General features: G+C 33.8%; 12 protein-coding genes and 3 long non-coding RNA genes across 30 annotated transcripts; 7 read left to right on the forward strand and 8 right to left on the reverse strand.

Annotated features, from left to right (window-relative positions):
- Positions 1–5,219: 5,219 nt before the first annotated feature.
- LOC127068826 (uncharacterized) lies at positions 5,220–8,474 on the forward strand. Of its 2 annotated transcripts, XR_007783222.1 has the most exons (4): positions 5,220–5,258; positions 5,320–5,511; positions 5,599–5,840; positions 5,938–8,474. It is a non-coding gene; the product is annotated as an uncharacterized LOC127068826 (long non-coding RNA). The 2 variants fall into 2 exon arrangements; XR_007783221.1 differs by lacking the exon at positions 5,220–5,258 and having other exon boundaries at positions 5,274–5,511.
- Positions 8,475–14,930: 6,456 nt separating this feature from the next.
- Positions 14,931–17,691, reverse strand: LOC127068827 (uncharacterized). Its single transcript, XR_007783223.1, has 4 exons — positions 17,509–17,691; positions 17,200–17,355; positions 15,555–15,777; positions 14,931–15,044 (listed from the first exon to the last, which is right to left on the reverse strand). It is a non-coding gene; the product is annotated as an uncharacterized LOC127068827 (long non-coding RNA).
- Positions 17,692–17,816: 125 nt separating this feature from the next.
- On the forward strand, positions 17,817–19,309 carry LOC127068825 (uncharacterized). Its single transcript, XM_051005105.1, has 3 exons — positions 17,817–18,036; positions 18,116–18,250; positions 18,344–19,309. The coding sequence occupies exons 1-3, from the start codon at positions 17,964–17,966 to the stop codon at positions 18,622–18,624; spliced, it is 489 nt and encodes a 162-aa protein (XP_050861062.1). The 5' UTR covers positions 17,817–17,963; the 3' UTR covers positions 18,625–19,309.
- Positions 19,310–19,524: 215 nt separating this feature from the next.
- Positions 19,525–20,953, reverse strand: LOC127069175 (protein lethal(2)essential for life-like). Its single transcript, XM_051005943.1, has 2 exons — positions 19,995–20,953; positions 19,525–19,882 (listed from the first exon to the last, which is right to left on the reverse strand). The coding sequence occupies exons 1-2, from the start codon at positions 20,326–20,328 to the stop codon at positions 19,680–19,682; spliced, it is 537 nt and encodes a 178-aa protein (XP_050861900.1). The 5' UTR covers positions 20,329–20,953; the 3' UTR covers positions 19,525–19,679.
- A 545-nt stretch (positions 20,954–21,498) lies between these two features.
- On the forward strand, positions 21,499–23,184 carry LOC127069173 (protein lethal(2)essential for life-like). The gene has a single exon (XM_051005941.1). It carries the CDS (start codon positions 21,680–21,682, stop codon positions 22,268–22,270), a length of 591 nt encoding a protein of 196 aa, XP_050861898.1. The 5' UTR covers positions 21,499–21,679; the 3' UTR covers positions 22,271–23,184.
- A 483-nt stretch (positions 23,185–23,667) lies between these two features.
- LOC127069170 (DNA/RNA-binding protein KIN17) lies at positions 23,668–25,847 on the reverse strand. 2 transcript variants are annotated; one of them, XM_051005938.1, is made up of 2 exons: positions 25,063–25,847; positions 23,668–24,852 (listed from the first exon to the last, which is right to left on the reverse strand). In XM_051005938.1, exons 1-2 carry the CDS (start codon positions 25,466–25,468, stop codon positions 24,209–24,211), a joined length of 1,050 nt encoding a protein of 349 aa, XP_050861895.1. In that variant the 5' UTR covers positions 25,469–25,847; the 3' UTR covers positions 23,668–24,208. The 2 variants fall into 2 exon arrangements, with proteins under 2 accessions (XP_050861895.1, XP_050861893.1); XM_051005936.1 differs by having other exon boundaries at positions 23,670–24,966.
- A 126-nt stretch (positions 25,848–25,973) lies between these two features.
- Positions 25,974–27,077, reverse strand: LOC127069174 (uncharacterized). Its single transcript, XM_051005942.1, has 5 exons — positions 26,952–27,077; positions 26,573–26,676; positions 26,369–26,467; positions 26,184–26,303; positions 25,974–26,118 (listed from the first exon to the last, which is right to left on the reverse strand). Exons 1-5 carry the CDS (start codon positions 27,063–27,065, stop codon positions 26,004–26,006), a joined length of 552 nt encoding a protein of 183 aa, XP_050861899.1. The 5' UTR covers positions 27,066–27,077; the 3' UTR covers positions 25,974–26,003.
- A 254-nt stretch (positions 27,078–27,331) lies between these two features.
- Positions 27,332–28,743, reverse strand: LOC127069172 (uncharacterized). Of its 2 annotated transcripts, none has more exons than XR_007783376.1 (2): positions 28,012–28,743; positions 27,332–27,582 (listed from the first exon to the last, which is right to left on the reverse strand). XR_007783376.1 is itself a non-coding variant. In XM_051005940.1 (2 exons), the coding sequence occupies exons 1-2, from the start codon at positions 28,399–28,401 to the stop codon at positions 27,629–27,631; spliced, it is 672 nt and encodes a 223-aa protein (XP_050861897.1). In that variant the 5' UTR covers positions 28,402–28,741; the 3' UTR covers positions 27,332–27,628. The 2 variants fall into 2 exon arrangements, 1 of the variants encoding a protein (XP_050861897.1); XM_051005940.1 differs by having other exon boundaries at positions 27,332–27,910; positions 28,012–28,741.
- LOC127069176 (chromosome transmission fidelity protein 8 homolog) lies at positions 28,743–29,608 on the forward strand. The gene is made up of 2 exons (XM_051005944.1): positions 28,743–28,989; positions 29,079–29,608. Exons 1-2 carry the CDS (start codon positions 28,970–28,972, stop codon positions 29,404–29,406), a joined length of 348 nt encoding a protein of 115 aa, XP_050861901.1. The 5' UTR covers positions 28,743–28,969; the 3' UTR covers positions 29,407–29,608.
- LOC127069177 (small nuclear ribonucleoprotein F) lies at positions 29,443–30,209 on the reverse strand. Its single transcript, XM_051005945.1, has 2 exons — positions 30,085–30,209; positions 29,443–29,895 (listed from the first exon to the last, which is right to left on the reverse strand). The coding sequence occupies exon 2, from the start codon at positions 29,874–29,876 to the stop codon at positions 29,610–29,612; it is 267 nt and encodes an 88-aa protein (XP_050861902.1). The 5' UTR covers positions 29,877–29,895; positions 30,085–30,209; the 3' UTR covers positions 29,443–29,609.
- Positions 30,210–30,230: 21 nt separating this feature from the next.
- On the forward strand, positions 30,231–31,765 carry LOC127069171 (leukocyte receptor cluster member 1). The gene is made up of 3 exons (XM_051005939.1): positions 30,231–30,498; positions 30,594–30,693; positions 30,783–31,765. The coding sequence occupies exons 1-3, from the start codon at positions 30,476–30,478 to the stop codon at positions 31,581–31,583; spliced, it is 924 nt and encodes a 307-aa protein (XP_050861896.1). The 5' UTR covers positions 30,231–30,475; the 3' UTR covers positions 31,584–31,765.
- On the forward strand, positions 31,432–42,230 carry LOC127069168 (zinc finger protein 99-like). 8 transcript variants are annotated; one of them, XM_051005931.1, is made up of 11 exons: positions 31,908–32,047; positions 32,583–33,197; positions 33,291–33,398; positions 33,496–33,701; positions 33,812–33,987; positions 34,060–34,512; positions 34,594–34,800; positions 34,877–36,636; positions 36,734–36,787; positions 41,524–41,619; positions 41,861–42,230. In XM_051005931.1, the coding sequence occupies exons 2-8, from the start codon at positions 32,628–32,630 to the stop codon at positions 35,233–35,235; spliced, it is 2,079 nt and encodes a 692-aa protein (XP_050861888.1). In that variant the 5' UTR covers positions 31,908–32,047; positions 32,583–32,627; the 3' UTR covers positions 35,236–36,636; positions 36,734–36,787; positions 41,524–41,619; positions 41,861–42,230. The 8 variants fall into 8 exon arrangements, with proteins under 8 accessions (XP_050861890.1, XP_050861888.1, XP_050861886.1 ...); XM_051005929.1 differs by having other exon boundaries at positions 41,878–42,230; XM_051005932.1 differs by having other exon boundaries at positions 34,877–36,445; positions 36,525–36,636; positions 41,524–42,230.
- LOC127069167 (trimethylguanosine synthase) lies at positions 37,070–42,202 on the reverse strand. Its single transcript, XM_051005927.1, has 8 exons — positions 42,067–42,202; positions 41,478–41,613; positions 39,477–41,314; positions 39,161–39,407; positions 38,474–39,080; positions 38,218–38,349; positions 37,853–38,151; positions 37,070–37,775 (listed from the first exon to the last, which is right to left on the reverse strand). The coding sequence occupies exons 1-8, from the start codon at positions 42,174–42,176 to the stop codon at positions 37,665–37,667; spliced, it is 3,480 nt and encodes a 1,159-aa protein (XP_050861884.1). The 5' UTR covers positions 42,177–42,202; the 3' UTR covers positions 37,070–37,664.
- Positions 42,231–44,318: 2,088 nt separating the features above from the next.
- On the forward strand, positions 44,319–52,779 carry LOC127068816 (zygotic gap protein knirps-like). 6 transcript variants are annotated; one of them, XM_051005094.1, is made up of 4 exons: positions 44,320–44,583; positions 47,477–47,914; positions 50,357–50,434; positions 50,671–52,779. In XM_051005094.1, the coding sequence occupies exons 2-4, from the start codon at positions 47,750–47,752 to the stop codon at positions 51,925–51,927; spliced, it is 1,500 nt and encodes a 499-aa protein (XP_050861051.1). In that variant the 5' UTR covers positions 44,320–44,583; positions 47,477–47,749; the 3' UTR covers positions 51,928–52,779. The 6 variants fall into 6 exon arrangements, with proteins under 6 accessions (XP_050861053.1, XP_050861051.1, XP_050861052.1 ...); XM_051005091.1 differs by lacking the exon at positions 44,320–44,583 and adding an exon at positions 44,640–45,714; XM_051005093.1 differs by lacking the exon at positions 44,320–44,583 and adding an exon at positions 45,883–46,427.
- A 6,884-nt stretch (positions 52,780–59,663) lies between these two features.
- On the reverse strand, positions 59,664–60,217 carry LOC127068817 (uncharacterized). The gene is made up of 2 exons (XR_007783217.1): positions 60,083–60,217; positions 59,664–60,005 (listed from the first exon to the last, which is right to left on the reverse strand). It is a non-coding gene; the product is annotated as an uncharacterized LOC127068817 (long non-coding RNA).
- Between the last annotated feature and the right edge of the window lie 7,790 nt (positions 60,218–68,007).

The raw sequence follows: 68,007 nt of genomic DNA on the forward strand, positions 1-68,007 counted from the left end.
AATTTGTGAGTCTACTCGAAGTTGAGTGGAACCTCGAACTTTCGACGATGGGGCCTCTTCTTCGTTTCCAAGCGTGGTTCTAGTGGCTACACTTGCTTCGCCACCAAAATAACGAGAATGTCTCGTGCTTACGCGGCCCATAGGTGCAAACCCTCTCCTTTTCTAAACCCTTATTCTTTTGTTTTTTCTCTCTTGTTCATTCGAAGAAACGTCAAATGAAATTTTCAAACATATCTTTCGTAATAATTCAAATAGATCTCCTCTTTGATCTGTCCGATCAAATTAGATGATACGTAATGACGAGTAAAATAACAATTATTTTTACCATTAAAATTATCGTTCAAAATTATCAATTAGAGAATTCATAATTATAATTAATTACGAAAATGATTATATACGTTCTTATGTACATAATTATCATTCATTATCTAAATCAAGATGAATACTGTAACAATGATTTAAAGCTAGTAAAGTACTGAATAAACATTGGAAAAAGGCAAACGATTTTACGATTGAGCTCTTTAATCATGCATACATCTTTATTCATATTTGCACGTAGATACATACGTAGCTAGACGTTGGAATGAAAAAATAATGGAAATAACACGTCGAGTTTCATTGTCTTCTTCAACTCAACACTCTCTGCACGTAGCCATCGTAAACATATATATTTATATACATACATACATACATACATATATATATATATATAGATGAACATACCTATAGATGTGGATATATATATGTATATATACGCACATAAATTCCTTTCTGCGTGTACGCAAATATAGTAGCAACAAAAGAACATATCCATACACTAACTCGCACATTCCAGACGTTGACGTACGTACATGAGAATCGAAAATGGATTTTCGAAACGCAATTTCCCAGCGAGGAAATGAAGCGCATGCACGGCTCAGTGACCGGATCATACTTGTGTATTTATATATATATATATATATATATATATATATATATATATATATGCCTATCATATGTGGAATATTAACAAAAATAATCCAATTCATTGTCTTTCTTTTTCTTTATCTCTCTTTTCTCTCTCTCTTCTTTCTGTCACTAACATTTTCACGTATCTCTATTATCTGGTTAGAGCTTGATTTTCGTATAGTTTACGCTTGATACGTTTCGATATTCTCGCAAAAGAATCACGAAATATGAAAAGAATCTCTCTAATGATGATTTTGTTTCTTTCAAATTTTTATCAAATAGATATTAATAAAGTTGCTTTCTCTCTTTTTCTCTTTTCTCTCGAAGGAGAGTAGAGAGAAAAAAGAAGTGTTATTGTTATATACCGTCGTGTTATTTTAAAAATCTTTTTCATTCGACAACTCGAAAAAGTTGGTTTTAGTTTAAAATAAATGCGAGAATATACTTTCGAATATGCGAGAATATGTATAACTCGAATTAAAAATATATATATATATACACTAACATATGTATATATGATTAACGAAGCACACGGTATAGAGTATAATACTCAGAGATTACGTCTCGATTCACCAAGCGAGTATTACAAATTCAACGTTAAGTCCTTCTCGATAACGATACGTATCATTGTACGATGATAATATAAAGGGGATGTAGAATAATCTGCATTCAATAGTAGATTCGACGAGACTGAAACATCCTTTTGCAAGCAACCCAGACAGTCTAATGCAACGTTAATGGTCCATTGTTATGCTAAACAAACAAATACTCTGGAGCAAATTTAACTTGCAAAAAAGTGAATCCTCTTTAAAATACTTTATTTCGTTAAGGTAATCATATAAACTTTTTAAGTATCTTCGATATTTTCGATAGATTTCCAAGAATATTTCAAAAAATAAGTATCACGTGGAAAAATACGATTAATTAGTTCGACAATCAGTTATATCGTTTAAATGGGAAAAATATTTTATTATATATATCGAATAACATTATTAATAAAATGTTAATAATTTATTATCGCGAACAAAATCGCGATGTAAATCGATAGAATATCGCGAACAAAAATTGCTGCATTGAAGTAACATCGAAAATTGTACCGTAAATTGAATTTTACGAAATTCGATACTAATAAATATCAAACTTTTATATTCACGTTCGAAACTATTAAACAAGAAAAATAAATCTACCGTATCTTGTACATATATTTTTCGTATTAAACTGAAAATGCGCAAAAGCTCAAATAAAGCGAGCGTCAAAGTATATTATCGCACGTACCACAACGAGTATATTTGAAAAAAACGGTATGAAGTCTCTCAGTAATATTTTATTTGCAAGAGAAGCTCGGCCGTATTTATTATCCTACATTTGTATTGTATATTATTATACAAATACATGATTGTACAGCAGATCGTTTTCAGAAATGTTTCGAATCTGTGCAGATCGAACGATTAAACATTGAACGGTCGAATCCCACTCTAAAATTAATATCAGCAAATATACAAGAAGAATGTTAAGTTTTTCTGTTTCACTCACTCATTCTCTTTCTCTCTCTCTCTCTCTCTCTCTCTCTCTCTGTATCTCTCTCGCTCGTTTGCGAAGTGAATTATGAAAGCGCAATTTGCAGAACGTCATTTTTCTTACAGTACGATTAATTAATGGTAGTTAATTACGGCCGAAAACGTGTCTGCTTGTATGTGCGTCTATTTATATATATATATATATATATATATATATATATATATATATATATGCATGTATAAAAGTTTGCATATTGTCACCAGATTTTCAACAAAATCGAGACTAGACCATTAAGCGTGTAATCGCGTTCGATCTTTCGTTCGAATCGACGCGATTTAACCAGTAAACTCCGACCATATGGAGCGCATTACGAGTATCGCCATATCGTTTTTTTCGAAATATTTCTAAGAGATCGAGTTCGGTTCGAGCGTGAAAATAAATCGCTCGATATCAATTTTATTCGGCGAAAAATTGCTCGGATAATCCGTATTCCATTCTCTTCTCTCTCTCTCTCTCTCTCTCTCTCTCTCTCTCTCTCTCTCTCTCTCTCTCTCTCTCTCTCTCTCTCTCTCTCTCTCTCTCATTTTTTTTCCTTCCGTTTTCTCCAAAGACTAAGAATTCTTCCAAACAAAAAAAAAGAAAAAAGGAACGCACGATCCTTTTATCTAAAAGTTTATTTTCAGGGACAGTAAAGGGCTATAAAGCATTTGATCTCGCACACATCAGAAATGTTCCTACGATAGACGATCAATTTCACGTGTAATGACCCTGTAGAGATTTCTCGGTAATCGTAAAAAAGCAGCGTGGTAGTAAATAAAATGCTGGATACGTTTAAAATTCCCATTTAGAAGATCTACGTGTATATATATATATATATATATATATATATATATATATATATGTATGTATGTATGTATATGTATATGTATATATGTATATGTATGAGATATATGTAAAGAGAAAGAGAAAGAGAAAGAGAAAGAGAGAAAGAGAGAGAGAAAGTGAGAGAGTAGAGTAATGGTAAAAAAAAGAATAAGAGAGATAGATACTATATTTGACTGTGAGAGAAAAAGAATGAAAGAGAGAGAGAGAGAGAGAGACTGAAAAAGAAAGAGAGAAAGAGAAACGAAAGCATAGAGCAGATTTGAGCCCTCCGGGAGGTAACCTCGACTAGAGCCGATTAACGGAGGCAATTTATCAAAAAAATAAAAGCATGCTTTTAAGCTGATATTTCACGACACATGGTGCTGTGCTACCAAAGAATGTCTCGCGTGCCTTTCTTCTCTTTCTCTCTCTCTCTCTTTCTCTTTCTGTTAATTCTATTTTTTCTCCTTTTGATTCGCGTGACTATTATAACAGTTTTAAAAACTCATTAGTATGAGATAACGTAAACGTGAATATAAACGAGCATTATCGGGTAGGTAATTCGTTCTTCTCACTTATCAAATCGATTTCGGTCACATCGTTATTTTGTTTCGTTCTGTTTTGTCTTTTATTTATTAAAGAAAGAGACACCTTTTAATCGAAATTGTCGAGTACGAAAGTATATACAAACGTATGTATGTATCTAACGAGGATAGATCAAACGCCCACCAGACATCTTTTTTTTACGAACTCGAAAACCACTACGTGCATATGCATATGGACCGCAATGCAAAAGAGAAAGAGAGAAAGAGAGAGACAAACACATTACTTTCTACGAGCGTTTCGATAACGTCAAAATTAAGCGGAAACCACAAAATACCACGTCCCGTGCCTCGTCTCTCTTCGTATCAACGAGTTTTCAATTTATTTCGTGCTCCGAGCTGGATTCCGAAAAAAATAAAAAATAAAAAAAGAAGCAAAAACATAAAAAAAAAACGAAAAAAATGAAAAAGAAAAATCGAGAACGATCGGCGACTAAATGATAACGATACTCGCGACCGCATCGCGTTCGCACCGTAATTTGTTCAATCGGCGAATGGGCGCGTAAAAGGCCGAGTGAAAAGAATAATCGATGAAACGGGACAGGTCGACGTGCACAATCGTCGTACCTTTCAATTTCTCAGAACATAGGTGGTACAACGGTGTGTCAATCAATTTCTCCTTTTTTCTCAGCCTCTTTTTTCGAAATAATACGAAACATATTCGAAAAAATCTAAGATCAACAATCCATCGAAATTCTCTCCAGTGGAATCAGAACATAGTTATTCTAGAGAAGTATTTTTTGTTCTTAAATAAAACGTTACTAGCATTACATCGAAGTTTTTTTTATTCAAATAATCGTTAAAAGAGGAACAATATGGAATAACATTTATTCGAATAATATGGATACGTATCAATGAAGATAAATTATTAAACGCGACGATATAAAAGAGGAACGTCATCGTAGATTATCATGAGCGATTTGATCTCTCGATTCTTTAAATTTTATCAGGAGAAAGTATCGAACGACGGTGGTCACGTCGACAGCTATCGATAGATACGAAGCGAAACGCAAAAAGTTGGTATTCTCTAACGTAACGAGAAAAATCAAAGTTGAACTTTGGCAAAGAGTAAAGCTTTATGGAACGAGAATGAACGTTCCGGTTCATTTATCGATCCATCGAATATATCTATCTGTCGACTGATCGACCGTTCGATCGATCGATCGATCGATTTATCAATCTAATCATCGGTTCGATCTCGATCGGAGAGATCGCTAGTGGTCTTCGTACGATGAGTAAAATTCTGAGAAGCGAAGAGCGTCAGACAATATTTCGCTCGTTAAGGACCAACACGCGACGCCATTGGAGGGAGAAGAGATATTAAAAGTAAGGCACGATGGTCGAACTTATCTCATTAGAACAGCTTGTAAAGCCAATCTCCGTGCAGGTCTCGTCCCGACCTCGACGAGTTACACACAACTTTCGACGGCGATTGAGAGTTAGAGCCTTGTCCCTTGGTTAACCGAAATCGTTCGCGTTCTAACGGGAAATCGTGGTCTGAAAAAGGGGCTAGCTATTTGGAGAAAGAGAGAGAGAGTGAGAGGGGTCTAAGGAGGAGGAAAAAGAGGAGGATAGCAGGGTAATACGATGCAACATAATTTTTTTCGTCTTTCTTCCTACCAACTTGTTCTCAACGATGGTGTGAGTGTTCTTTTAATATTTTCAGTCAGGTCGAAGCAATTTGTGAAAAGAAAAGGTAATCATGGAAAAGAGAGAGAGAAGAGTGAGAGAAAGAGAGAGAGAGAGATGGTGAATGAAAATTGCCCTTTCGTTCTTATTCTTTCGTCCATTTTCTTCGTATTTCAACACAGTTCGAACGATCAAAATATGCCATTCAAAAGATGAAAAAGAAAAAGAGGTGGGGTTTTCACGATCAGCAAGTAAATCAAGCCACGCTCGAATATTAAGGTATGCTAAAAGAATCTATATCGGCACCTGTTCCCCTTAATGCACTCATATGTATGTGCGGAATATTCTAATATCATTTCTGATTCATAATGCATAGAGATTGTACGAGAAGGACGGTGAATACGGGCGTTAGCCGAGATAGAACTCGTCTTTCGGAATTTGTTTATCGATGTGTAGGTATATAAGAAAAGGAATACAATCGTATAACGTTATATTCAGCCAGATTTTTTTTTTTTCAAATCTAAACAATTAAGTATTATACGAGATCAAAAGCGAGATCTTCTTTAAATTAACGATGAATAGAAATTTTTATAGTAAGAAAATTCAATTAGGTTCTCATGTCTAAACAGAATGCGAACAAAGGGCGAATCGGTTTGTAAAAATAATGACGAAGATCGACGAGCAGAAGTTCGAAATTCTTCAAGACTTAAATAACGTTGCTTTTGAAAACATATTCAAGAAGGAAACGGATGTAAAAGCTAATGCAAATAGATAGCCCTGGTGAACAAGTGAATCTGTAGTTTAGACAAACGAAGAGATAGAGATAGAGAGTGTGAGAGAAAGAGAGAAAGAGAGAGAGAGAGAATAGCATTATGTTATAAATTAGCCATTGTTGCTGGCTCATATCCGGATGCGGCTAACTGACGAAGGATAATTTAGCTTGGCCGTTCAGCAGTATCCGCAAGAGTCGCCGCAACCGCGCCAGGTATGACGTTTCTAATTAGTAAGTCTGCTACGTGGAAATTACGTGCGATTTGTCGGCGATTTTGAAACAGCATTCGCGGAAATCCACCTTCCCTGTCGGCCGAGAATTCTCTTCCTTGAGTTAAACTTTGGCTCGATCAAGTCTTCCTGAGTTTAGAAGATGAATAGATCGACGTGATTAGACCACAAACGTGTTCACCGGACATGATATCAACGAACAAACTAATTCAAAGAATTGAATCATATATTATACTAAAAAGTAACCTGACATAAGTCTATCCAAAATCAAATTTATCTACATTCTGATGATTTGAAATCATTGTGTGACTTGTGTTAGGCTGATATCGTAATAATCTCATATATCTCTCTCTTTCTTAATTCATAAATCACAGACAATGAGTATCCGTCATAGATGAATTTTATCGAATCGTTCGTTATTAATAAAACAAAAAAAAAAGATAAATGACATTAAACTAACATAGAAACACGAGAATGTAGAGATATAGAACTAGAAAAGTATTAGATTATTCAAAGAAATCGGGACGAAAAGCGGCGAGCAGGCAAATTGGCGACCACGACTCTACCCACAGGCCATCGATTGTCGCGAATTGAAAAACAATTAGTGAATTGCGGTTTCGAACGGCATCGCCACCGCGCTACCTCCCCCCTCTCCCTCTTCGCTATCTCCTCATCCCTCTTTCCACGAGCAGCACCACCATCACCACCACCACCACCACCACCACCACCATCATCTCTGTACCATCCATTCGTCCTCCGATCTCGTGCTGAACATCACCGTATACATTCTCGCATTGGATATATCGCCATTAATTTGCATAGAGGTAAAGCCGAGCGCAAAAACCGGCCGAGCTTTACGTGCAAGTTTCCGTCGGGGAAATAATAAATTTATCACGCGGAAATTATCAGCCGGTAGAGAGGACGAAAGAGAGAGAAAGAGATATGAATATATTGAAGACAATTTTCACGCAAAAATGAACTTTTCTCAATGATCAAAACAATACGAATTTTCAGGTATTTTTCAACCAATTTTTTATCTCTCTCTCGCTCTCTCTTTCCCTCCCTCTTTATATATCTATCTATCTATCTTTCTATGATGCTTCTTCATCCCTTTCGATTTTTGTCTCCTCATTACGAATACCAAAAAGCATTTTCATCGTGAAAAGCTGTCATCGATGGCGGTCCATCCTCTTTGATTTTCCCTCTTCTATAGAAACAAATGGATCGAATGAATATACATATATTGCTATGTGTGGCCGAATTCAAAGATATTATAACAAACAAAAGCGTTTTAGGTAATACTGAGTCCATCGAACACGTTATATTTTCATCGAAACGAAACACATTTGACCAGTAGATACGTAACACGCCTCGTTTCATTAAAATTTTGTTTATTGATAAAAGCGAGACAATGTACGATGTGATATTGCTTAACGAAAAGGTATTGTCCGAGTGAGAAAATTGATTTATAATTTATATTGCTCTGCTATAATTATTATTTATAAAAATTCAAATACAATATAGTTATCATTTTTTGTATTTCTTTATTTGAATTTTAATTTGTTTTCTTTGGTCTCCATCTGATTTCATTTCTTCAAGAAGCTTCTTCCGCAATTAGTTTTTCGTTCCGTTCGTTTCTTAGCATCCCTTCGATTGATCTTATTCTACGGAATAAGTTGGAAAAATAATTCGATTAGTTTATCTCAATCATTTGCCGTTTGCGAGAATCGAACAACATTTTTTAAGATACACTTTGTGAACAAAGACTAACTTCAATAAATAAAAACAGAAACGATTAAAAACATTGCAATAAAATTGATATTGTTTAAATAAATAATCTTCTTACTAGAAAATTCTTCTCCCATTTAATAAACTTGCTTTCGCTATGTTGAGCGACATTTAATTATTATTTAAATATTATGTTAATTTTAACAACAGTATTGATTCGATAAAATTCTAATTAATTATTCGAAAATCTATAAAATCGGGTTAAACAAAATTTACTAAATATTAGTCTTAGGTTACTTTAATTTTAATAATACATTATATTATGTAGATATCAAATAATTAATACTAATAATGTGTGTAAATTGATTATGAATTAATTGATTTATAATATTACTAAACCTATATAGAATATTATGAAATAAGAAAATTATATACGTAATGATATTAACCAATTAATTCACGATCAATATCAATTAATTAATATACATACATACATATATATATATATATTAATTATTTTTTTCCATAATTATATATATATATATATATATATATATATATTTGTAACAATAAAAATAAAAAAAAGACTATGACTTTACTTAGTCCTATCTGAAGATATCCCTTAAAGGATGTTATTCGTGTAAAAGAAAATCATGACGTCAATCAAAATATATCTTTATAATCCTAATCTACGAAATGATATCTTTTTTCCCAACATTTTTAAGTGTTCTCCAAAAATATCGATATCGAGTCATACCAAAAAATATAATTTAATTGCACGATTCCACTTACCTAACCCTTACGAATAGAGAATCATCGAATTATATAAGAAAGCGAGAAAGATATCATGATATATATTAATTTATAAACTAATTATAATTTTTCGATAATCATAAGAGGAAAGAAAGAAGTCTGTAGAGGTTCACAAAAGCTTCGCTCGAAGTGTAACACGAGTGGGTAGGAAATTCAGTCGAGTACTTCGGTACATCGTTAGTCGGTGTAATTATCGTGTGGTCTTAAAAATTCGTGCATCCATAAATTAATGTAACATGACGAACTTTGACAAATTATGTCCATCACTCTTTTTCCTTCTTTCTTTTCTTTTTTTTTTACTTTTTTTTTTTCAAAAGAGAAAACTATACAGCCACGAGATCGTTCAATAATTACAAGAGTCTTCGACGTTTCTCTCTTTAATCTGGAACAACGTTTGTACTCAAATTTAATTTCGAGTATCTAAAAATCAATTAGAATTTCTAAACAATGCTTGACTCGACATTTGATCGATCAAATTCTCTAGAATGTAATTAAAATAATACGATAAAATAAAAATAAGAGAAAATCGAAAGAATCGATGCAAGCAAAGTTTCGAAACAAGTCAACATTAATTTCCAAACAAAATCCTTCTAACTTTTACCCCTAGCATTAGCTCGTTGAAAAACATGAGAAGGACTATCACTGTATAAAAAGACAAAATGGAAAACACGAATATGAAACAAAACATATACTCATATATACGCACATATCCACACACCTATATACACATACGCATAAACATCCACGTAGGTTCTCCTTGGTGGTTAGCAGGAACACCGCAACACAATGACGACGATTTAATTCTCCTACCTTCGAGACACTCCAAGCATTATCGTACACCGTCTCCGTGCAACTTCTATTCAGAAAACTGACAGTATAATTAGAGTAGCGCTCGTGGGGTAGAACTTTATCGCTCGCTACGAGAGAGTCCAACATTTTCATACTTTTGAGGACGCACAGAGTACTCACAGCGTACATAATGTAACGCATGAAACAACGTGAACCGTGTGTTTTATTACGGAGGTAACATCGACGTAGTCGAGAACCACGAGTTTCGTTATAATATTTTCCTCTCGATAAAAGCGAGAGAGAAAGACAGAGATAGATGAAAAGCGTGAGGAACACGATTACGCGGTTACATCGTATTTGAATTATAGCAATTAAATGTTAAAGCTTTATGTTTATAGCTATCTGCATATACATATTGGACGATATAAAGTATTACGAATCTATAATCATTGAAATTTCATGTTGATCTATATTAACTATTTCATATAATGAAAGTGAACTTCGATATAATAAAAATTTTAAAAGCAGGAAGATCTTCGTGGTTTTTGATATTTTTTCACCGACGAAAGTAGAAAATTCTGTAAATGTTTTATGAAGAATACATCACATCCTATATATATGTATATATATATATAAAATTTATATATATATATATGTGTGTATGATAGACTGAAAAAGAGTAAAGAGAAAGAGACGCACCAAACTCACTCTTCTCTCTTTCTCTTTCTCTTTCTCTCTTGCTCTCTGCTCTCTTTCCACTCTCCGCTCATTATCGACGAATTGCTAATTTACAATTTTCGATCGCACGTTCCGCGTACTTTATATTTCCCCGAAAAGGATTATGAATCCGACAGCGAATTCGAATTAATTAATCTGTTTAATGCGTAAAACGAGCGAATGTGGTACTTACTGAACCACATATACATACATACATACATACATATATATATACATACATACATATATATATATATATATATTTATTTATATATAGATGAAAGTATATACGAATATATGAAGAAATGAGGATATTTTTTCCATATTTACAAGCGTTGTTGACAAAATTAATTAACGATCGAACGTCGAAAAGTTTGGAACGAGTTGAAGTATAAACAAAATCGATTAACATGAACAAAAAGCATGTCGAACGAAAGCGAGAGAAGACTCTTCGTACTATAGCTAGGTGATGAGTTTAATAAATTAATAACGAAGATCGAAAATCGAAAAAGGGTCAGTGTAACTTGTGACAAAGTGCATTGGAACTATATCGAGATAGGAAAAAAAGGAGAAATGAAAAATAATAGAAAGAGAAAGAGAAAGAAAAAGAAAAAGAGAAAGAAAGAAAAGAAAAAGGAGAAACATCGGAAGTGTATTATTGGTCCAGTGGCCCAATTCTCACGCTCGTATATATATACAACCATATACATATATATACATATATGTAAGTGTATATGTGTGTGTATATGTGTATGTATATATATATATATATGTATATATATATATATATATATATATATATTATACACACACACACACACATACACGTATATACTCATGTACGATGTATATTGTGAACGAAGCAAAGCGAAATTCTATCTCTCAGTATAGCTGAAAGTGGATAGAAAAGAGAAACAGAGATAGAGATAGAGGAGTGGGGGTAGGAACATCGTATTCGATGGCGATATCGCATATATACGCATACACACACAGACAGAGTCCGAAACCAAATGCAACTGCAGAGAGGCTGAAGGGCTTTTTTTATACGTTGCAAACCAACCGTATGCAGGGTGAAATAAACGACAGAGCTGCATCTCCTATTTCCATCTCTCTCTCTCTCTCTCTCTCTCTCTCTCTCTCTCTCTCTCTCTCTCTCTCTCTCTCTCTCTCTCTCTCTCTCTCTCTCTCTCTGTTTCTCTTTCTCTCTCTCTTTCTCTCCTCATCCACGAGTGAGCACGCGCGCGTACGCAAGTAACCGAGTATGTGGACGAACCACTGGGCGTGAGCTCTAAGCGTTTTGCACACGCGGCGAGTGTGCACGTACCTGGCAATGGCGTAATTGCGAGTTCCAAAGATCGAGATTGAAAAAAATCACTGGACCTACCTATCCCTCTTTTTTCTTTTTTGTTTTCTTTTTCTTATTATTGTCAAATTCTTCAAGATTTTTCGTGATGGATATACGATTATATTAATTATCTTTGATCGGAGTTTTTAATTGTTATGATTATTGAAAATAATCTTGAGGAATTTGAGGGTTGAAAAATATTATAAGTTATTAAATATGGTATAAAATCCGATCGCTTATAAAAATTCGAATGCAATTGTAATATTGCAATAAAGTTTTTCTATAAAAGTTAAAACAATTTCGTTCGATCGAATCTATTACGCCAATGTTCTCGTACGTATGTACATACACATATACACACACACGTGCAAACATAAGGTTGCTGATGCACGAACGTGCACGGAGAATGCATAGGTGGCAACATGTTGGTGTAACAAACACATATATAAGCACACGCAAACTCTCAGGAGTTAACAACTCATTTTAATGGCGTTTACTAATTTGGATTTATTCTCCCGCACATCGGGAGGATCCGTGAACGTTTCGCGTTGGCTTCCGATCGCCAAAATAAGCGGACCTTCTGTTATTTTCCGTGCGAGAAAACGTACCGGAACGATATAGCCCTTGATCCTCTTATTCGTTTACTCGACTCAGCTTCCGGTATAGCCAGTAATTGAATCGACTAGTACCGAAATCGTGTTAGCCGAAAATTTCACGATTCTTGTCCATTATTCCAGTTGCTAATTATTCCCTCACTATGTTTCTCCATTCACGTTTATTTTGTTAACACGTTAACTGCCTAAATTATCTAGTATTAATCGATATATTCATCTCTAATACTTTTTAATAACTTCATTGTCACACTTTTTATAATTAAATTTTACAATCGTATTAAAAAATATACACTTTTTAATCTTTTGCATGGTTGAGAAAGAAAATAGAAAAGTATATTGAAAATAAAGTTTGTAAAATGGAGTGTCGGCTATTCGTTGACATCAATAGCATTCAATGTGTTAACAACAATCAATCGTAAATGCATGCAAGAGACACGTAAATCGGTCTTTCTCTGTTTCCCCCTCTCTCTCTCTCTCTCTCTCTCTCTCTCTTTCTTTCTCTCTTTTGATGAAAACGTTACATCGGTGAGTTAGCGAATCGTCTGGAAACAATTTCAGCCGTACGTAATACGAAAAGTGGTGACGAACGTACGACTCGATGGCTCTAAAACTGTCAAAGACAAGGATGACGTCGTGAACGTAGATAATTACCGGCGCAATTAACATCCAAAATGCTTGCTCGCTCGGATTGGCAAACTAAAAACCATAACGATTAGAGAGTTTCAAGGGAGACTCTATCTATCTCTCGCTTTCTCATCGTTTCCATTTCGAGTTAGATTCGCGATTGCTCGAATGCGTAATTAGATCATCTCTTTCACACATACACGCGATGATATACTCTTTTTTTTCAGCAAACGCGTTGATATCCAAAGGAAAAAGCAAAAAGTAAATCGAATTTACTTCGTAAGAAACTTCGTAGTGGGAAATCTTACACAAAAATTCTTACACGGTAATCGTTAGAATAATAATCATGCTCGAAATATTTTTAAATGATTAAAAAAACCTACAATGAATAACTCGAGCCACAAATATGTTTTACCACGATATTTAAGTATTCATGTTCGATTGAAAAAAAGAAAAGAAGGAAAATGAGCAAGAAAAAGTCTGATCGGCGAGCAAAAACAAATGGAAAATTTTTCGAGCTAACTAAAAAGTAGAGAAAGATCAGGATGTTAGGCAAAAAAAAAGGAAAAAAAAATATGTATTTACATTAATTACACTTGCGTGATCCATATTTTATCGCCCGGAGCAATCTCCAATTTGATTCACAACGATGATCACGAATAGTTTATGAGATCAGAAGCTTGTAACCCCTTTTCTAAGCTGAAAGAAACTACCCTTAATCGAGGATCTCTAAACGGGCTAAAACATATTACGTTTAAGTAGACGATATATACCAAACTTCTCTAACATATTTTAACGATCTTGACGAAGGCAAACTCATGTGGGAAGAAGAAAAAAAATAGATAAGATAGAGTATGTGTATCGGTGTATGTGCGTGTGTGTAGTGTGTATCGTTCGAAGTTTTCCGTCAAAATTTCAAGGTAGGATCACGTAAAGCACACAAAAGCCCCATAGAAATCTGGCATCAAGCGACGATTTCGAAGGCGATTACTTTGTAAAAAGAAGATGGTGTTAGTGATCGATCCTCTTCTATATTTTTTTTTCTTCCTCTCTTTCTCCCTACCTTCCTCCCTTTCTTTCTCTCTCTCTCTCTCTCTCTTTCCCCTTTTTCTCTCCCTCTCTTCTCTCGTTTTTTTTCTTTCGACGTTAGCAAATACGATTACCGAAGAAACGCGTCAACACGTTATAACCAGGTGACTCACTGTGTATATGTACGTATATATGTCTGCTGCATATATCTGTGAGAACACCAAAGAAATGGGAAGGGAGATGCTTTTTCCCGTATAAATTTCCAACGGAGAGACTCGTTCGTATTCGCATCGTAGCTTATCGCACGAAGAGGCGCCTGCCAACGAGCCGGTACACTGTACAACGAGAAAACGCGAGCCTTATCGCAAAATCACGAGATTCGAGTTTGGCTGTGTTCGTATATATATGTATGTATATAGAAACGTCGTGTATGTGTCGATACGTGTATGTATGTGCTTGTATGTGGGTATGTTCGTGTATATATATGTATATATATAAGCACGTAAAACAGAATATGTAATATACATATACATACTCATACACTTATACGTTTATGTTTCTTGTATACGTATATATATATATACAAATTAGTTAATTTTAATGAAAAATAATTTTTTAAAAAGTTTACGAAACGCATTTTCATTGTTACAATTAAACAAGAAAAATATTTTTTTCTAATTGATCATTCGTTTATTATTAATTATGAGATAAAAAAATTTTTCGTTGGTCGCAATCATCTTTATTTTTCGTTTCCATATTGAAACCCTTAACTGTCCACTGTGATAATCTTAATTCTCCTTCAATGAATGCAAAGGAATTCCACTATAAGCAAAAAAGAAACTTTTTTTTTTACTTTGAAGCTTCGTTAATAACATAAGAGAGAAAGAAAGAAAGAAAGATGGAAAGTGAAGGAAAAAAATGTGAAGGAGTGAAAAATAGATAGATAGATAGACAGACAGATAGATATATAGAAAGAGAGAGAGAAACAGAGAAAAAATGGAGAAAAAGGAAGATTAAAGTCTCTCTTTTTTTCTGTTCGTTGGAAAATTCTAATCCAAGAGTCGTAGCCGCCGCGCCGTTTGAAAAGCGTTTCCCGCAAAGTGAGAACAAGGAAAACGTTTGACTTCTGCGAGAATTCCGTTTACTTTCGACTTTCTCTGATCTCTTTGGTGGATGAAGAGAAAGAGAGAGAAAGAGACAGAGAACATCTCGACAAGACACGAGGGAAGAGGTCGTGAATACGATAAAGAAGAAGAGAAGGAAGAGAAGAAGAGATGGAGGGGTGGAGGAGGAAGAGGAAGAGAAGAGGAACAAGAGGAGAAGCACACTTACCGATTGTTACCACTCCTGTAAATTAACATCTCGAATTAATTCGTTTCTCTGTAGCCAAAGGCAATATCACAAGAACTTCGTACATGGTTATACGTAAACGTGGGAGAAGAGAGAATCCTTTTTCGGTCTCCTTTGACGTATATACTCTATCCCTCTCTATCTCTCAGTCTCTCAGTCTCTCTCTTTTTCTTTCCTTTTCCACAATTTTCCACTCGCTTCGTTCCTGGAGTCATTACATCAAATTATTATGCGTCTGAAAACTTGTTATTCTCACCGTAAAGAGAAGCCCTTGCTCGGTCGATTTTTCCCTTTGGAAAGAAGACTCCATTCGCGTTTTCTTTATATTTATATCTTGCTTATTCTCTCTCTGACTCTCTCTCTCTCTCTCTCTCTCTCTCTCTCTCTCTCTCTCACTCTTATGATAATTTTATTTCAACATCCGACCTTAACGTTTTTTAAATGGAAACGATGAGATCGTAAAGATGAATGAATGATCATACTTGAAAAAAAAGCAAGAAAAGAAAGATAATTGGTTCATCGAATAGAATTTTTATTGCAAAGATCGATGGAGAAGGAACGTATTGTTTCGATAAAAATTGTTATCGATCGACATAAAAGACGTAAAAACGAGGTCCCGTTCGCTCTGTGTCACGCTTTCCAAGATCGAAAATGGCCTGAAGCGAATCGAATCGAATCGAATCGAGCGAGAGAGTAAGAAAGAAAAAAAGAAAAGAGGAAGGAAGGAAGAAGGAATGATTCCTAACGTAAAAAAGAAAGAGAGAAAGAGCTGGATTACGCTTCCTTCGTCCGATTTTCTTCGCTCGCTCGACTCCTTCGTTAGCGGTTTCGAGAGTAAAGTGCCATGGAGTTAGCTAATTGGTTGAACGCCTCGGGCAACCACCGAGGGAGTCCACGAGATATTCTGCCTTCTTCTTCTCCTTTTCCTTTTAACCTTTTACTTCTTCTTCTTTCAAAGAAAGATAGAAAAAGAAAGAGGAGCTTCGAGTCCGTATCTAATATCTCGATAGCATTTTCAGCTAAGTTATATAGCGAAGAAAGAGACATAACTACATGTACATATATATGTATGTATGTATATATATATATATATATATATATATATATATATATACATATATATATGCACATACAGGATGAGTTTTTTAAGTTAAGACAACAAAATATCTCTTCAAAGAAATGTTTAAAGATACAGTTGGAAACAAGTTATTTATTTATTTTTTTTTTTTTCTTATTTTATGGATACGAAGTTGTTAAATAGTTTATCCTCTTTAAGAAAAATAAGAAGGGTCAAGCTTTCCACATTTTCAAGCAGAAACTAGCGAAAGAAATTATTGCTATACATTTAACAAATAAAGGGATAAGGGAAATATCTTCTATAAGTGATTTTATAAAAATGTATACTATCCAGCACTATCCCAAAAGAATAACTCCAAGAAAAATGTATAATATTTTTAATCAATATTTTTATGATGTGATTTAATTAATATTTATATGATATGATATTTTTTATTTGATTTATATGATATGTAATTATGCCTAGGCCTAGTTATAAGCGGTAAAATAGGAATCAATATTATCATATTAGCAGTCGGTAAAACAGAAATTTACTATTACGGTTTTTTACCTGATTGGTAAAGAAATTCTACTTTTCTGTTGGTAATGTCTACTTCATCCAATGATGGTAAAACATACCGATAGATACACATAAGACACCTTTTTGAATCCAAACATTATACTCTTCTCTATCTCACTTCATGCTCACTAAGTTTTCATATCGAACCTAAAGATTATTATTTCGTTTATTATATATTTAATTCTATTATGATTAATTGTAGATAATATAAATATATTAAAACTTAATTGTAGATAATGCAATAATATTAATGCTAAATATTTGAAATATATTCAATAACTGTTGTGAATAATGATTTACCATAGAATTTAATATCTTCCATATGAGTGCACTGTCGTTGAATAAAAAGTGTCTTCACTGTGCTGAATACATTTTCCAAGGTTGGTAATACTAAAATACTAAAATACTTTATTTAGCAAAATTGATTTTAATTTAATATAATTTTATTACTTTCTCCGATTTGATTTATTTACACTTATATAACTTAATTACTCTTTATCAACTTATCTTAATAAATTATGACTCACATTGTTAAAAAGTAACTGCAAATGGAGCATTCTGATTGGTTCGAACATTCATGCCATCTAGTGTCAATATGCGAAATTAAATGCTTGCGTACGTGTTCATTAATATTCTACACATAGTGTTTAACAATAAAGTATCTCGTGTATATGTATATTTTATTATTTATAAAATTGTTACAAAAGAATAATATTTTAAAGAATATTATTCATATTTGTTATTAGTGACGGCTGATGTATGCACTTATTAATATGGAAAAGAAAATTATATTCTCAATTTTTCTACTTAGTTTAATAATTAAAGAAGGTAAGGTGTGGTCTTATAAATTATTTGTAATATTGTATATTTATTCAATTCTATACAATGAATAATATTCTCATTGCAGGGGAAAGTCTTCTATGTTACAGATGTAACAGTAATCATCCTGGGTGTGGCACTCCATTAAATTGGTTATGGTATTGGGGAGAATCTTGTCCCGAGTACGACGATAAATGTGTTAAAATAATTGAGAGAAAAGGAGGTAATGTATTTTAATGCTTTTAATTATCTACCATTAAAAATAGGGTCTATGTCTTGTTAAATACAAGATTTTAATATGAATTTATATTGACAGCTGAGACCGTTATTACAAGAGAATGCTTGAGTTCTGTACGTAGTTTTAGAACAGATATGCCAGCAGATCGTTATGAAGGGTGTCGCCCTGCTGCAAAAGATCTTCGTTTAGGACATTATGTAAATAATAGTATTCATCAATTAGATATCCATAGAGATTATTATGACGAGGTAACATGGTGTTTCTGTTATTTTGATAATAGATGCAATAGTGCTAGTAGTTATAATATTTCTATCCTATTGCTAGTAGTATCTAGTATTATAGGATATTTTGCAACATAACAATGTTATGAATCAAACTTCATAGATCATTCATATATGACTGGAGCAAGGTTATAAAATTCTTTTTCAATTAATTTTTTAGTTCTGTTTTCAGACATTGAGATCTCAATACATTTAGTTTGGCAAATATAATATGCTCATTTTTATATAAAATTATTAATTTGTAGTTTTAAACAGATTATTTATAGAACAATGTAATTGAGATGTTTTTATATGTGTCATGTGAAAAATATTGTGTAAATTTTTATTGCTAAGTATGACAACACAAAGATACCAATTTAAAAGTACAACAAAATAATTGATAGAGGTTAGTTAAAGACATATACAAATTTAGAAGTATTTTAAATCTAATTACATAGAAATGTATTCACTCATTTAATCCGTCCAAAAATTTAGTATAAAAACCTATCATCACTTTTATATTTTAAACGATTTTTATAAACATTAAGTTATTAAATTTTATGTTTATTGTATAAGTATAATAGTTTTATAGCATTGTTAATAATAATATACGCAACAGTAATGTTATTGAACTATTTTTAGAACAACAAGAATGTTTGATTATGCATGAATTGATCTTACTTTCACATAAAAAATTAATACTACTTACATATAATTTTATAAGTTGACTTTACTGTAATTTTATATATATCTGTATATTTAATATACTTTGTATATTTAATGTACAAATTTCCGTCCATAAAGAAAATATATTTATACTTTATATTTATAACAAATTACATGCGTGTACATAAATTATAAAAAATAATAATTTTTAAATATTCCTTCTATACATAATTACACACATAAGGAACGAACATATATATATATATATATAAATTGAAATTATTTAATTAGGAAAAGATAATGGAAGAAAAAGTTAATCAAAGTAAACTCTAATTTATAACAAAAAATTATCACTTTTATTATTTAAAATGTTCATATATTTCATAAATTACATAATTCTATATTATAGGAGAAGTAAAAATAATACACTTAACATATAATAATACTGTCATAATGGTAAAGAGATATAAAAACTATTATACTATTTTTTAGGCAGCTTTGACTGTCTTATCTTGTTCTCTCTGTTGTACTGCATTTTTCTCAGTTTGCAAACCTTGCTCTTTTTGAGCTTCAATAGGTTTTGATACATCATCTTTCAATGAAGGTTGTTCTGTATTCTCTGTCTTTATGATCCTTTCTTTCTCTTCTAATTCTGATATCTTCTTAGGAATTATGGTAGTAAAATCTCGATCTGAAAAAAGAATAAAATGTAAGTGATCGATATAGCATTATTTAGAAATCATATTTCTTAAAAAATTGTCTGAAAATCAAACCACGTTTATTCTGCTTCTCTTCGTACTTACCTTCAACCATAACATTTTTTTTTACCACCTTTACAGTCACTTCATCTGGTACAGATTTTTGAACATCCAAAGTTACTTGAAACTTGTTTTTATCAGTTACTACGTTCGATGTACCAGATGTTTTGCGTGTCATACTTCTGTTATATGGATGATGACGATGTTGAAAATGCCGGCGAGGTCTATATATCAAAAGATCCGTATTCCTATCGTACGGGGTCCAAGAAGATAATAAATTTTTAGGATTGAAGGATAAGTCAAAATGTTGATCAAAAATACGATGAGGACGATCCAAATTCTCCCACCAATTTGAAAACAATATTGGTAACGAAGACATAGCTTTCTTTTTTTTTATTTATTATTTAACAAATGATGCAACAATATAATCTACGTCCGTCTTTTTCTCTAATTCAAAATTAATCGATTTATTAAACGTTGACTTTTAAACAAATAATCAATCTTTGAAAGATACTCCTATTACTATTGATCAATATTTATTGACCTTCATGTTAAATCCGTATAATATTATTTCAACTTTTGTCCATTCAAATGATTCAACAAGTAACGAAAATTTATTACTTATGTATGTGTATGTGATTATCTGAAAGCTGATTCGAAGATGGGGCAGTAGTTCGACCAATAGCAAGCGAGTTAGAAGGCACATTCTAGAAACGCGGAGAATTCTCTCGAATGGAATGTGCTAGAAATAGCGCGAATTTCGAATCGACGCGCACGCCTGTTTGATAAAATATGATTTAATCTGGAATATTCCTCAACACGTATCTATTCTATTTTTAAATCTTTATTTCATCGTATGACTCATTAACATTATTTTTTAGAATTATATGCTTTGGTAATAATAAATGATTTGTCTGCTATAATTAAATATTTTTGAAAATCAATGTAAAGACGAGAATATACGAGAAAAGTTGAATTAATGCCAAATTTATTTATTACACGATCATCCAAGAATTTCATTCATTCGTATGATAAAATTTATAATTGGAGTAAAACTATTATTACAGTTATAATGAATGAATTATTAATTCCATTTTTTTTAATATAAGAAGAGAAAAATAAGTGAATTTCAAGGTAATTTTAAAAGTACTATTTTACGATATTGAGAATTACTTTGAAAAAAAAAGAAGAAAAAATAAAACAACGAAAAGATGTTGAAATTCATCAAATAGTTTGGAAATTCATATCGTTTCTACGAACTACGATTGAGAATCAATGAACGTTTACATTAAAAAAAATTCGAAAGTTTTAGGACAAGGGAGATTTTTTAAATAGAAAATATGAATCATTTCGAATAATTCGTCTCAAAATCGAAATACGATTTAATTAGATAATAATGAATCAATTGATAAAATAAAATACCGAGAACAGGAAAACAGATCATTCTATACATAAAAGTATCAATGAAAACGCGCCGGCGCTATCATTTCTGGAGACTTCGTGAATGTTCGGCTCAGAGATCGGGCGATCAATAAAAAGCCGGTTCGAAGCCGGTAACTGTCAGTCTTAGTCGAACGAGCGACGAGTAACGAGTGTACGAACGAATTCTAAGTGAGAAAGAATAACGTGATCATATAAAATAAAAATATACGTAGAGAAAGATAAAGAAGAAGAAAAAGAAATTATTCTTTCTTTGACGAAGAAGAAATACGAAGAAACATTGAAAAAAAATGTCTCTGTTACCACTTATTTTCTCCGATTGGTGGGAGGATTTGGATCAACCACATCGTCTCATGGATCAAAACTTTGGTTTAGGATTGAGTCCTGAACAACTTTTGGCTATTCCAAACAGAATGGATATTCTAAGACAAAGAGAAAGATTTCCAGCGAGTTATTATCGTCCATGGGCTGAATTAATTCGTCAAAAAGATAATGGTTCCTCGATTGTTAACGCTGATAAGAACAAATTCCAAGTTGTCTTAGATGTCCAACAATTTCAACCGAACGAGCTCGACGTTAAGGTTGTTGATAAATTTGTCGTTGTTACGGCTAAACACGAAGAAAAACGTGACGAACATGGATGGGTCTCAAGACAATTTACTCGTAAATATATAATTCCTGAACAATGTGATATCGATCAAGTTACATCGAAATTATCTTCCGATGGTGTCTTGACGATTATCGCACCAAGAAAGGAAGTACCAAAGATTGAGAACGAGAGAACGATTAAGATCGAACATACTGGAAGACCTGCGGTTCAAACTAAATCTCAGAAACAAGAACAGCAGCAAGAGGAAACTAACGAGGAAGAAACGAAATAAAATGGAAAATGTATCCTCCTTAAAAAAAAAAAAAGAATAAGAAAAGAAAGAGAGAGAAAATTGAACGAATCAAGTTTTATTTCTATTCTCTTATACTCTTTTCTTCACATTAATAGTTCCTCTTCATTGTTAGAATTATTGTTATAATTAGGATAATACGTTATACGATTCTTTTGAATTGCTATTTTCAAATGTCTTTATGATCGTGAAGAAATTTATTAAACATTACAGTCTCTTCATTTATTAAGGTAAAATTTGCAATTATTAATCGAATATTCATTCATCTTTGTATAATTAAATACGAGAAATATGTATGTTTTTATTATATTCTTTTTTATATTTATAAATATGTTTATTTTTTTTATAATTTAATAAATACACGCATATTACTATCTTATACGAAATATGTTAATCTTCGAATTCCCTTTGTTCCTTGAAAATATTTTTAATATAATTTCGAAGGTATTCAATAATTGTATATAATAAAATTATATAGAGATATTTAATGTCTAGAAATGCGTATTTACGAATTAATTTCTTAAATCGTTAAAATACATGAAATTTACACAATAGATTCAATAGTACAAAATTTTCGTCTATTTGTTAATAGAAATATTTTTAAAAGGCTATGAAAATGAAGTTAAATAATAAATAAATTTGTTTCAAATTTGTGTTGATCTTTACAAGACGCTCGAATCAAAACAAGATTTAGTACACAACGTAAACGTATATAAGTTTGGCGGTCAAACGATCCATACGTAACAATGACGATTATAGAGCAAGATAGCAGAATTATTTACACGTTCTTCTCCTAATTTTGTTTTTGCCAAAAACTAAAAATAACAAGAATTAATTTATCCAACAAAAATTATATATATGTACATATAAAATAAATGAAATAAAATTAGTATACATGTATTTTGAACTATTTAAATATATGTTAAAACTTTATTTAAAAAAAATATATATAATTTATCATCTTTAATTGTAATTATTAGCAATTTCTATCTTTTCTATTCCACGAGTAAAGTAACTTCATGGTTATATGTTTACGTAAATTTCGTGTAATTTCAAAACAATTATATGTTTCGTAAAATGCATGCATCGTTGTATTACATGTCGAAGCTTAATTACATTGATCGTTATCTCTTGCCTCTCTTTCTCTTTTTCTCGATCATTTTCAATCTTTCTCGATCTCTCTCGATCTTTTTCTGCGATACAAAGCTCATTTATACAACGAAATTTACGTATGTTCAACATTTCTCACGACTTCGCATATATTTCCACATAATTTTTTTTTATATCAATTTTTTTATTTATTATTGATATTTAATAACTTTTTTTCATTTAACAAAAAAATAGTCTTGCTTTATATATATATATATATATATATATATATATATATATATATATATATAGAGCTTTATATATATATATATAAAGTAAGGTTGATGAGCAGCCTTAAGGGCAGTTCCTGTTGCAGAAATATAGAACATATTATCACCATTTGACAATAGTATTTATTATTTCCACTGTCATATTGATAAAAAAATAAAATAGAATTATCATTATATACGATAGTTAGTATTAATTATGATTTTCTTTGATGTCAATATCGCACATTAAAATTGATAAATTATTTCATTATCACATACGTTTGCACTTAAAAATACTATGTACAATTATTTTATCAAGTTTATAATTAAATAAATTAGTAGCAAAGTTTTCTCCTGTTAAACAACTGGTTTAAGATGAAAGAAAGATAAATCCATTAGATCTCATAAATATAAAAAATCTGTATAAATGTACAAAAATGGATAGAATATATACAGGAAATATAAATTATCATAATTTGTATATTTGTTCATCTCCAAACGAATCAATAATGGCAATATTCTTTCAATAAAAAAACACTTTCATTTTTAGCACAGTAGACGATCAATCAATATATTTACATACTTGTTCATATGGTAGAGTTCTAACAAGTTTTCCTTCTAACTGAACATCAATAGTATATTCTTCTATGTGTAATTTTTTCACTATTCCTTTTTCTCCTTTGTACTTCCCCCAAAGTATTAGAACTTCTTTACCAATAGCAGGTATTACTGTTTCTAAATATTCTTGATCTAATTTTATCAAATGCCCTTCAACTTCTTCAGGTATAGTAAGTTTAACTTTAGCAACAAATCCAGAATTTTCCACCGACTTAACGATACCTTTTGCTTTATAATATTTATCACCTAGACTTTTGGTAATTACTTTCACTACCAATTTTTCCCTAAGCCAACCTCCTTCACTTTTAGCGTGTTTTTCTGAACTTGAACTACTATCATTTTTTTTTAATTCCAACTTAATAAATGGTTGAATCTTTTGTGGTTCTTCTGTAAAAGAATTACACTCAATAGAAAGTTCACTTTGCTTTGATGTAGATGGACTAATTATAGGAACTGGTTTAGGTTTTGGTTTCAATTTTATATCTAAAACCAAAGGTGTAGTGTCATCTGGACGTATTAATGGTTCTTTGGTTTCTTCTGTTTCTTCCTTGATTGATGTTTGTTGCTGACCCTTTTCAATTTGTTTTTCTATAAATTTCATTAATTGTTCTTGATCATCTTTATCCATTTTTTGTTTTTTTACTTTCTTTTCTTGAACAGCTAATGTTTCAGGATCTCTATCAATATAAGTTATGTACCAACCTAAAAATTAAAAAGAATAACGTTATTGCATATAATACTTATCAACTAAAATAAGATGTTGATTTTCTACATGATTTAATATTAAAAGTTTTTTACCTTTCTCTGTTTCATCGACAACGCACTTGCCTGTACGGCCCAACCATTTAACAAATCCTGTTAATGTAAGCCAAATAGTTGCATTCATATGTACATGAACTCTATCCGAGATATATTCTTGATAAACTCGATTTGCTGGAACTCGTCTGGTACCAAATTGTCTTTTCAATAAATTTAAGAATCCTTCAGAAAATTCACGTGAAAATTGATCCATGTAACGACTTGCATTATCGGCAAAAAGTAACAATTGCCGATGATGCGATTCAGACATTGTATGACATTTAAATCCATTTTCATCTCGACATTGTTTTTGACACATTTGACAATACCATCGTAATTTTTGTAAACCTTTAGCCTTGATTTTATTTGCAATATATTTTGGTGTTCCCACTTCGTGTTTACCCATCTTTATGATCGATGATCAAAATGAATCATATACAATATATAGTATCTTTACTTTTCAATATTCAACAAGTTATAAGTAATATTTAATAAAAGAGTTATAATACTTATACTAAATACTATCTTATATGAATTCTTTGCCGCCATATTGTTTTTTTCAATTTACTTATAATGACGTGTTTTCAATTGTAGCCAATAGGAAAACATATATAAAGAACATTCTGATTGGTGCGTGAAAATTGATCAGTCTTATTTACAAAAGTTATGTATACAATCAAAAATTTTTCGTAATATAATAAACCTAATTCTTGTAGTTCTATTAATTTTAAATATAAAAAAATATAATAGATCTATTAATATTAATAATATATTTTTTTTTCTATATTCAAGTTATATAATCATACCTCAATTTATACAAAACAAATATAAGAGTGGTGTGTGTATATATATATATACGTATATATACATACACACACATATATAAATCGAATAAATAAAAATTGATATACCGATATAAATAATTTATGTGCATTTGTACTTCAACATCCGAATTCTACTTTAATTTTTATATCTGTTTGATAGTTTTTCGAAGGTAATTCATATTTAATCATATCGTCCATACTTCTGCAATCACGTAGTTTCCCAGCGTCATTTCTGTAATTATATCTCAAATATTATATCTATTATACTTTAACTTCTATAATTAGTTCTATAAAAACCTGCAAAGTATTGTAACCAAATCAGGATTTTTATGATCATCCTGACACCATTGTTGCCAATGCTGATACAATTCTAATGGGTCTATTTCATTCAAATATTCATGACAATTATCTCTCAAACTAAAAATTATGTAATGAGAATTACTACATATAAAATTTATATTTATATTGAAAAAAGTATTTACTGTGTCTCCCATAAACCATCACCCGAAGATGTTACTAATGTAGAACCAGGAACATGATCGCAAATATATCTTTTGCCATTAATTTCTCGTAAACTGTAGCTATATGTAACACGTATGTATATATATGTACATATATATTAAAGTATTAAAAAATATATCAAAATAATTATGAGCTTAATCGGATACTCTTTTAATTATACATACTGTTTAAAAGCAAAATTACAAATATTTCTCAAAAGGATAACGGCTTCTGTATCATTTAACCAAGTATCCAAAGATTCATGTATTTCTAATAACGTATCGTTTATCTAAAAGCATGAATAAAAAGATATCAATTATACTTTTATAATAGAAAAATATTAACACATTTGATAAAAATTATAAAATATATATTTAGGTTAACTTGATTTGCTATAGCAATGCACATTCCACATTTCACACAAGCTGAAGAGAAGTGAACTGTTAAACTGTTTTCAGGGGATACTTGAATATATGGGATTTTTTGTACTATTCCCACTGTATCACAATTATAATAAGGATCTATAAATGTAGCATTAGAATTTAAAAAAACTTCATGTAATACTTTTTTTTCGCAAACATCTTCATCTTTCTTCAATTTATGCATACGATGTCTACCAAAACTTGATGTACGAGATAATAATAAAAAAAAAATTATTATCAAAATCATTTTTTTCATAACAAATAATACTTTTAAGCTTTACAACATAATACGTTATTAATGTTTATTAATCATGAATAGACATATTCAAGATTCTAAAATTCATATAACAAAAACATAATACAAATAGCTACATCTAGTCATCTGTACTTTTAATTGGTTGTTTTTATTTTTTAAATTATATGTATAATTTACAAATATATTATTCTGTAGGTCCACATCATTTTAAACAATTGCTTATCTATTCTTTCTTTATATATTTGAAGTTATTAATGAAACAATAATGAAAAAATAAGATTATTTATTAAATAGTAATACTTGTTATAATTATAAATTTAAAAATATATCAGATTCATAAATATAATAATTTACTTTTATATGTATAACAAAACTGTTTTTTACTTTATACATTTTTTGCTGTTTATATCTATGCTTTCCATTGAAACAGTATGTTTATTATTATATGTTTTTATAAAATCATGACCAAGATTTTGTAATTTATTTCTCAATTTTTCCTCTTTGGTATAAGAATAACCTATGCAAAATAATTGTAAGTGAATTTATATGATAAGTAAAATGTTTTAACTTTTCAATATAATTATACTTCTGTATATTGATATGTTTCCAGTTTTTAATTTGTACTCAAAATTTCTAATTTCTTTTTCACATCTTGCAAGAAAAGTACCATGGAAAATCGATGGAAATTGCTTTTCTAATTTATAATGATCACAAAAGGTTAATTTTTTTGGTGTATAAAATTGATATTTTAAACATCTTAACATCTTCTCAATTAAAGTAAAATTAGTTTGATCAATTCGTGTGATTACACCTGGTCTAACTTTTGTTCTCAGCAAATGATGTAACTATGCGATATTCAAGTAAAAATATTTAATAATTGTAACATAAGCTTTGTTTAAATGATAAATTATTTTTTAATAATATAGAATCTGATATTAAATAATACCTTAAAAAGTATAAATAAAATCCATAGTAATGATTCCCGTTCCAGAACATTTCTGATATAATTAATCTCATTCTCTTTGAATCTGTGGATACAATTATAAATTAAATATTGATATGATTTATAAAAAATTATTACAAACTTTTGCATGGTTTCTACAATCTCTTCATTTTTTGCATATACGTTATTTAACCATCTCATTCTTTCATAGAAGTTTGAATAAGTTTTCCTAATCCAATAACCTCGCCACAATGCTTGGATTCGTGTTGCCATGCAATTATAATAATCTTCCCACATTTGATGTACTTTGCTTATTATAACTTTATCAAAATTATTTCTTACATAGTACCCACGCCAATTAGACTGAATGATTATTGCTTCTTTATGAAGCATAAATAAATGTTTTCTTGTTACATTGCCACGAAACCAAGCCTATTATACGAAAAAATATCACCAATAATTGAAAAAATTATATTATATTTTTTTAACGCGTATTTTCTTCAATAAGTTTTTAGATAAGTTTTTAAGAAATAGGAGTCCTATTTGTTTACAAAAATAGTATACAAATTATAGCATATATATATTTATATAAATAATTATATTTTATATTCGGCAACCTGAATTTTACGTGCAGCTATGAAATATTCACGTTTGAATAATTCAGTAAAATCATTTCTTCTACTGATTTCATTTTGTAGCTCGTTAATTTTTATATGATATCTCAATCCAGACGCCATTTTATCAACGATGAAGAAAATGCAGTGACATCTAGCAAGTATTTTACACAGAATAAATACTTTGTAAATTGAGAATCATAGTAATAATTCATTTAGGCATAGATATAAATTTTAATCTAGTAAATAATGATACTACAAAATTTATAAAAGTAAAGTGAATAAATTGTATATATCATATTTCAAATTTTTATCTACTCTGACATCTTTAACAAAAAATTATTAAAATGATAATACCTATTAAACGGTAACAATCATTAATGTCATGTGTGTGTATATATATATATATAGCTATAATAATACAATTAAAAAGTAACAAATTTATCTTTTCTTCAGTGATCAAGATGTACAAGAGTGGGCTATAGTGGAATTAAAAGGTGAATTATCGTTTGGTACAAAAGATATTACAAATAGTCATTATATAGGCGATTTTCATTTTACAAAATCTGGAATTCCAATGCTCATAATTGGTGTTCATGTAATGTATGGAAAAGAGATGGCTCTTACAAAACCTATTGCAGTTTTAAAAAAAAAAGCTGTCACTTCAACCAATCAGTCAAAAGAAGAAGATTGCAAAACTGAATATACTATTCAAGCAATTGTAAATAAAAAAATTGTTTTTAAGTTTAGACCTAAGCCTATCGTAAATAGCATAGAAATATAAAAGAATGTTTTGAAAATGGTCATGCATAAAAGAAAATTTCTAAGATATTAAATTATTATTTATTTACATATTTTATAAAAATATTGTTTTTACATGACCTATTAATTCATTATACTTGACATATATAAGGTTATACAGACTTATATTTATTTACTTTATAATTCAAATAAGCAATTAAAAATACAAAAGTCATAATTGTAAATTTAATCTTTCATTTCTCCTTCTTCATCTTCTTCTTCTACACCACGTATGTACATAACATTGTTACATCGTATCAGTACTTCTCCAAGATTACCAGTACAATTTCCATCTATGTGTTCTTCTGTATTTGCAAGTTGTAAATTCATGTAACCATCGACTGACACAAGATAACCTTTGTATTCATGACCCCACTTTAATTTTACCATTACAGGTTTTCCAGTTAAACCATTTAGAAATGGTTTTGGATTTATTGGCATTGTTGCAGCCATGATGATGATTGAATATTACCTGAATAAGAAAAATTATATTAATCGATATCTAAGTTATATTAATTAATATATAAATAGTATAACTTAATTAGATTTGTCTCTTCTATTTTTATTTAAGCAAATACTGAACCGGTTTGGGTTATATTTTGTTAATAAATATGAAATTAAAAAATTAATGATTTTATTAGAACTATATATGTAAACAAACCTTCTAAAAAGTAATATGAAATAAAAACTCAAGCTTCACAGTGGAATACCACGTTTATATTTGAGTATAATTCAACGATAGGTTATTACCGACGCGACAATCAGGATTGCCAACAGAAAAAAAAAATTTCATTTGTTAATTTCAGAATATGCTGAAAGTATCTGTTATAGATATTTGTTCATTTTTATTTATTAATAAAGTGTAGTTATTACGATTGTAATATAATACGTTTTGTTCAATTATAATTAGGTTATCAAAATATTTTTGGTATTTTGAATTATAATTGATAATTAGTAAAATATAAAAAAATAATATTCGAAATATTTTTGTAATATTATGTTATAGAATTGAATAGTGTTTATTTCTTCGAAGAAATAAGTTCTTAACAAAAATGAATATTTTACCTAAAAAAAGGTAAGACTATTTTATATGTTTTTGTGAATGGAAATAGCTTAAATTTTTAACATTTAGTCAAAAATATTAGAGGTTATATTTCTGTTTCATGTTAGATGGCATGTTCGAACAAAAGAAAATATAGCTCGTGTAAGACGAGATGAAGCAAAAGCTGCAGAAGAAGAACGAGTTAAGCAAGAACGTATTCAAAAAGCAGTAAGTATAATAAAAGTATATATTTTGATATGGCTACATTTTTTGTCATATATATCATATTTATCATATCATATTGTCATCTTTGCTAGGAAACCGAAGCACGTATTAACTTTCTGAGACAGCAAGCAAGAACTAAGTATGATGGGAGGGCTGATACATCTAACGTTAAAACAGAAATATCTACTAGTGCTTCGGAACATGTTAATTTCTTTTCTGATCTCGAGAAAGGTAAAATTGATTATAATAAACCTAATGTAGATCATGAAAAAGAAAAGAAAGAGGAGAAAGAAAAATATGAAAAACAAATTGGTTATCTTACCTATCTTGGACAAGATACAAATGAAGCATTAAGAAAAAAGAACTGGTACGAAGAATTACCTAAAAGATTAACTGATAAGGATAAAGATATTGAAGTGGAAATAAAAAAGAAGGTTTTACATGATCCTATACAAGATATGAAGAAGTATTTAAACATAATAGGCAGTGTTTGTTCAGAAAAACATGTGAAGACCGAAGTAACAAGTGTTAAAAGAAGGGATTATGATTCGGATGATTCAGATAGTGAAATGGAAAAAAGGAGTTTTGGAAAGAAGAATAAAAAACATAAAAAGAAATATAAAAAACAAAAGAAAGAAAAAAATGATATTTCTGAGGAATCTTCAGAAAAATCTAAAGTTACAACAAATATAGAAAAATTAAGAGCTGAAAGATTATTAAGGGAGCAAAAGGAGAAATTAAGAGCAGAAGTATTGGTTGCTAAGTTAAGAGGAGATCCTTTGCCTATTATTCCATCTGAAGAAATACCTAAACCTTCTGTTAAACAAAAGTATAGTTCACAGTTTTTCCCAGAAATTGCTAGACAAAATGCAGAAAGAACGCCTCGTAACTAAGTTTATATATATTATATATATGTATATATTTTTTATGTATGTTATGTGTGTATATATTTTTTTTATATGTATGTGTATGTGTATATGTATATATATATATATATTAGTTAGTCAATATTTATTCGATATTCACTATTATTATTATGATGAAGTAAAAGTAGAATAAAAGTAATGTATCTCTATATATTTTTTATTGGTTAAAATGTTGTATAATTAAAAACAAGCTTCATATAATAATGGAAATTTTACGTAAAGTTCTATTAAAATGAAAAGAAACATGAAATTTTACGCTAGCATGTTGTCGGTTTAATTCTGTCTTTGGTGAATTTGGGTAAAGTTGTACACAGTCACGTGATACATCATGGCGGGCTACCAGGGAACTCATAGATAATGCTCTCGTATTTGACGTTTATGTCATTTTTTCCGTTAATCTTGGATATTATTTATATTGAACTTTATTTTCGGTAAGCAAAATCAATTATTTTATAATATAAATATAAGAATTTTAGAATATTTAATAAGTCTTATTACAATGTTAATCTCGAAGCAGACGCTTAGAGTGCGCGGACTATCTGACGAGATGTGGTTTTCGAATTTGAACGTTTGTACACCGGTTTGTTTTAACCGGATCAAAACTAATGATATATTCATGTTTATTAAAATAAAATGAATATGATCTTTTTGTTGAATTCTTTTTTAAAATGTAGTAAATTATACGGGTAATAACTTAATAAGATAACCTCATTTCAATCGACTGAAATGCCGTTTATTTGAGTTATTTTTTATCCTTTGTTCTGATATTGTATGTATTATAATATATGATATATTCTCTGATTATATTTTGTACAAATTTGATTATTTCGTTTATAATATGTAAATATATTTTTATTTAGTAATTAACCAACAATATAATTATATTTACACATATTACTTGTACTTTAATACATTACTTATATGTATGTAGCTGTCTGATATATTATTTATTTTTGCTTATTATAGCCAAAATGAAGTTATGCCTTTAAATATTGAATTTATATCTTCATTATGAATAAAAATATGAATGCTGAAAACTTATCATATTTAAGCTATGAAATAAATGGTACTCGATTTATTGTACAAACTCTATCTAATTCAATGGATATAACAAAGGTTGAAGGTACTAACGATGAACAAGGTACAGGGAATATAAGTGATGAAACATCATTTGGCAAAGAAGAAGAACCAATTTCTTTGATTTCTGTAGATGGCCAAATTTATGCATTTCAAAATGGAGACTTTCAAGAACTTAATCTCAGTCATGTTGATGGTCAAATTGAATTATCAGATAAAGCAGTTTTGTTATCAAGAGATATAGAAAATGAAGAAACACAGTTTATTACCAATGGAGCTATAATAATAGAAAATATTGATGATGACAATCAAGAACGTTATGAGATAGTTACTGAACAAAATGATAAAAATTTTGTTATGCAGAAGGATGATGTAAATGCAAATGATTTTGTAGAAGTAGTAACAGCATTTAAGTGTAAGATATGTACTTACACAACACAAGATAGAGGAGAATTGATAGAGCATTTTCAAAAAACACATATTAATCCGACAGTAAATATAGAGGTGAACCATTTAATTCATTTATATTTAGATATATAAAAAATAAGCTATAAAATATAGTTGATGTTACAGTAAATAAATATCGTATTTTTATAGGAAAAAGAAGAGTCTGTAAATGTTGATGAAGTAAAACTAGTTTACATGTGTGGAGAGTGCTCTAGTTGTTTTCCTTCTTTAGAAGATTGCAAAGAACACATGATAAATGTAAGTATTTGAAACATAATATTTTTTAATAAAATCTATGTCTTAATCTTTATTGTTATTGTCAAGTGTTTATGTTTTAAATAATTCATTTTATCAGGATCATCAACTAACTAATACAGCTCCTGAAAAAGCAGTTAGAGAATATATGACAAATGAACTGAGAGATCCTAAGCTACATGTTGAGCAGATAAAAAATAATTGTAAAAATAATCAATTAAAACAAGAAGTAAAAGATACTAAATCTTTAAATTCTGAATGTATACTTAACAAAAAAGCAATTGAATTGGCAGAAACAAATGTAAGGTATGTGTTTGATTTTCAATAATGTTTGAATTACATACATATGCATATTCCTTTATATTTATATACATTGAAGATAATGTCTTTTTTTCATTTTTTTTTTCTTTTTTTAGATGTACATATCGTGGATGTCCATATAAGTTTGCAACAGAAGAGATAATGCAGCAACATGTTGCTTTTCATACAGAATCCCAAAGTGTATCAGCATTTAAATGTAGTATTTGTAGAGATTTAAAATTTACAAAATGGAGACAGTGTAGTTTACATCTGTGGAAGAAACATGAAATTGGTTAGTTTACATTGGGAGTGTCATTTGTTATTACTTTCATATCTCATTTCATTTCAATCATTTCTGTTTCAGACGTAGGCCTTTTTACATGTAAGATATGTAAAGCATACAAAAGCGCTACAATGGTGAAATTGTTAACTCATATGAAGGTTCATAGTGAAACTCGGGAATATGAATGTTCAGAGTGTGGTAAATGCTTTAAACAAGCAAGTCAACTACGTAATCACCGAGTAATGCATTTAGATCGAAAAACTTTAGAAGTAAAACGTTGGTATACATCAAAAAAATGTGATATGTGTGGAAAAACTTATGCAAATTCCAAATGTCTCAAAAGTCATATACAAGCAGTTCATTCAAAGTTGCGTCCTTATGTGTGCAATGTTTGTGGTCATTCTAGTGCTAGAAAGGCTATGCTGCAGATGCATCTGCGACAGCACACAGGTGATAAACCTTTTAGCTGTGAACTCTGTGAATATAGAACTGGTGATCACAATACGTTAAGACGTCACATTATGCAACATACAGGTATCTTAAAAATTAATATTAAGGCTAACTTAAAACGCATAGTATTTTTTAACATCAATTAATATTATTATATATTAATAGGCTTTAGACCATACAAGTGTCCCCACTGTTCATATACAGCAATTCAAAGTAGCAGTTATAAGAATCACTTGAAATCAAGACATCCTCTGTTATCTGGTTTATTCACATGTGATTCTTGTTCTTTTAAAACAGTTAAAAAAGAAAGTTATATACAACATGTTCATGATCATGAAAAGGGTTTAATTAAAGCAAATATACAAAAGAAAGGTACTTATTTTTTGTTTCTATTAGACATATATTTTCTTATCAAATGTCAATATTAATTTAATTTTTTAATTTGTAGACGATGAAAATGTCGAAGTATTTCCTGGTAATATTGCAGCAGCACAACTGATTTACAGTTGTTTAGGTGCCTTCTCGAAAGTTGGAGATACATTAGAAGCTAATTTAATGTCTTCCTCGACATCTGCTGATGGTACATCACAAACAATCACAATTCAGATACCATCAAAACATCTTGAAAATTCATTGTCATCAAGAGAAAATATTAAAAGTAGTTCTGCGATAGAGCAAGAAGATGAAGAAACAATGCACTGTTTTTTAAAACTACCAAGAGAGGAAGAGGAAAATATTGATACTGGTGGTATAACGATACCAGCAGAACCGGAAATCTCTACTTCTGCAACAATTGATATTGATTAATAAAAGAGTGTGTATATATATATATAGTAATAAGGAAGAATAAAATCTTTGTATACTATAAGTTATACAGATGCTATAATAGCGAATGAATGAAGGAATACTAGTCATACGTTACTTATTAATAATTATATTTGTTTTTATTACATTTATAGAATAGTTAATTAATATAGAAAATAATCTAATGTGATACTATTTTTGGAAACATATATTTGTTCCGAATTTATAGCATGCTAGTACTTGTGTTATATACAATTGCATATATTTTTAAAAATTCATTAATTTATCATCACAGTTATATGTAGTTTATTTAGTAATTAATTATGAGATTTGACAATTAAATTTTATAATGAAATTATTAACGAATAACTCTCTCTCTCTCTAACATATACTGTATGATTTTTTTTAGATGATTATTAAATAAGTGAACGTTTTTTAATTATTACTTTAAGTTTTAAGTTTAAGATCTATGTTTCTTATTTAAAAATAGAAATTGGTATTAAATACTACCAACTTCTAAATTATCTTCTAAATTAATTTACTAATTTAAGCAATAACGTAATTTATATAAATTTTAATTTAACATTCTTAAATGTGTAAGATTTTATTTTTTTAATTGGAGAAATGTTTACATAAATTTAACTTATGAAATTCTAGAATGTTTCTTAGAAAGTATGTAAAAAATTAGTAATAATATGTAAAAGAAATTGTAAAATAATAGTCTGAAAATTGTTACAAGTGGGATTAAAAGCACAGTACATTGCTTATACGACCAAAGAAAAATATTTTTGGTTTTACTCAATTATGGATAATTAACATTTTTTGATTATATTAAGTACTAAAATAAACTTAATTAAGAGATAAAAACAGAACTGTTTTATACGATTGCATAATACAATCGTAAAAATCAAATATCGATCGATCGATAAATTTCTTAACACTTAGATTAGAATAATTTTTAATTCAAATTTGCGCGGCAATTTTCCAAGTTCGATTATTCAATACCAAGAAGAATCGATATTTGAAAATATTCGAGTAATCGTCATAACAATTTTAATAATAGAATCGTGTCGAAGTTGTGATAACGTTACGAACTCGTCGACGAAAGCGAATGTAAACAAAACAAAAGATCGCTAAATGTTTGACCTCGAGCGGAGGTCGGTATTTAACATTTCTCAGTTGTTCGTAGTATCACTGCCAGTGTATTTCTCGGGTCTCCTCAAAATTTCGTTTTAATATATTTTCCTTTATTTTCTTTTTACATTTATTTTATTTTTACTTAATTTTTATAGATTATGCATATTCAGAAAAGAGTTTCCGTACGCAGCAATTTCCTTGTGATGAGAACTGGACAATCGATATTATTTGCGTTGTAATAAAATTTTGTATATAATTGTAAACAACGTAAGTACTATCGAGCTAATGGCTGCTTTTCAATTAATTTAGTTTGAAAGAATTTTATAAAGATTCATTGTTCCAATTAATTTAATTTCTACTACAGGGAATCATTTGTTTCGAATCGTTAATCGATAAGGCAGAGCACGATGCGAAAAAGGTAAAATTTATCCCTTTTTTTTAAATTAATTTTTATATATAGTTTTTGTTTAGCGTTTTTGTATTATCTACTGTAGAATATTACGTGGAGAGAACGTATCGTTTGTAAGCTTCGTAGTTTTCTTCTTTATCGAATTGTATTCAACACAGATATATCTTTCAGGTACGTGAATATTAAGGTTAATTTGGTACAGAAAATTTTATATATATATATAATCTTGAATATTTTCTTGAAAATGTAAGGTTTCATTGTTTAGATGAGAAAATTTGTATATATACAAACTTATGTTCTAAATATGTTTATTACTTGATAACAAAATTAGTAGAGTGTACATAAAAATTGTAAAATAATAGTCTGGAAATCGTTGTAAATTATACATTACAATGCATTAATGTGTTTATAGCACAGGTTAAAATTATTATATTATACAAAGGAATATCTTTGATTTCATTTAAATTCGAGTAAAAGTAACACTTATAATTAATACTGTGGAAGAATCAATCGAAAATTTGTTCAACGTTCACAAACGTTTTTCTCAATCAGACGGAGATGACATCACAAACTGAATTGTTTTTGTATCAATTCGCTTAAATGCAGGTAATATAATAGCAGTGGAGTAATAAGTTTAATTATAAAATATATATATCTGTAATCTATAGACATTGGCATAAAGTTAAAAACATCGATACATTTAATGAAGTTAATTCGTGAATAATTCGTTGATAATACAATAAAATAGAAGATAAATGATATGATTTAAGCAAATTGATACATACACGTTGATATTTACAACTAATAATTCCAGATAATTGTGACGCTCTTGTTTGTTCAATGTAGTTGACTTAGAGCTTCTCTCACATTCCATGTTATATCACAACTAACAGTCTCTGGGTAATTCCCCATAGTAAGCCGTTAAAGCTATTAACTTTCTGTCAAGAAAGTTTTGTTCCACTTCTACACCAGAACCTGCTCCAGCTAGCATAGCGATCTGTAATTATGATATAATCATACAGACACGACATATTTCAATCATGCAATGTTATTCTTATATGTATAGATTTTTACCTGCATGGTATCTACATTTCTTGGTAAAAAGTAGGCCACGTGATCCGTGATCTTTCTTGCTACTTTAAATACATGTATCCCACCGATTGGATACATAATATTATCAAGATCATAAGTTTCGTTTTTCACGTAACCAGGTCCTCCCCAAGGTGGACTTAGAAACACGACGTCGGCTATTAATTTCGGTGCTATATCAAAGAAATTACCAAGAATAAATTCAATTCTGTCCTCAACACCATAAATACGGGCATTATTTCGGGCAAGTTGTATTTTCATTGGATCAATATCAATGGCCAGCACTGTAAAAACAAGTTCAGATTGGCGTATCTGTTCGGTTTATATTGTTTTTTCGAATTTATACAAACCCCTTTCACATGTAAATGCAAATTGAATTGCATTTCCTCCTGCACCACAGAATGCATCAATAATCGTGTCACATTTGCATCTTTCTGCTATATGCTCTGCTATCTTTTCTGGAGTTACAGAAAACCAGCTTTCTAGCAAAATGAATTACACAGATAAAATTAGTATATTAGGATTTGATGACGTAATAATTTAACTGTAAAATATTAATATTTCCAATTTTCTGACTAACTTAACAATTTTCAAAAACATACTTACCGCGATCTAATTTAATGCCCTGGTCGAATTTACTGAAGAGATGATATCTTCTTATCCAATATTTCATTAAAGTTTTGTCATTATTTACTTCTGCAGGAAGACTTATATTTCTTTTTGATTGTTTCCTTCTCTTTTTCTTTAATGTTTTTTTTATACTATCTTCGTCCGATAATTTTATATTTAATATCTCTGTGTGATGCTGTTTTTCATCAACATCCATATCGATATTTAAAGTAGACAATTTGTCTTCGTTTGGAGGAACAAGTCTTTCATTAATCAATGCTTTCACAGAGTCACTTTCTTCATCACATTCACATTCTACAATATCATCAATTATTGCATCTTTAAAAATTTGATCAGATTCATTAGAATCTTTCAAAGTATTGAATATATTTTCAACTGGTTTATCTTGTTTTAATTCTGATGAACTTGTACTTGGTTTATTGAACACTAGTCTCTTTGCTTGCAATTTTGTTTTAGGACTATGATCACACTCTTCGTCAGAACTTGATGAAAATTGTGTTTTAGTATAGGAACCTTTGTCATTAGATTGTGTTTCAGTTTCTGCAGGCTGTAATATTGGACAATACGATAAATAACGTTTCACCTATAAAAAACATATGAAAAAAATATATTATTCCATATTATTTTTAAACAGTTTCTTGTAAATCAATTAAAAAATTTTACCTTGTCTATGGTATTTGTGATTTCAACTCCATTATCATCAAAATAAATGTGCTTGTTTATAGGTTTAGAGCGACTAACTTTCATTTTCAAGTATCTATTTTGTAATCTAATATTTCTTTTCCTATAAACAACCTCACCTTGTAACTTTGTTTGTTTTTGACTTTCATTAAAAGTATAACCCATTAATGAAAAAGCTTTCTTCACCGTTTCTAAACCTTCTCCTACATCGTCGTAATCGGCTTCATGGCTAAAAATTGTATGAATATTTTAAGTATGTTTTAAATAGTTGTAGATTCTTTATTAATATTTGAATTACCTTCGTTTTAATGTAATAGGCTTATCTTCATTTGCCTTATCTTTATCATCACTCGATATTTTCTTTGTAAATTCATCATTATCGATGGTAGACGATAAAACAGTACTGTTTTCGTTGGATGTATGGATTATATCTTCCTTTGATGATTTTTCTGTATCACTTATTTTATTTATTTCATCTATAACCTCTTCTTCGGATTTCATTGTGAGATTTTGCATGAGCATACCAACTGATTCTATGATCATTCTTTTTTTATTTGTTAATTCTTGTTTTACTGGCGTATTTGTTATTGCTTTTTTATCATCTACGTTAATAATTTTATGCAATTGTTCAATATTACTCTCTGTAGATTTTTCTTCACCTAATCGATTGTTATTACCGTGCTTCCATATATTTTGACCATTAACCTCAAAAACTGAAGCGACACGATCAGTTTGTAGAATCTCTGTTTCTTTATATCTCATTACAAATAGTTCGTATTGCTTTTGATATTCTAATTGAAAATTTTCTTTCCATAAATGTTGCCAATATTTATCATTGTCCTCAGATATATATTCATTTTCTTGATCAGAACTACTAAATGTTATGTTACTTTCAATAGAGCTAGTTACAGAGCTAATAAGACTAGATGAGTGAATAGAATTGGAATCACAACTAGAACTGGTTAATGTCATTTTGGTGACATTTGTCATAGAGTCAGATGTTGCATTTGTCTTTGCTGTGGAACCATTGATAGAATCACATCTGGTTAATAGTCTTTCGTCTTCTGCATTAGAATGTTGATTATAACTTTCTTCAGCACTAAATGGACTTAACGGATTCCAACCATCACCTGCTTCTGGTGACAGTTCATAATTCGTTAATTTTTTCCTATGATCTTCTGCATCTTTGTCATTAACAGTTTGTTTATTTGGATCTTCGAATGAAAAATTAATATTGTATGATGAACTTTTATTTTTCGATTCATTTTCGTTGATGCTACTTTTACTGAAGATTCCTTCAAAATCTGAACGATCGATTTCGCAATTTTTGTGCGCTTGATTAGGGAAACACGTATTTTGTTCCGAAAATTTGTCTATACCAACTTGTTTACTTTCATTGATTTTTTCCTCTTCCCTTAAATATAAATTGTCTTGAAGGTATTCAGGATTAATATATTCTGCATATTTTTCAATCCATGATGACCATATCAATTGTTCCCCATGTTTGTACCAGTATTTTTCCCAAGCCATATCCATTTCACTTTTATTACTTTTGAAGTACTTGGAATAGGAATAATCATCAGAACTATCTTTATAATTGTGCATAGAAGGGTCAATTTCATTTTCATTTTTACTGCAGTTTTGTATATCATCTAATGCCGTAATATTTAAGGATAAAGGTTGTGCTATTGAATCTTTTTCTCCTAAAATAAATGAGGAGGATTTGGTATGATACTTGGTTTTTGTGCAATTAGAGGGATTACAGCTTAAGGCTGACGTGTCGTCGATACAAGAATTTTCAGAATCAACATTTAATGTTTCAGACTTGAGTTCTAAATCTCTGCTTTCGCGATACCTCATAAATGCTTCCGCATTATCAAACCCACTCTCAACTTCGTTCTCAGATGAATGAAAAGTTTTTCCATAAGAGGCTAAAAGATTTTGTATACTCTTAGCTTCGTGTTGATCATGATATTCTGATAAATCTGCACCAGAATCAGATTGGTGTAGACCTAATTTTTGTGTAAGGCTATGTGCTGTGACACGATGGGTTGAATCACGAACAGAATCATGTTCATCCGTAGAATAGTTGTTGTCTGTATGTGATGCACTACAATAACAACTTACAGGTTCTTCCTAATAAAAAGAAAAAAAAAGAAAAAAAAAAGAAAAAAAAATAAACAAAAAATAAAAAAAAAAACAACAAAAATGTGACTTGAATAAAGATTGTATAAATGCATTTCTAATTAGAAATATATTGGTATAATACAATCAAAATTGATAATATTGATTATCTTACATCGTGTTTCTCCACAGATTGTATTTCTGTGTTTGTTCTTTTATAGATATCCAACATTTCTCCCACACAATCTCTTTCAACATCTTCATTTTCACTTGCATCTTCGGCAGTTTGGATGGTATAAACATCTGGATTTCTGCAAGTAAGGAAGGATAACATCACATTTATAATAGATGTTGGATAATAAAAAACTGCATTATATTTTATTACCATTTTATGTAGAATTCACTTGCTTGTTTCTTTCACAAAAATCATATAAATAACATAGCAGAACAAAAGGAAAATTCATAAAACATTTCATTGTGCTAATTTTAAAAGAATTGCTTCACTTGTCAGAGTTATGATATATTTTGTCAATGAAATTCGTAAATATTTAAATATAGTCTCTGTTATGATTTAGATTATATTATACATAAGTGGATGTCAAGGTTAAGTCATGTGTCACATCACAAATCAATATATAAGTAGACGTGGAGCTATTACTAGTACAAAAGGGATATATTGAAGCATTTAAATTAAAGCAGAAAAGAAAAGAAAAGAAAAGAAAAAAAAAAGAAAGAAAATTTTATAAAAAGAAGATTACATTTACCTGATAAACACTCTACTGCAAAGACAATAAATGTAACAATCGGGGTCAGGGGACTCCGCCTGTTCTGCTATATAAACTTCAGCTAAAGGTTCCCAAAAATGTTCGCACATACCGAAAATGTATAGTGATCTTTCATACAATAATAATTTATCACAACACCCATATGTCTTGCGCTTAGATCTTCATGACTTCTTTCTTGAAAAAACAATCCGCCATTCATTCGGCAATGCTTCGTTGCAAACTTCGAGTTAGTGTTGCACTAAGATCGATTATCGATTTGTATCGAATTCAAATTTACTAAAGTTACGCATGGGAATATAATAATCAAACTTAAACATGTAAAATATGTTTTATTAACTAACACGGTTAACTTTTTTCTTACGCGATTTATTAACATCTTTATGCGATTTCATAAACGTTTTATAGATATTAATTTAAATCTTTATCTTGCGTTTTATTTTCGGATAGCGAGAATTATCTAAAGACATTTTTATATAAGAATTTTTTTTACAAGTGTTTTTATGAAAACTAATTCAAGTAGATTATTATATTGTATCTTTTTCTTTCTCTTTTTCTCTCTCTCTCCTATTCCCTCTTTCTTTTGTAAATATTTACTTAACAAGTATCGCGTTTTAGTGTAAGTACATTAATTATATTTTTTTTGTAATAAGGCACAATTATCTCTATTTTTTTATGCACGATATATAATATTTAAAAGTATTCTTTAGAAGTAATTATATTCATCATATATTTTTAATAAAAATTTGTAACAATCAAAAAGTACTTTGCAGACAATATGAATGTTATCGATGTGTTGTAACACCGTAATGTGGCGCTCTCTAAAATTTGATATAAAAAGATTCACTGACCCGTCGATAAGTTATCGATAAGTTATCAACGATGTGAAAATAATTTTTTTTTATAAGTTTTATTATACGCAGGAATTTTTTATATTAAAATGAGAGCAAAAGGTGAGATGTATAAATTCGAATAAGTTTTTAAAAGGCTTGTTAATTTAATTAATTATTATTGTAAAAATTTCGTGAAAAGAAAAGAAAAAAAAAAAAATATTTAGAAATGTAGTTTTTACATGGCTCCAGATAGAGATTTTTGTATACATTCGTGTTTGAATATTGCCTACTATCAGGGTTACGTCGTTGATCGCGATTTCTATACTCGATCGTAATTTTTCGACAATAATTTATCAACGCGTTATAATTTAAATCTCGAATAAAAATTTTTATGAATGAAATAAAATTAATTAAAAATTACTTGCTTACTTATTCAACGATGACGAGTAAGAAATTTTTAATTTCTCTTTGAATAATGATACGCATATTAGTATTTGTGCATGATGTACTTGCATACAATCGAAAATGATTTCTTTACCCGACAGATGACGCCATCTCGAGGAATTCTAGGGATTCTGCGGAAGACGAAAGGAGCAATGGCGTAGGCGGCGATTCACGTGATAAATTAATTTTTATTGCTTCGTGGGTGGCGGCTCTTTCTATTGGTCGATGATCGGGCACCTCCTACTCCATACGACGAAGCTTCTTTGCTTTTATTCTTCTCCGTTATGATAGTGACGCACACAAGTTGGTGTCTCTTCGAAAGAAGCGAGTAAGGATATAAAAGAAACGCGTACCTATGGATTCTCGAAGTCGAAGAACAAATTTGTTCTATCCTTTTCAAGTTTTCACCATCGTTTTATTTCTCAAAATAGATTTTAATACATAAGTTTCTATTATCTCGTATGCGTCAATTATATCGTTCAGCATCGAAGTCTCCGTGCCTCAAACCTAATTTGAACATTTGGAAAATTGCAAAACGTGCTAGCAATATTTCTAACATCATTAACGATTCTATAGTTGGAAGATTAGTAAAGTTATTTTCGCTCTTCGGCGAATCAAAATTTATTTATTTGTACATAATCGTATAGAAAGAAACGATTAAAGTCTTAAGTATTCGACGTCAATTTTTTCTATGAAATCGAACCGGAGAACTGATTTCGCGTGGGAAAAGCCGAGCGCGTAAATTAGTGGAAGGATTATCGATAAGAAGGAAAGAAAAGGAAAGGATATTTGAAAAAGAAAGAAAGAAAAAGAATGATTCTTAAGAACGGTGATACATCTTTTCCTCTTAGCGACTATCTACAATATACATACGTATATATATACATACGGATGTATATGGATATATCGTAGATGCGTTGTAGGTAGGAGGTCGGAGTTGGTGAATCCGCGAGGAAAAGAAGGAGGAGGGGGAGAAGGAGGAGGAAAAGGAGGAGAACGAAGGAGGGATGTAGGCGCATACGTGTGTCGTCGTTTCTTCGCTTGGCTAGGCTCGACTCGGCTCGGTTCGGTTTGGTTCGGTTCGCGCTCCTCCCGCGCTTACAGAAAAGAGCAGCTTGTATTCGAGCTACGAGAGGAAGGAGGAGGGAGGAGGAGAAGGAGAAGGAGGAGGAGAAGAAGAAGAAGAAGTCGAAGACGAAGACGAAGAAGAAGAAGAAGATAGGTAAGGCTGTTAAGAGCAATAAAGATAGAGACGATTCGTTGGCGGAGAGTTGGCCGATAGAGAAAGAGAGAAAAAGTACCTATGTATGCGAGAAAGAGAGAATCGAAGAGATGCCAGGATTCGCAGCTCCTACGCAGGTGGAGATGGATGCTGTATGGGGATATCCATAGTGTACGTGAGAGGGAGCGAGAGAGAGAGAGAGAGAGAGAGAGAGAGAGAGAGTACGAGTGTATGAGAGGGGGACGTGATCTTCGGATCCTCGTTGAGTGTTAGGGAAGGGAGAGAGAATGAAGGAAGAGAGGAGGAAGGAAGAAAGGAAGGGAGAATGAAAGAAGGAAAGAAAGAAAGAAGAGAATGAAGGAAGAAAGAGTGAGAGAGAGAGGGCAGAGGTAGTCTTTCTCGGTCGAGTAGGTAAGATAAGGACGAGGCGGACAAACGGACTGACGAAGAGTATCCAAGGTAGGGATATTCAGTCTCTCGGCCACGTGCTACACGAGCGCACGCCCCGAGCCGGCCGGTGGTCCAGACACAACGTTTCCTCCATCCTTTCTTCGCCCTTGTTGTGTCCACGTTTTTTCTTCCTCTCTCTCTTTCTATTTTTTTCTTTCTCTTTTTCTCTCTTGCTTGCTCTTCTTTTTTTGTTCGTCTTATCGTGTTCTTTTCCTCGCTTTTTCTTTCTCTCTCTTTCTATCTCTCTCTTTCTTTTTATCTTTCCTTTTCAACTTTGTTTCTTTTCGGTTCCCTTTTCGTCCATCATCATCTCTTTCCTATCAACGAGATGTAATTCGAAATATATATATATATATATCTCTCGGTGTGTTTCGATCGAACTACGTATTATTGAGGATACCACAAGGATCTTTGTGAATTATTCAAAGAGGGAAAGAGGGAGGAGAGAGAGAAAGAGAGAGAACGATTATCAACAAGTGCCAAGAGTAATTATCGATCGTCGAAGTGTCTTTTAGTGACCTTGGAAGATACGCAAACGTGTCGATGTATCGTCGACATTGTGTTTAATGGATTAAGAAGGAAGGAAGGAAGGAAGGAAGGAAGGAAAGAAAAAAAGAATTAAGGAATTAAGGAAGGAAGTCGTCGTATTAAGAAGACTGCGAGATATTTCTCGCTTTGATGGTACGTAATCGAGTGATACGTCATTCGATCGAATTTTTTGCGAAGAATTATCAATCGATCGATCGATCGATCGTTTGATGAAAAACGCGAGGGGAAAGGTGAGGGGTTATGCGAGGGGATGGGCGTTGGCAGGGGAGGGGGTAGGGGTAATGATGGTCGGCATTACTTGGGAGGATACGTAGGGACGAAAAAGCGTCCTCGGACTAAGCGGCGCCGACGATTAATTTGTCACGTCGTTCCTGGCACAAACGATTTAAACTGTCAGTCGGCAGGATGATATCCGAATGACGTGCCGCTCGCAACCGGTTCATTAAAGTTGCAGTCGACGTACCGATCGGCCGTCACTCATTGGTCCGCCACGGATTGGTAGCGCGAGGGGAAGATCTTGATAAAAAACGAACGCCTTAAAAACACCTACCTACCTACAGGCGACGCTTCTGACGCGAGTGGATTTCACCGATCAGTCATTATCGCCGTCGCGAGCAGCTCATCGGTCGATCTTTTCAAGGATAGAACACGAGAGAAAGAGAGAGAGAGAGAGAGGAAGAAAGAGATAGATAGATAGATAGATAGAAATAGAGAGAGAGAGAGAGAGAAAGAGAGAGAGAGAGAGAGAGCATCGTTAAGAATCTTCGATCGTTAATAACCGAGCGATTATTTCGCTCTTAGTGGGAGGGAGAGCAAAGGGATTACGGGAGAAAGAGAAATAGTATGTAAGTAGGTACCTACTTGCTTAGATGCGTATACGCGATTTCGTTCGTCAAATCTATTCTTGATACAAGATTTCATTCGTGTTTATACGATATCAAGTTGATTGGATTTACGAGGAATTTCAACGATATTGATGACAATTTTATTGTTAGGTAGAGAGTTTATCCGACTCGTAAATAGTGTTGATTTATCGTATGACAATGTTATTTTGCGATTTTGTTAATAATCGATATTCAGTGACGAATCCGATTGGAAAAAAATGGTACACGTTTTGAAACTTCAAGATATCGTCATTATCGATTCTATTAATTGATAAGAGGAGAACTATTAAAGGAGTAAGGGAGAAAAGATAATTATATAGTAATTTTCTAATGATAATTATCACTTGACGTAGTATGTATCTAATTTTGTAAAAGAAATGTGGAAATTAGGAATGTCTCGCGTTTCGATATACCTAACTCGTTTCAAAGTGATATAACACGGTGAACGTAAATTGATCATGCACGAGGAGCGAGTGTTCGATAAAAATCACGTAAAAGATCGCGCACGAGTATTTCTTGTCTAACGCGTAATATCGTTCCATCGTTGCGATCGTCGATTAAATCGGCACGTTATGTTTGCGACATAGCACGAGCGAATTAATCCGTAGAACTAAGGATTTAGTAGTCCTCTGGCAAGGCGACGGTGTACACCTATCGAACCGGTCTTCCACAGACTGGAAGATACGACTTCTAATTAGTCGTTAGTTAAACGCGCGTCGATGTTAATCGTCGCGTTTGCGATCTTCGAAAATTTCGAAATCAATGCAAATTCTTCTCCACGTCGTCTTTTACCTTTTTTTTTGTATTTTTTTCTTTTTCTTTTTTCTTTGATGGGAATCGAATTTCGATCATCGCACAATCAAAAGATAAAATTGGAAGGACGAGAAACATTCGAGAGGAATTCGTGTAATCACGAATTAACGTGTACGATGATCTGTTGCATTTCAACGGCATTTGATGGTCCTCGTCAGTTTTCATTTCAACGAATCGCATGTATATTTTCTTTTTAGTTCGGTCCACGTGCCAAGCGAGAGGCAAAAGGATAATCTACGGGGGGAGATACTAACAAGTTCAGATAATTGTTGTGGAAAAAAAATAGCGTCGTAAGGAAAGAAGAATAAAAGGAATAAGCAGAAGAAGAAGAAGAAGAACAAGAAGAAGAAGAAGAAGAAAAGGAAGAAGATAGAAAAAAATGTTGAGACAAAATTTCGAAGGAAGAAAGAAGGACGAATCTTGCGATCGACAAGCGAGAGGATTCGCATCGAAGGATTAAAGGACATCGAATGGACGTGGGTGATATATCGAGCGCGATAGGATTATCTGGGAGTGGATCCAATCCCGGAAATACGAGTGTTGGTGTTATCGCGAATACGACATCCAGTAGCAATACCGTGGGGTGGTGGACGCCTACGTCGAGCATCGCTTCGGCACCGGCCACCACCGACGTGGTGAGTCTGTTTTTTTATCTTTTGATATTTTTATCTATCAATCAATTCATACTGAATGGGAAATAACGCATTGTCAGTTTCTTCAAATAAAATATATTGCAGATGTGTCTTATTTTTTACGTACCTTACTCGAGATCACTCTACAATGTTTTAATTATGTAATTAACACTTAACACTTAAACACCCGGTTCGATTGGGAGGAAAAGTATAAAATACGTCTTCTGTTTCATGAAATCGTTTAACACAAATTAATTTTTTTGTTATTTGAAAATATATCGATATGACCATTATGATAATTAGCATTATAATTATTACCATTAATAATTACTTTATTTTATGTCACGTAAACGAAGACGACGTATTATTTGGAAATAAGGGTTTGAATCTATAGAGGAATAAAATGCATTTACACGTGATCGGTTTTTAGATAATTAATAATAAACAAGAGTACGCATTAACGCGTAACCGGGCATTCAAGTGTTAATACGGTTTTATGATTTCTTTTATATTTTCATTTGTGAATATTAATATCTATCTATCTATGTATGAATTAATGTAAAGAAACTAATGTAAAGAGGTAGATATAGAAAGAGGGAGAGAGAAAGAGAGAGAAAGAAAAAAGAGATAGATAGAAAGAGAAAAAAAGAGAGAGAAAGAGAGATAGAGTAGACGGGAAAGGCCACCAAGGAGACACGAGACACGAGAACATTTATTTAGTTCCGTTGGGTCGTGGCGCGTCAGGCTGCAGGGATTAGATCCGAGGTGACACAGCCGCGTCATCTGTTGGACGTTGAACCTTTTTTACTTTTCTCTTCGCGTCTTCTATGCCTCGCGCTTCACTGTCGTTTCCATCAGGTGTCATCAAGCACCTCCCTTCTTATTCTACAAGTTCGGTGACGTGGTATGTGTGAAAGTGTATATGCACCGTTCGTTCGAGCATCCGTATACCGATAATAACGAGAAGCAACAGTGTGTCCTTATATAAGTTGTACCTTACGTTATATCCGTTGAACAGAAGTTACAATAGAATCTCAATTTCGTTTGCAAGTTGTTTGTACCGTTTGTAAGGTACGAGCCGTTCTCAGAGTAAGCCTCCATTGAGTGTCGAGCATCGGCAACATTTTTTATGGTGTTGACAAAAAAGAAAAAAATAAATAAACTCTTTAAACTTTTTAAAAGAATAACCTTCAGTACCTACCTGAAGCAAGAATTTCTTTTTTTCTTTTTTTTGTAAATACGTGATGCAGTATGGTACCTGGTTTGTCGCATCGCTAAGCCTGTATATGCCGAACGATGTGGATGACCTGCATCCTCATAAAACACTCGGTCGCAAAGGTTCACTCTCTGATTCTCTTTCACTTAGAGTTGTCCTTCCTTGATTTTTAATCATGGGTAGAGTGAAATTTGTTAAACAATTTGTTAACAATATCGTTTAACAAATGCGAATTTACGTTGACGGAAGGAGTCTTGTATCCATCGTTAACAAAAGAACTATCTTAGCTCACTTTTTAGTTATAATTTCGAAGCAATTGATTAATCTACATATTACTTTCATTCGTATTTTATATTCGTGATGATACCGTTTTACACGTTGTGACCTCGGTGATATCGCATTATAAATCATCACGAACTGATTTGAGATCAGTATTAAATTTCAAAACAAATTCGATATGTGTATTAATTTTATAATAAACTCCATCTTTGGAAAATGAACGCTTACATTAGTGCTTTGATGGCTTCGTATTCTTTCAATAAGAATTTTAAGATTTATTAATTACTCGCTCGTATTTACCTGCAGACAGGCAAAGAAGCTGACGTGGATAGTCGTACACGACAATATCGTCTAGGAGAATGCATTCTTTAAAAAGTGGAGCAGCGAATGTCGTCCATTTGAAAATCACATTCGATCATTTATGCGCTATAAACTTCTAGTTTAAATTACGAAACGATGGAATAGAATGCGTGGAGGGACCTTAAGGTCGTTCGGTTTTCGTATGAGAATTGAGTTCGTTCTAGTCTATGTATTCTCTTTCTCTCTCTCTCTCTTTCTCTCTTTCTCTTTCTCCCTCTCTCTCTCTCTTTCTTTCCATCGTAACGCGTTCATTGCGCGCGAAGCTTTCTCATTTGTTCATCCTTTCTCGTTTCATCGACGCGATGGTATCCACGAAGAGGCCGCAGCCTCTGGTTCATCGTCGGTAATGACTGGCTAACTAGATTTTAATAGGAACACGGTCTCGCAACCGAACTCTATGCGCTTCTTGCCGCCTTCTTTTTTACTTTCTTTCCATTTTTTTTCGGGTTCGTACCGAGACTCTTCCGAGAAAGTCTTGAGAACTTTACCGTTCCAATCCTTATACAAGATATTTTTGCTATGATACGTAATTATATTTATAACGTTTTTATAAAATTTTTCTTCTTTTTTTTCCTTTTTTTTTGTTACAGATGAATCAACTTTGTAGAGTTTGCGGAGAGCCGGCCGCGGGTTTTCATTTTGGAGCCTTCACTTGCGAAGGTTGTAAGGTCAGTTTCATTAAAAAAAAATGGAAGTAACGTATCAGCTTGTTCGAGTATTCAAAATATTTCTGTAGTTTCGCATCTATTTGCATTCAAATCTATTTGCATTCAAATCTATTTGCATCATTGATCTTTTATCTTTGTTTGTTTGTTAGTTTTTTTTTCTTTTCGTTATAATTTTCTCCTCTTTCGTTGAGAAATATAAACTGAAGACGTATCCTCATCCGTTTTCTCTCACGCAGTCGTTCTTCGGGCGTACCTACAATAATCTGGGCAGTATATCCGAATGCAAGAACGGTGGTGTCTGTGTGATCAACAAGAAAAATCGGACAGCTTGCAAGGCTTGCCGACTACGGAAGTGCCTGATGGTCGGTATGTCCAAGTCCGGTTCGAGATACGGTCGCCGTTCGAATTGGTTCAAGATTCACTGTCTGCTCCAGGAGCAAACGCATCAGGCGCACACGCGTCTTATCAAGGACCCAAAGTTGGCATACGAGAAAGCATTCGGCTCGTTGGACGCGGCAAACAATAACAATAATAACAATAACGAAAACGCCAGTACGACTAGTGCAAGTGGTATCATCGGAATGATCACGACTGCAACAACGACGGCGAATAGTTACCATCATCATCATCATCACCATCATCATCAACAGCAACAGCAGCAACCGCAACAACAACCACAGCAACAGCAGCAACAACAGCAGCAGCAGCAACAGCAACATCAGCAGCAACATCATCAAGATAGGATAGGCAAACGCGAAGAGGGGTCGTTGAGGCCGCAGGATATCTCGAGCCAATTGAGATCGCAGGAGTTATCTCCAAGATCGAGTCAAGATCAGATTGCTATGAGGACAGCGGAATTAGCGAGAGCCCCTCAGGAACTTCTCAGGCCAGAAATCTCGAGGAGTAGCTTTCCAATGTGGAGAGGACCAGCGTTCTTTCATCCAGCATTGACGCACATGCAACTTTTAAACGCGCCATTCTTTCCCTTTCAACAACGCTTCATCGTTCCGTACGTTAACCAAATCGGAGCACCACCCATGTTAGCGAGTCTTTCGAGTTCCTCGAGCGAGAGCGTCAGTCCTCGATCGACACCCTCACCAACGAGAACGAGAGACGAGGAAAATCGAGTTTTAAGAGTTCGATCGAGCCTTTGCGAGGAAGCGGACCGGTCAAGGCCAAGATCGGCAGACGAATCGCGAATTTATGACAAGAGTCTCGCATTTCTAAGATCCCTCGGACCTGAGCAAGACGAGCCTATCGATCTCAGTGTCAAAGCTGCCGTAGCTGCTGCGGAAGCGGCTGCTGCTGCCGCCGCCGCAGCCGCAGCCGCCGCCGCTGCTGTAGCTGCTGCAACGGCAACTGGAGTCGCCACTAAGCTAGAAACGAGAGAAGCGGATATAGCTAGCACGGAAGAAGAGAGATCGACGGATAGCGAGGACAACGAACTCCTTCGTGACACGGGACCACCGTTGGATCTCACTAGGAAAACATGACCTTGGAGCAGATCCGAAGATTCTTGATAGGAACTTCGAGGCGACCTCTCCAAATGCTTTTTCTTCAAAATTCACGTGGAAGAAATCGTGTTTCTTTTGATTCTAACGTGATTCGGTATTTAGGAATACGTGAACTTCACTTATTTCAAAAGGAAAGAGGCTATGTATTTCCTTTTGATTTCTCTATTGGTGGATTTTTACCCAAAGTGTGTTATTTACAAGGAACGATCATGTGCCTTCGATAGTGCCTTTAAGCTCTCTCTTTCTTGGCGAAGAGAGTCCAAATGTGCCTGATAGTTTAACATTCATTATATAATTCATATAATTATGCACGGCTCGTTGCCTTATAACGCGTGTTACGTTTATGTGACGACGGAATCCAGGGACGAAGAACTTTTTTATCATACTTATTTATCATTACCGAAGGAATTTTCTTAATTTTATTGTGACGCGTGTTTTATTTAACATCCGGAGCCTTTCCTTTAGCCTTTCATTCCGGTCGGTTTTCTAAATAAAATATAACAAAATGCGGAGAGACTTTTTCTTAAGATACGTAAGTAACTATATCGATGAACGACGTAGTTAGCTACGTTTTTTGTGCCTTAAAAAATATGAATAGTATAAAATCGTGTGTACCTACCAATATTTTTTTTAAACTTCTTTTGTTCCGATCGTCGTGTTTTCGAAAGTGATTTTATAGCGAATGTTACGAGAGCCACCGACGTGGTCACGATCGAATTTTTCATGATGTACGAATTAAAAATAAAGGATATTCTGTATCTGCGTGCAATATATATTAGAACGAAAGAATATATTCGGAATACTTTGTTTTATCTTGTCATTTTAATGAAACGATTCGTGTATATGATTTAACTCCTTCCCAAAGTGTTCTCGAGACTATTGGAAAGTATTGATTCGTAGGAGAGACCTCGTTGCAACGTAGAGCTCTTTGTTAAGTACGCAACTTCGCGAAATCGTGCGATGTTTGCCCCGTTCGGTCGAAGACGAGCTCTTTGTAAATATCCTTGGAAAGCGGACGGCCATCTGGAACGCGAACTCTTCAAACACGAGTTCATACATATTACAAGGACTTTCTTACGTACCTACGTGGCGAGAGAGAGAGAGAGAGAGAGAGAGAGAGAGAGAGAGAGAGAGAGAGAGAGAGAGAGAAAAAAGGGGGGAAAAAAGAAAAAAAAAGAAAAGGCATGAACGACGTTACGATCGAGCTCTCACGAGGAAATGGGTGTGAAATGTAGAACTTTGCACGCTGACATCGTATGATCCTTTGGGGCTTAACCCGATAGAGAACGAATAATAGTTCATCTGGGATAGCGAGCAAGAGTCGCGTCTCTTGCATTCGATACGGACGCGAGAAACTCTCACTTGACATAACTGTCACAGAATCTTGAAGTTTCTCGCTTGGCGTATTTCCACTCTCTTTGGGAGAGTAAATCAATATATTCCTTTGATCTCTACGATTCGAATCTTACGTTATAAGGTAGATGGATTGGATTTCTCGATTATTAAAATTTGCGACGCTTTCACGTTACGAGAAAGAGACATTAATGGCGATTTTGATATCTATGATGGACTTGAGGGAGAAATAAAGAAAGAATAAAAGGAAAAAAGAGAGAGATAGATATCGATAGATCTGAAGATACATATAAGATGATTTCTCGATCATTTCCAACGAGTTTCAAGGTAAGGGGTGGGAAGTAAGAGGATTTACGACGTCCCTCTCGATTCCTTCTTTTATACGCGTGCACCTGTGTATGTTCACGCGAGTACCTACCTGTAAACCCGTGATGGTTAAAATGCCTCCGAGTCCACTTGTTGACTTAGGTGGGACGAATAAGAGAGACCACTCGACGTCCACCCAACAAGCTCTCGTGATTTCCTGCCTGATTCAGCTTTCCGAGGGTCAGCTTACGTTGGTCGTATGAGTTAAGAAAAGAAAATAAAAAAAGGATAAAAGAAAAAAGAAAAGAAAGAAAGAAAAGAAAGGGAAAAAAAACATGGTGTAGAACGACGGGCACGTAACTCGTTTTGAGGTACTCGTGATACGGAATGCGTTGTACAATGACTCTTGAGAATCGTCGAAGACGCGATACTGCTAATCACGTTACAAGATTCCTCTGGTGCCAGGTATCAGGTATTTTGCTCTTTCCGTGAGGTCTCCATCAGAAAGTTTGTCAGACAAAAATGATCAAAAAAAAGAAAATGAAGCACCAATAACGTGCACAATCTATTCTGTATTATTATAACAGGTAGAGAGAGAGAGAGAGAGAGAGAGAGAGAGAGAGAGAGAGAGAGAGAAGAAAGAAAGAGAGAGAAGAAAATTACTATGAACAATCGTTCATGAATCATTAATTATTTTGTTCGTTTAATACGAATCTTTCAATCGTTCAATCATTTCGACATTTTGCTATCTTCTTCTTGAGTTAGGTATGTACTATCTTTTAAATTTTGGACGATAACCCTTTTCGAACTGTTTGCTGATATGTTACGCTTTTTCCTTTACACTTCATGAACTTATTAACCACCTCACTTGTGAATCCTTACGAATTTTATACTCTTCTTCTTCTTCTTCTTCGCCAACAATCGTTCTTTCTCTTTCTCTTTTTTATTGTACCGCGAAAGAAGAGAAATCCGTAGAAGTTCAAAGTGTCGTACGACGAAAAATAGGTGCTGTCTCGAGGTCATTCGATGTCGTGTAATCTCTAAACAGTCCTCAGAGATGAGAGAGAAAGAAAAAGAGAAAGAGAGAGAGAGAGAGAGAGAGAGAGAGACGAACTTTTTTCTTTTTCGCCTCGAGCTGAGAGAAAACCGTTCGATCTTACGTGGTCGTGAATCCCTGAGATATTCGTTTGAGGACCGTATTTCGCTATCTCCCACCGGTACCATCTTGATCATATAGCGGACTATTCTTCTCCTTCCTCTCTCTCTCTCTCTCTCTTTTTCTTCACTCGCGTCATCTTTTTAGTGCGTTACGTAAATCTCGGAGACACCGTACAGTGGATCGTCAAAGTCACCGTCTCGTCGTAAATTAATAAAGTCCCTCCTTCGAAACAGAAGACCGACTGTCCGTTTGAGAAAAGAGAAAAAGAAAAAGAAAAAGAAAGAGAGAGAGAGAGAGAGAGAGAGAGAGAAAGAGAGAGCTAGAGAGAAAGAGAGAGCCCGGAAGAGAAGGAAGACCGGTTAGTTGTTCATTGACGGGGCGAAGGCCCCCTTACGTGAATGGTGGTCGTCCAAGCCAAGAATATAAGACTATATCTTAGAAAGAGTAGATTTTTATGTCGTATTCCGTGACTACGGCACGCCGAATTCGAATCATAAATTGACCAATAAATCGGGATGGCGGCTATTAATCTGCCGTACCTTGCTGGGACGATCGTGACGCAGGTGACTCGAAAAGAACTATGTTCTTGGCGTACGTCGTACGTTCGTTTTCAGTCATTAGTATTTGAGATTAAAATAATACGTTGATCTTGAGATTTAGATTGCGATAGTGTATACGAATGTTGTTGCTATTTGCAGATTATATTCGACGATAAGAAATTTGGAGAATTTATGAACGTGTTTAATGTAATGAATAAATGGTTGACGAAGTGTTGCTGAGAATCGAAACGAAGAAGATGTCTTTATATATGTGTGTATAATGTTGTTTCTTGCGATCGATAATAATTGAATAGAAATTTCTCGAATGAAGGGTTCTAGAGGAGCACATTTTTGAAAGAAACGATTTTTAAATTAGATCGTATACGACAATTTGTAATGAATTTTACTTATACCTTATAGATCATTATTCTATTGGAACAACACGATAGAATAGTTAAAGGCTTCAATGATATATAGATATTTTATAGTATTCGTTACAATGAAGCAAGAAAAAAGAAAAAAGAAAAAGCTTCTAAACCGTGTTTTATATCTTTCTTTCATAAGTTTCAAACTTCTCGTGTTACTTCTTATACTTCAACATTAGATAAGCCTTCTGACGGAATATCTGAAATCCGTGTGTACTAGAATCGATCGATAGGGATCGTAAAATGACAGATACTTTACTTGTAATTTAATTTTTTTACCAAAATGTAATGAAAGTGCAATAGAACTCTTATTCGTGATTTCAGTTAAAATCCAGTTGAATCATTCTCTTGAATCAAAGTTTTCGAAAAGTAGCAAAGTTCTTTTCTGACGAATGTTGGTAATGTGGTAGCATTCTACGTGGGTAGTCAAGATAAAAGATGAAAAGAGATGAAGCTAAACAACAGAAAGAACAGAAAGATAAAGAAGGATAGAAGAAAAGAAGAGGGAAGGAAAGGAAAGGGAGGGTAAAAGACACTATGAAGAAGAACAAGAAGAACAAGAAGAAGAAGAAGAAGAAGAAGAAGAAGAAGAAGAAGAAGAAGAAGAAGAAGAAGAAGAAGAAGAAGAAGAAGAAGAAGGAGAAGAAGAAGGAGGATGAGGAGGAGGAGGAATAGAAGAAGAAGAAGAAGAGCTTGGCAGATGCGGCGGCACGGGCGTAAGAGCGGGGCCATTACGCGCGAGTGCGTGAGGTAAAGAGGTTTACTACACCTGTGGCCTGTGGGCTTGGCTAGCAGCCGAGGTGAGCAGCCGAGGCAAGCAACCGAGAGCAGCGTGAGAGCGAAGGAGAGAAGGGAGGTCAGTCCGGGTTGACAGTCCGGGGTCAGACAGCGAGCAAGCGTCCGTTCGGTTGCCTCCGATTGGCCGCCGGGAAATTCATAATACGTTTTTCATAGATGCGCGAGTGTATCCTCCTTCTCTCTCTCTCTCTTTCTCTCTTTCTCTTTATCTTTCTCGCTCTTTTCCTTGGTTGCGCCTCTATAGGTACTCGGCCTCGAGTCGAACGTCTCTCGCGTGACGTTTACGAGCGCTTGACCCTGCGCTCACGTATATATACGGTGTGCGAGCTCGGGACACACGCGGTACCTTCCTGTTAGGTTGGACGTGGAACGAGATGAAGAAAGGGACGAGTCTCTCTTTCTCTTTCTCTTTCTCTCTTTCTCTTTCTTTCTCTTTCTTTCTCTCTTTCTCTTGCTCTCTCTCTCTCTCTCTCTCTCTCTCTTTCCCTCATCTCGTCTGCATCGACTACTACGCTAATTGGCTACGTCGAAGAAACGATCATTCCAGCGACGAGGACAAGACTTTGGTAATGTCTCGCAAAAGCGAAACTTCCTATACCTAGAGGAACGTTTTCCGGGGACTCCCGATAATTTTTTTCTCTTTTATGTTTACGTCCTTTAACTTTTTCTTCTTTTTTTCTCTCTCTCTTTCTCTCTCTCTCTCTTCTTTTACTTTTTTCTTTTTCTTTTCTTTTTTTTTACGTTCCATCGCAAGAATAAGTTTCTTTCTTCTATCTTTCTTTTTTTCCCCGTGTCCTTTTTTTTCCTTTTTTACGACATCGGTTTATTATCGAAAGTCGAAGAAGATTTATTTCTTGTGTTTATTTTTGCGAACAAAATTTTATTTTACAGAATGTGCGATGTGAAGGTGTAACAATCGATTGATTAACATCGAGGAAGAAGTTAATTCGTAAGATAGATAGATAGAGAGAGAGAGAGAGAGTGAGGGGAGGAGGAAGAGATTCGATGGAGGTCGTTTAAATGAAAGGTCATTCACGAATCCGTTGTTATTTTACATAGCCTCGTGAGCAACTTCTTGATATTTGAGTAGGCGTGAACTAATGAGATCTGATCCTCGTTCGTGAATTTCATATAAAATTTCCATCAGTCTTTTTCAATTGACCAATTGTGTCAGTACATCGTAGAATAGAAAGAGAGAAAGAGAGAAAGAGAAGGAAGAAAATATGGAATGAGTTATAAGGCTTTCAAATCGGTTTTAAAGCGACGTTGTTCAATAAAGAATGGACGACTGGTTTCGCCAAAATGCTTGTAAACCTATTATTCATCGTCGTGAAGAACCCGATTGCGGCGCTGATACTCGTGCGATTTGCCAAATTTTATAGAGGATATTTGCATGGGTCGTATAAAATATCTACGATGGCCATCATTATGTCGTAGACAAAAATAATACACTCGCGCACGAGTGTACTAATCGTGGTCTTGAAAAGAAAAAAGAATGGAAAGAAAAAAAGAAGAAGAAAAAAGGTTCGTAAGAACGCGTTTTTTAGCTTCTTTCCGAGATTAGAATGGCCCAACCAAGTTGATGATGAGCTTACTTTTGCAAATACATCTACATATAGATTTTTTTTTAATTTATATAATAAAAAATAGACACGTGTTAACGTTAAAGATAGATACAATATCGATTATAGAAAAAATGTTCAAGTTTTTACGATTTTACGAATATATACAAGTGGAGTGATTTAGGGTACAAGCCAGTTTCCTGTGTCACCGATGGTACTAAGGACAAATAGGAGAATGAAAATAAGAAGTAAGACGAAGAAGAAGAAAGGGAAGAAGAAAGAGAAGAAGTAAGGGAAAAAGAAGAGAAGGACGAAGAAGAAAATGAAGAAGAAGAAGAAGAAGAAGAGGAAGAGGGGGGGGAGGAGGAGGAGGAGGAAGAGAGGTAGAAAGAGGATGAGAACGCGAAGCTAAGGCGCGTCCTTTCGTCTAAGGTAACTTATTCTCTGTCTTTGTGGACGCCCTTTTTTGCGCACGGCCTCGCGGCCAGGAGATGGGGTTAAGTGGGTGCGACCCCGGGACGCTAAATAATATCGAGCTGTGCCATCTACCGAGTACCTACCGCGCCCGCCATCTTGAAATATTACGCCGCTCGCTTTATTATTCGCACGAGGTATACGCACGGGCTATAAGCAAAAGGTTTTCTCAAGGAATTTACTTTATGCGTTACTTTCTTTACCGATACCGATTATTCTACGGTTTAGTAAGCATCTTTCTGTAAAAATCATTCTTGTTGGAGAAAACACGAAAAACTCACCTGACACTTCGAAGGGTAGTTATTAAAACACGACGTTTTAAACGATCGAGACGTACTCTACTCACGGATTTCTTAAGTTTCTCGAGCAACAGAATTCAAGAGCAAATATGGGCGCGATTCGTCGTTCGTTTTCGACATCGTGACACAAAAAGCACTCTGCATTCATGGTCTCTACGTTCTTCTCTCTCTCTCTCTCTCTCTCTCTCTCTCTCTCTCTCTCTCGCCGTTCGTCTCGTTAGTATATATGCTCGCACTCTTAAGATTGACATTTGAATTTCAATGAGCCACGTTTGAGTGTCCCGGACTTGTCGTTTCTTTTCTTTTCTTTTTCTTTTTTTTTCTTTTTTCTTTTCTTTACAGCAACCGGAGGAAGGCGTAAGAGGAATGTCTACGAAGACTTTACTTTTACGGCCATTAGTCGCCGTCTTTCGTTCTTGTGAATTTCAGATGAACCGAAAATTAGTGGTAATTCCCTCGAATCCACCCAAATGGAGATTTTTTTTTTTGTTAACGACGTCGGAGAATCAGGTAGGTCGAGTGTATTGTCACCGAAGAAACGACGACGGGTGTTAATCGCGCTAAATGGTAAAGCCAGTTTATGCCTCCATATCTTTTCGATTCCTAGTTTTCTTCTGTAGTTTTCTATACATTGACAATCCTAGCTGTGATTTCGCCCGACCTTGTCTTTTTCGTCTGCAAGTTTATCAGGGGACAATCAGGGAACAACCTATTATTATCTCTACGCAAAGATTTTTTTTTCAAGATAGTACTTATGTATTAGGTACATTTTTTCTATTTTGACGATCGACAAAAAAAAATTATATTGCTTAACATGTATTTCATTAGGATTATTACAATAATTTTATACGCAAAAATATAAACATTTTACCCCGATCGTTGACGTGTGCTCATCAAGCTTGAAGTTTCAGTGTGACTATTTAGAATCATTCTAATCACGTTGTTGTCTCAATGCTTTGGAGTTTTGATTAACGTCGGCGTTGCGATTATTAACTCGGATTTGAAGGATTTTCAATTCCTCTCGTTTCTCTCTCAATTCTTGTTGCGCCGCTACCAAACGTTGCCATTCTTTTTCGATCTTGAGTTCTAATTTACGTTCTAAATCTTTGGTTCGTTGCTTTCTCTCGGACATGACTCGGGCGCTGTTTTGATTTTAAGAAAAATATCAATGAAACTTATTCTCGAGTTGGTGCCCTATAATAAAATTAAACTCACTTACAATTTCTCCTTGTGATTTCTCGTATAAACGAAGAAGATTGATAAGAACGTTCGCGCGTGTCGCTTGTTAGATGATCAGTGAAAGACAGAAACGATATCCAACCATAAACGATAACATTCTGACAGCTCGAAATAATTCGATATCGGTTGGATTCGACACCTATATCCAATTTGTATCGTATATCGATTAGTATCGTGGTAACGTGTACGAACGATGGTATTCGTGATCATATCGATAATCAAACGATATATCGATCAGAAAACAAAACAATAATGTTTCGATTATACCTTAAACGAAACCTATCATTAAACCATTAAACGAGTAATTAATAATATTAAAGTCTTATCTTATTTGTTCAAGATAATAAGAAAAAGATTTTAATAAAGAATTTTAGAGATTTTAATAAAGAAAAGTGTCATATAAAGTAAAGAATTTCGACAAAGATCGAAAATATTTTCAAAGACCCATAGGAAAAACCATAGGAAACGAGAGCCTCTTAAGTTTGAGAATTTCGAACGGTGAGGATGACTCGACTGGTCTCTCTCTCTCTCTCTCTCTCTCTCTCTCTCTCTCTCTCTCTCTCTCTCTGTTCATTCCCGCGGCGCACGGGGTCTGCGAATAAGACAGCGATATCGTAAATTCTAGCAATTATCCTTAATTAATAAGTATCCAGTTAACCGGAGGGGGTGCGCCCTCTTGTGGGAGGCCGGTCGCATGGGCTATTTCTCTCTCCCTCTCTTTCTCTCTTTCTCTCGCTCCCTTTCTCTCTCCTTCTCTCGCTTGTGTTCACCCTACGACCGCCGGCGCGTCACGAATTTAATGCTACCCGTTGGAAATTTAGGTGAGGAGCCTCAGTCTCCGACTTCGCGTAACCGTAAAGCACCAACTTTATTGGCCGAGCGGCGAAACTGCGCGATTCGACTGGCACTTTCATTACCGTCTTTCTAATTGCCCGCCATTTAGGTAAACGTATATACGTATACGGTAATCCGGGTATTTGTCGTTCTTTCGTTCTTTCGTTCGTTCGTCCGTTCGTTCATTTGTTCGTTTGTTTGCTCGCGATCTCGTGTCATCGTGTAAAAAAAGAGAAAGAGAGAAAAAAGAGAGATAGATAGACAAAAAGAGAGAAAAAGAGAGATCCCCCATTGAACGTGCCCGGTCGCGACCGCAAGAATTTAAACGAAAAGAAAATAAATTTCAATTTAAGGACGATGTAGATGATGATCTTTCGTTACGAGTTTCATTGCATTTATTTTATGTATTTATTATTCATCCCACGCGATATTTTCTATTTAAAATCGTTTCTTTTCTGTGATAAGTTCTTTTTATTTTACAAATACACACACACACACACACACATATACAGATAGAGAAAGAGATAGATAGAGACAGTTAGAAAACAAATATGAGGATAGACAGAGGGATAAACAGACGAAAAAAGTAAACGGAAAGAATCTTATAGCAAATAGAAGTGTTTCTAAAGTTCTAGCCATACAGTTAGGCTACACCTGTGATTCTTCTTTATCTCTGTCCTTTACAGCTCCCCCTTCCCTCCCTCTACCTCCCCACTCCTCTTCAAGGGTATCACTTGTTGATCGATTCTAGCCGTGGGTGGTCTCAGACTGCTAGTCGTAACTTTACCCTCGTCCCGACCTACTCGGTGTCCGAAAATTATCAAAAGGAGTCTGAACCGTTCTTCAAATTTTGCGGAAGACTTATTTGCTTCTGTCGCTTTCGTGTTACATACATAGATATATTACGGAGAGAGAAAAAAGAATCTTTAGATTTACGAGACGAGAAATTGTTCCTAGTAACATAGAATTCCCCATGCTATTTGCGTAAATACGCTTGTCGGTGCAACGGTGATTTATTATACACGATAATTAGGAAAAATGTAAAGCGGTTTAGCGGTCCTCTTTTCTTTACTTTTCAAAGATAATTCTTTGTCTACGATGTTGATAAAGGAATCCGTTTTTTTTTCTTTTTCGAGTTACAGCTGGTCGAAGAAGTGTCTCCCGTTATATAAGAAATAAATCGTAAAGTAGAAAAGATATAAGGGTTGTAAAGTGGCGAAGAGAAATAACGTAAAGGAGCGATGATTGATGATGGATCTCGGATCGAGATCGAATTTGATTTTTAATTTAAAAGAAGATTTCTCAGATAATCGTAATGAATAAATATATCTAATGTTCTAATTCGTACACCTACACACACATGTATATATAAAATCTGTATGTGTAAAATAATTTGAAAAATATTAACAACCACTTGACAGTTTATCATTCAGTTTATTATTTGAAAAGAGAGGGTAATAAAATACAGATATGCTCGTTCTCTTTTCTCGAAATATTATAGATGAAAATATAACGAGTTCTTATGAGGAGTATTATAAATTAAGGTCGCCATAGTGTAGCTGGTCGTATCGCTGGAACTTTATTGTGGACCATTCCTACAGTGTCTCTCTCTCTCTCTCTCTCTCTTTCTATGCGTGTGTATGTGTATATGCAGGAGACAAGATATACTCGCTGCTTTATCGGGTTTAGATCACCCGTAATGTTCCAGTATGACGTATGCGGCTCATTAATTCGCATTTGCGACAGAGACACGGGCAAGCGTACACAAACCGTGCGCATAATCCTTATTGTCGCTTTTGAGGTCTTACTTTCAGATCTTCCCGTAGATCTAATAACTCGTTTCATCCTCGCATAGGTACCCGTTTTACCTGGACCTGACCTAGACTGCGGACGATTTATTTCGAGAATTACAAAGGATAGTTCCAGACGATAGTTAATCCGGTAGTTTACAATACTCAAAGGACGATCGAGTTGATTCGTTTACTCTACATTCGAGTTTACGTTGATTATCTTTATTCGTGTAATAATAGATTTACGTCGTTTGTGAATGAGTCAAAGCGCGAGATAAATTGTAAAATAAAAGAAAGAGAAAGAAAAAGAGAAGAAGAAAGAGAGAAAGAGAGGAATGTGATAGGAGAGAGCACGTATGACGTACAACGAGTGTACGACAGTGCAGCAGTCGTAATATAAGCAACGTTATGTATTCTCGAGTCAGCGATACGTGCCGCTTGTATGATTCTCGTCTCTACGGACGTGTAGTACGAGCTGTTGGAGCTTTCATGGGGGTGGTCCATGTTTCTCGCGCCGTCGAGGAAACCAGCAGCTAATCACGTTACCCGTTATACGCATCGCCAACATCTCTTTAGTACTCGTCGTTGTCGTAGTCGTCATAGTCGTCGTCGTCGTCGTCGAGTCGGCAATACGCCAGCAAGTATTAAACGTGAAACTACGAAGAGATAGGCAAGGTAGGTACTCGTAAGATTTTGCTTGGAATCATCTGTTCCTTATCGAATTTCGACGAAGTCGTTTGAAAGTTTCAACAGTGGATAAGGAAAAAGAGAAGATAACAAAGGTTGCAAAATTAAAAGGAAAAGGGAGAACGCGTTACGGTCACGCGGAACGTTCACTCGTGAATCTCTCGGTTCGTGCGAAGCACGTAGAAACGTATTACACGTAGGTAATACAGGCGGGATCTAACGGTCCTCTTACCCCCACGAGCAGTGCTCGCGGAAATCTTAATTCTCGGAGAAGGGGAAGGAGGCGTGGGGTAGAAAAAGAGAGACGGCACAAGATTCGTTCGGATTCATTCGTTCGTACGTTGTATCAGGATAATGCAGATAAATCGTAATCCCGGTGGCACGGAAGGCGCGCCGATTAATTTCGAGATGAGCCCCACGTCAAAATACAGCAAAGTCACACGAAGTTTCCCGTGCTCCTTTCCCCGCTAAGGATAATCCTGACTAATAACTGTCGCAAACTACGGACATGCGGCGTTACGCGTGGTATGTACCTACTTACATACGCTCGAATAATCTCATCGAAGACACGCTCGTTTCGTGCACCACGAATACAACAGGTGCATCTTCTTTAGCCTTTAGTCCTATACTTAGACGAAGGATATCTTCGTAGATCGGTGAGAGATTACGGTAAACGATACCAAACGCGCTTTTCGTTCATCGTGGGAGAGCTTAGAGTTAGACACTTGGATCGTAACGTCTTTCCCTTCTATTTCTCGAACGTTGGAAAAGTTAGGCGAGTCACGTTGCAAAAAAAAGAAAAGCCTCCGGAGAGAAAGAGAGAGAAAGAGAGAAAGAGAGAGATAAAGCAAGGATCGTGCGAATTGCGCTGCGAGAGAACGTCGAGTCGGAGCGATTTCAACGCCGAACCTAGAATCACGGTGCCGTTCTAAATCCAAGATGGGCTACTTAGCGGGAGCAAGAGGTGTCGGCCAGCCGCGAGTCGCTCGTTCACCGAGCTATTTTCCTTGGGTACGTGACCGATCGTGCTAGTAGTTCGAACCGTCGTTGGAACGACATTATTACGTTGATCCTCGCGAGAGTACAGTCGGTGCATAAAGGAAAACTCTATGCATTCGCATGGAATCGCTTCGTTTTTAGACGTTACTCGATTTGTTTTCTTTTACTATCGAGGAACGTCCACTTTGCGAGTTAACGAGAAATATGTCGAGGAAGAAGAAAAAGAAGAAAAAGAGGAAGAAGAAGAAGAAGAAGAAGAAGAGGCAGAAGAATATGATGATGATGACGATGAAGAGAAAAAAAAATATATAGAAAAAAAAGGAGAGACGAGATGAAAATTAATGCCCAGAATTACATAGAACGTGTCACGTCGATGAAATGTAGATTCACCTGTGGATGGATGGATGGATGGATGGATGGATGGATGGATGGTTGGATGGATTGCGTAAAGCACGGTTTGTTTAGAAGGTAAAGTCCGTTAATGAGAGTTACCGCAGAAACGGTGGCGTAAGAAATGCCGTGACCATCGTTAAAAGGATTGTGTAGCTGTCTTCTACTCGATTACATAGAGAACTCCAAGTTCTTGTCAAGTCCGTGTTACCTTCGGAGAAGATGCACGCGATCGAAAGTACGTATTTGTAATAGCGTTTTAACGTAATCCTGCCAACGTAATTCATCTTTGGGACCTTCGAAACTGTGTAACTTTTTATACTAACTTTTTACGAAGTATTTTTTTCATTGACTTTTTTTTAAGATTCTCTTTTTCTTTCTCTCTCTTTCTTTCTGTTTTTATTAATCGTTGGGAAAAAGAAAGAAAAAAAAAGAACAAACAAGAAGAACAGTTCGAAACAAGTGGCTCTCGACTCGAACGGAGTGTACGACGGAGGTGTCGGAGAGGAGATGATCCTCGCTAACTGGCGTGATTCCTCGAGAAGCATGACGCCATCTTGTTACGTGATCGTCGTTTGTCTCTGACGTATGATCGAGGCAACCTGCCGATCACCTTTCTGCACGTAGTAGACAAGCGCGATATCGGTGTGCGACCAGGAAAGGAACGAGACCCGTGAAGAGGAACGTGCAGGATCTAGATCAGCATCTGGAAGATGAGAACTTGACCGAAACAAATCGATTTCGATCGTGATTCTATCCGAGGAGAGATCTGAACGATCCTGCAATTTGTCGAGAGTGGTATCGATCTCTCTCACGATACGATGTTTCGATGTTATATATCGAGTATTATTCCTCCGTAATGGAATTTAGCTGATCTCTAGAGATTATTACCGAGCGATAACTGGAATAACGATCCGAAAGATCATCTAATAAAAGTATAACTCTTGTAATTATCGATCGACGGTGTTGCTCAATGGGAATGTTTATACGAGGAGTACAAATTTCTGATGCTCTTTTACTTTTAATATTTTTAAAGTAAAATAAAGAAGACTGATATAGTATACATATGAATATATATGTAAGTACCTACATGTAAATGGATAAAAAAAGAGAGACAGAAAAAGGAGGAGCATCGTGCAAAAGAGTCAGTAGGGTAGGTGGGGATAAAGATGAGAGGAGAGAAGAAGAAGAAGAAGAAGAAGAAGAAGGGGAAGAGGAAGAAGAGGAAGAAGCAAAAGAGAGAGAGGAGGAGAAGGTGGCTGGTAAGGAAGAGGACAACGACGAGTCGGAGACTCTCATGGGCCACTTCCCATGTTAATATCCGGTTATGCGTAAGGTATGGAGGCGTACGGCCAGTTTGCATGGAAACTAAGGCATTACCGTCGTGGACCACCGGAGTCGAACCACTCGTCGAACGGCCCTGTTTGCCGACACCTTGGAGGACGACTCGGTGAATCCCTACTATCGCTTGCCTTTTCTCCCTCTTTTCTTCTCTCTCTCTTTTTCTCTCCCTCATTTAAACCTTCCAGATCTACCTCTCCTTCTCTCGAATTCTCTCCATTCTGATTCCAGACGTTCTCTCATCCGGCGCGGATCTTCGGATTACGCCGAAGTATCAACTCGGCAAATCGGCCCGTTTCTTAGACGCAACAGGGGCGGCGGCAATGTTCAAAAGATCATGCGTCATTAGAGATTAGATATTGTGGGGAGTGTTTCCTGCGGTTTCAGGAACGTACGACTTTTCTTTTCTTCCTTCTCTTTTTCTTCGAAGGATTAAAAAGAAGTAGCTCCCTTGTACGTGCGTCCAGAAATGGCGAAACGCTCTTCGATAGTTTTCTCTCTCTTTCTCTCTATACGGCTCTTAGGGAAGATATAGAGGCTTTAACGAGTACGTTAAGAAATTTTCTCGCGGTCGAATATCGAATGAGTGGCGCGTTTCGAATATTTTCAAGGATTAAAATCGGAGAAACTATAATCGGTATGAGTACTCGTGACGGCTTGTATCTTTTTTTTTCTTTCGAAATGGTAATTTAATGGAAAGACAGATCGACTATTGATTTTTAAGCTATTTAAACGATCGGTTTTATACGATGAATTCACGTGTCGAATTCGAGACGATAAAGTTTCGAGATATTCGCTCTTTTTTTATCCGCTTGATGCGTCGACCATCGAGAAACGATTTTTAACATATTTTATATCTTTCGATGTTTTCTCTGAAATTGACAACGATTGAAACGATACGGCCCTGTCGCTCGATATCTATGCGTTCCCGCGTCTGTCTCGTTGTATCTAAAACTCGGCAGCGCCCACACTCCAGGTTCCTAGGCTTAAAGAGGTTCAAAGTTCCCTTCCACGCCGTTTACGCCTTATTTATTCTCGTAATTTACTCCCACGCGGCTTTTGCGCGCCGGTAATTTACTTTACGACGATCATATCTGAAAGTGGTCGAAGCGGTGCCTCTGCCCTGCTCTTTCTGTCTCTCTCTCTCTTTCCCTTTCTTTCTCCCTCTCTCTCTCTCTCTTTCGATCTTTTTCATGGGACACGGACTAACCCCATGAGGGTTCACGCTCCTTTCCGGGGCCGAACGCGTCGTTCTATAGTTGAAAAAGGAAAGATAAAAGAGGGAGTTCTCTTCTTTTTCAGGATTACGAGCACGTTTATGGACTGTCAACGTGCGATATAAAAATGTTAACCTTTTGTAGAGATTTTCAAAGGAGGAACCCATCGCGAAGAATTCCAAAAGCACGCATGGTTTTAATTCAAGAAGATCATGAGGACCAGAGACGTTCACCGATATCTCGGACGTTCACTCTCGTTATCGATGATAATATCAAAGGAATATCTTCTCAAAGAGAAACGTTCTTGATATAATCTGATTACATGGAAAATAAATAGCGGCACGTTTTGAATCGATCCGTTCAAGCTCTTCGCTCGAGAATACGTCGACGTATCCAATATAAGGGATGACGCGGGTAACGCGTTAACGCGTGCAAAACGAATTATATATCTTTTTATATGTCATGTCTATATGTATAAACATATGTGTGTATTATGTACGTGGGCGGCGTGCAAATTTGCGACTCGACGTTGTCGCCTTTGGTACTGACGTAGTATGCCGAGCCCCACTTTGCACCTCGATGCCGATGTAAACGGCGTCCACTGTCGGCTAACGTCCACCTTGCTTATTTATTCCAATACGCGAAAC

The sequence above is a fragment of the Vespula vulgaris genome, chromosome 14, assembly GCF_905475345.1.
Source record: "Vespula vulgaris chromosome 14, iyVesVulg1.1, whole genome shotgun sequence".
Taxonomy (NCBI): Eukaryota; Metazoa; Arthropoda; class Insecta; order Hymenoptera; family Vespidae; genus Vespula; species Vespula vulgaris.

Coding starts and splice junctions, on each gene's coding strand:
- LOC127068816 (XM_051005094.1), top strand. CDS start 47,750: ATGGACGTGGGTGATATATCGAGCGCGATAGGATTATCTGGGAGTGGA. Junction 47,915..50,356: donor CACCGGCCACCACCGACGTG/GTGAGTCTGTTT, acceptor TTTTTGTTACAG/ATGAATCAACTTTGTAGAGT. Junction 50,435..50,670: donor TCACTTGCGAAGGTTGTAAG/GTCAGTTTCATT, acceptor TCTCTCACGCAG/TCGTTCTTCGGGCGTACCTA.
- LOC127069173 (XM_051005941.1), top strand. CDS start 21,680: ATGTCTCTGTTACCACTTATTTTCTCCGATTGGTGGGAGGATTTGGAT.
- LOC127069168 (XM_051005933.1), top strand. CDS start 32,628: ATGAATAAAAATATGAATGCTGAAAACTTATCATATTTAAGCTATGAA. Junction 33,988..34,059: donor GTGGAAGAAACATGAAATTG/GTTAGTTTACAT, acceptor TTTCTGTTTCAG/ACGTAGGCCTTTTTACATGT. Junction 34,513..34,593: donor TCACATTATGCAACATACAG/GTATCTTAAAAA, acceptor ATATATTAATAG/GCTTTAGACCATACAAGTGT.
- LOC127069177 (XM_051005945.1), bottom strand. CDS start 29,876: ATGGCTGCAACAATGCCAATAAATCCAAAACCATTTCTAAATGGTTTA.
- LOC127068825 (XM_051005105.1), top strand. CDS start 17,964: ATGTATGCACTTATTAATATGGAAAAGAAAATTATATTCTCAATTTTT. Junction 18,037..18,115: donor TAGTTTAATAATTAAAGAAG/GTAAGGTGTGGT, acceptor TTCTCATTGCAG/GGGAAAGTCTTCTATGTTAC. Junction 18,251..18,343: donor AATAATTGAGAGAAAAGGAG/GTAATGTATTTT, acceptor TTATATTGACAG/CTGAGACCGTTATTACAAGA.
- LOC127069174 (XM_051005942.1), bottom strand. CDS start 27,065: ATGAAAAAAATGATTTTGATAATAATTTTTTTTTTATTATTATCTCGT. Junction 26,677..26,951: donor AAGATGTTTGCGAAAAAAAA/GTATTACATGAA, acceptor TCATGCTTTTAG/ATAAACGATACGTTATTAGA. Junction 26,119..26,183: donor TTGGTTACAATACTTTGCAG/GTTTTTATAGAA, acceptor ATATAATTACAG/AAATGACGCTGGGAAACTAC.
- LOC127069172 (XM_051005940.1), bottom strand. CDS start 28,401: ATGCTTCATAAAGAAGCAATAATCATTCAGTCTAATTGGCGTGGGTAC. Junction 27,911..28,011: donor TTTTATTTATACTTTTTAAG/GTATTATTTAAT, acceptor AATATCGCATAG/TTACATCATTTGCTGAGAAC.
- LOC127069170 (XM_051005936.1), bottom strand. CDS start 25,468: ATGGGTAAACACGAAGTGGGAACACCAAAATATATTGCAAATAAAATC. Junction 24,967..25,062: donor TGTCGATGAAACAGAGAAAG/GTAAAAAACTTT, acceptor TTTAATTTTTAG/GTTGGTACATAACTTATATT.
- LOC127069176 (XM_051005944.1), top strand. CDS start 28,970: ATGATAATACCTATTAAACG. Junction 28,990..29,078: donor ATGATAATACCTATTAAACG/GTAACAATCATT, acceptor TCTTTTCTTCAG/TGATCAAGATGTACAAGAGT.
- LOC127069175 (XM_051005943.1), bottom strand. CDS start 20,328: ATGTCTTCGTTACCAATATTGTTTTCAAATTGGTGGGAGAATTTGGAT. Junction 19,883..19,994: donor AAAAAATGTTATGGTTGAAG/GTAAGTACGAAG, acceptor TTCTTTTTTCAG/ATCGAGATTTTACTACCATA.
- LOC127069167 (XM_051005927.1), bottom strand. CDS start 42,176: ATGTGCGAACATTTTTGGGAACCTTTAGCTGAAGTTTATATAGCAGAA. Junction 39,408..39,476: donor CCTATTACATTAAAACGAAG/GTAATTCAAATA, acceptor TACAATTTTTAG/CCATGAAGCCGATTACGACG. Junction 37,776..37,852: donor GAAATGTAGATACCATGCAG/GTAAAAATCTAT, acceptor TCATAATTACAG/ATCGCTATGCTAGCTGGAGC.
- LOC127069171 (XM_051005939.1), top strand. CDS start 30,476: ATGAATATTTTACCTAAAAAAAG. Junction 30,499..30,593: donor AATATTTTACCTAAAAAAAG/GTAAGACTATTT, acceptor GTTTCATGTTAG/ATGGCATGTTCGAACAAAAG. Junction 30,694..30,782: donor AAGAACGTATTCAAAAAGCA/GTAAGTATAATA, acceptor CATCTTTGCTAG/GAAACCGAAGCACGTATTAA.